Genomic DNA, 72,089 nt, shown 5'->3' with positions numbered 1-72,089 from the left:
TCATGACTCCACGAGAAGTGAGAAAATAAAACGTATGCAGAGGACCATTTGCTTTACCAGCAAGCAGAGAGCGCGTCTCTGTGGAAGGACAGGGCGCGGCTCGTGTTTTCCACGCAAATCCCCAGCACGCTCCACTCACTGGCATTACCTGGCCTGGCTCTTAAAAAAATGTTATTCTCATCCTCTCCCTGGAAAACTGGGAGGATGGATCTGCAGATAGCCTGCAGCTTCTCCCCAGCCCTTCCTCTTCCAGAGCTATCCGAGGTCAGGGCAGGATTGCCTTGGCGCCTAACCTTGGCAGGAGTTGGGCTGTCCTTAGCCCTTGCTTGCTTCATCGCCCGTAGCCGACTTCAGTCTCATCCAGCAGTCTTAAGGCAGGTGGGAATTTGGTAAACGAATTGAGCCTGTTTGCTGGAAGTACTGACAACGTGAATTTCTATTATGATCTTCTCTGTCTTTCATACAGATGAGGAAACGCGGGCTCAGGTCGTGAACTTGCTGAGAGCGGGGAATGCCAGCACCGTCTGGGCAACAGGGGTGCTGAGAAGGCACGTTTCCTTGCTCCTTTCCCCAGGGAGAACAAGGTGCCCTTCGCCACAACCCCCTTCCCTTCTCTCCACCGTGTGTGCGGTGTGCACCCACACTAGCCCTCAGGCTGTAAGCTGGCCAGCTCCTCCCCGCTTCTCCCCAGAGTCCCCCTCATCTAGCAGATGGGGCGGTGCAGGGACGGGAGCCAGCTGGTGTCTGCCCGCCGCGGGCCTGCTGCCTGTGGGGCGGCCACTGCCAAGCGAGCCCGACGAGGAGGAGCGGGCGCCTGGAGTCCTCAGCACAGCACCTGGCTCTGCTGGACAAGGACGGGCCAGAAGGTCTCCCGGTTTTCCGCCTAGGCCGACCCAGTGCTACCTGGTTCCCAGCAGGGAGAGCCTGGGGCAAGGGGTGAGCACTCCTCTGAGGTCCGAAATGGAAGTGAGACCACTCCACCAGGATGAGAGAAGCGAGGGCAGTAATATCACGAGGCACGGAAGGTGTATAAGCGTCCTAGGCAAAGAGCAGCCCACCGCGTGGGCGTCGATGGTGCGACAGTCCTGCCCTGGGGGTGGGCTCTGGGGGCCCATTCTCCAGGCGCACTTGGCCCGTCCCTATTTGATAAGCACCGACTACATGCTCGGTACCTAGACAGGCACACAGTTTCCCCAGCAGCCCTGGCTGAGGCCACACAATCCGCAGAGAAGCATATTTGCTGTGTAGGAGTCAGAGCGGCAGGAAGTCCTGAGAAAGTTCTGAGGCTTCTGTGTCTGAAGTTCCAAGTCAGTGTGGAAGCGGCCAATGCAGCGGCCACAGACTGAACGTAGACGCGCTGTGGTATTATTTGGAGGCACGGCCTTTGGGAGGGGGCTGGGGTTCGATTAGGCAGCGGGGGTGGGGTCCTCATGATGGGAGCAGTGCCCTTATACAAAGAGAAGAGCAAATTCTGGAAGAGGGCTTTCACCAGATACCTCATCAGCCAGAACGTTGACCCAGGATTTCCCAGCCTCCAGAACCGTGAGAAATCAGTGTTTGCTGAGTAAGCCACCCGATCTGTGGTATTTTGTGAGAGGGACCGAGCTGACTGAGTCATCACCCAAACTCAGCTCTTTGGCAGCAGATCCACCAGATGATAGCTTTGCAGAAGGACCAGTCAACTGCAGGTTCCTGTCAAAAGACGGCAAAAACTTCCGCCTGTCGTGTATGCCAACGGAGCCCGAACTGGGTTCTAGAAAAATGGCAACTTAGGTTTCTACTGTGTCCTAACACTGCAGTAGGTGCTTTTATATATGTTGTTCTTTCATTTAAATCTTGGACCCCCAGAGGTAGGTTTCTCCTGCTTATTTTATTCATGAGGAGTGTGAGGCTCAGAGAGGGGTAAGAAACGCATCCAAGGATCCAAGGTCACCCAGTTGGTAACTGATAAGAGCCAGGGTTCAACCCAGTTCTTTCTGGCTCAGAGCCCAAGCTCTGTTCTCTGCAGCTGTGCCTGGGACGGCCGTGCTGGAGAAACCTCTTTGGTCTCACTGTTGAATTCACCTTGAATCACTGGAAGCCTTTTAAATCAGCTGCATAGTTGCTCAAGAGTGTGCCCATAGTTGACTTCTGCCAGTACCTTCTTCCAGATGACCGAGACACGGTTGCCGGTGATAAGACCAGATTTACCTATTTCAACCTGATGGCTGGATTCTGACAGACTTAAAAAAAGGAAAAAAAGGTCCATAAAAGACAAAAACCACAGTTGCACGGAACACAATAACATCCTCTCTTAGGAAGTTCAGGTTTTACAACCAAATACTCGAGATCCAAAAGAAAATAAGAATCACCATTCTTCCTTTAGACTAAGACACGTAGTTTGGATACTCTGCAATCAAGGTGTGTCTTACAATCGATGCGTGATTTTAACATGGCTGTCTTTCCTCCTCTTCTCCCACACCCCACATCAGCTCTGACCTTCAAGTCAGGAGAATTCAAAAGCTGCAATTCAAACAATTGGGTGTCGTAAAATTAACGGCGTCTTAGAAAAGAGGAAATATGAAGTAGTGATAAGAAGTCTGGCCAGAAGAACCCTAATTTGTTCTGACTTTCCCGATATTCTGTGTGCGCAACGATGCTTTCAATGTACGTTGTTAAAAAGAGCAAATACCTCAATAAAAGAAGCACTGGGCTTTTGTCATAGGAAAAATTTCAAACATAGACCAAAGCATAGCATATTATCATGAACTCCCCTCACCCAGCTGCAGTATTTTCAAATTCTAGTCTGCCTTGTTTCCTGCTCTACTCCCTTCAGCCCCAGATCTTTCTGAAGCAAATCCCAGATGCCAGGGCATTTCATTGCTAAATGTTCCCACGTATGTCCGTAAAAGACAAAGACCGCCCTTTTTGAAAACAATGAAGACAGCATTATTACATCTCTCTAAAAATCATCAGACGCCCTTAAAATCAAAACTAATATGTCCCTAATATGATCAAATATCCATTGAATATTCACATTTCCCGGATTATCCTAGAAATAGTCTCTCTTGTACTTGCTCTCTCTCGTTCTCTCTCTTTTTTATTTCTTCCTATTTCTTTAGCTGAGGATCCAAATCAAGTGCGTACTCTTCTTCCCTACCTGCCCTGGTGGTATTGTTGAAGGCACCGGGTCTCTTTGTCTGGGTATTTCCCACAGTTTGGGTTCTGCTGACGACAGCCTGGCAACATAGCTTAATTTGTTTCCCTTTCTTCTGTATTTCCTGTAAAGAGGTACAAAGAGCTGGAAGTTTGTGCAAACTTAGTTTGGGGTTTTTTCTTTTTGTTTTTTGGGGTTTTTTTTTTGTCTTGTTTTGCTTTGTTTTGTTTCGTTTTGTACTTGCACTAGGAGGTACATATGCCTGGTTGGATAGTATCTTTGGATATAATTAACTACTGATGATGATTGCTTAGGTCAAAACCAGCACGTCTGAAATGACTGACCTATTTACTGAAACTACTTGGAAAATATTACATAAAAAATAATGAATCTGAGATGTTGGATATGCTGCTGTTCAGTGTGAGGTCCTCCTGATTGCATGGAAGAGCAATTCCCTCGGGTTGGCCCAAATAACAGGTGCACAGTCGTCTGCGGTCATGTAAGAATCGTGGACCCAGGCAAACTTCCCTTCATAAAACAGCGTTATGGAAACTTGTGTTTCAGTTTAAAAAAAAATGAGGAGGGGGGAGATGGGAACTCCAAGAATCACTGTGGCAAAAATCCTCATTTATAGTGTTAAGTGTAGAGCTAGACTAGTTAATGGACACATACAAATGCAGCATGGGAGTCCATCGAGCTCTTGGTCAACAATCATGCCGTGGGCCATCACCAGTGCGTGTTTACGCTTTTTCATCACGGTAGCACCTGCGACCCACAGGTCCTTCCCTGTGCCCACATGATCTGCTTCTCTATTGGTCATGTGACTCTGCACATGTCCCCTAGCTAATCAAATCCTGTTACATCCCATATATCATAGGAAACTCATCTGTGCGCACACATAGCAATACGAAACACAGGGATCTTGCAGGCATTTGGGGAAAGAGCCAAATGTATGAGCAGACCTTCCAGGGGCATCACCTGGGTCCGAGGCAGCTGCTGGGACAAGAGTAGCCACTCCTAGCGCACCTCTGTGTGTTCAGTTCTTTTTCGCTCTGTGCACTTCTCTTCCCAGATAGACTAGCTTCATTATGATTTACGCTGCATATCTCTGTGGGCGAGACAGGCATTAAAATGGCCAATACATACAGCAGACACTTTTTTTGCTTTTGACTTTTTGACTGCCGTTTAATAAATTTTCATCATAACCAAATACACACAAACATGCAGTTGTGTAGGTGAGTGTGTATGACGTGATACAGAAACAGAGATGCACACATGTCCACAGGCATATATCATCATTCAGACTCAAGTTTCACACGCTATCATCCTGGCTTTGTGTGAGATACTCTGGTTTTTAAAACTCTGTTCCTTTGTTTAAAAACTGTTGGGGGGCGCCTGGGTGGCACAGCGGTTAAGCGCCTGCCTTCGGCTCAGGGCGTGATCCCGGCGTTATGGGATCGAGCCCCACATCAGGCTCCTCTGCTATGAGCCTGCTTCTTCCTCTCCTGCTCCCCCTGCTTGTGTTCCCTCTCTCGTTGGCTATCTCTATCTCTGTCAAATAAATAAATAAAATCTTTAAAAAAAATAATAAAAAAAAACTGTTGGGTGTGGCCCACTAAATTGATTTCAAAACCCACTGATGGGTCATAAGTTTCATCTTGAAAAGCTATACCCTAGAGTGAAGGTAGAAATCAAAGGGCATCACGAATAAAGTTCTTGGGAACTAGACTGATTCCAAATGTAAGAATTAAGACTCTTAGGGGACTGGTGTCTCAAGACACTGAATTCGATCAGAAGCCAGAGCGCGTTTGTGTCTGTCCCGTAACGGGATGCTTCTATTTCAGTCTGAGGTGATCAGACAGTTCTTTGGTTGTCACCTGTGATCAGGTTGCTCCCGGGAGTGAGTCTATCAAGGACAGCAGTCCACCAGCCCTGCAAGCGTCTGGAGCTTGGCCTCTGTGCTGGATCTGCTCTTCTCAACAATAACCATGCATCACGTGATCCCAGTTCTATTGTTCTAGCTCGACAGGGCACACTGTGCCCTCTGGAGCCACCAAGGGGAGAAAATATTCCCGCCAATATTCCTGCATAATAAATTCTTCCACCTTTACATAAAACCCTGCTTATAGGGCTTGTCTTTTGGCTTTTTTAACGTCCCAGTGAGGACCGGAGAACCGACTTGAAGACCAATACACCGCTGTGCAGCCAGAGCACATTGCCCTACATTTTTCACCTCTTGTCTCATAAAGAACTCCCAGCCGGGGGTGGGGGGGGGGCGGATAAGAGGAAAGGAAAACCCACGCGGTATCAGTAAGTTTACCCTGGAGATTTAGTCACTTTCTTAGCTAGTGTTTTCACAACATAAATTTTTTAGGCATTCTGCTTAGATTTTAAGATGTTTGGGCAGAAATCAAACTTCCCCCCGGCTTTTATTCAACACCACCTTCCAACACACACACACACACACACACACACACACACACACACACACATGCAGGAAGTGATTTCTATGACGGGGTTAATTTCCCATTTACTAGGAGCAGGGAGCTCTTTTTTCTCCAGAATATGATCAACTTAGAGGTGTTAGTGTATGAGTTTAATAATATTTTTGGTAACTAGAAAGGAGGAAATAACCCATGAGTCATGAAAAACCTGAAAAGCTTATTCTGGTGTTTGTTTATCTTGAACTAAATTTGCAGGGAAATAAAATCACTCTGGCAGCTAAAACTGCACACTCACATTCTTTTGTATGAATTAATTATACTTAGCTGCTCTGTAATGTCCTGATTAATTATTTCCTGTTCCAGTCGGTTGATTGTGCATTTTTGATACAAAACCTGCATCATGATGAGAATCTTGGACCTATTTCTCATGTTGCTTGAGGCCCCCATAGAGCTGATTTGAAAAAGTAACTGCAAAGGAGGCCAGTGTCCTCATCAGCCCCCGAGGAGGGCCGAGTCAGCACAGGCGGGGACAGCACAGCTGTATTTTGGGCCCAGGGCACAAGACCACCACTTACACACCGGCAGCAGGGCGATGGAGGATTTAATGCTGCGCTATTTGTAAGAAGTATAACCATCACCCTGAACAAACACTGGGTACTTGTATTTCACTGACAGGCTGTCTGATGTGTCCGGAGTGATGGAGCCGTAGGGGAGGAAAACTTTTCTATTCTTCCCTTCTAGGTTCTTTGGCTGGGCTAATAATTAAATCGGCAGATTAACAGGAGGAAAAAAAAAGTTAATTTCATACGTACGGGAACCGCAAAGATATGAGGCTCTCAGAGAGGCAACTGAGGCTCATATGCAATCTGAGCTAAGGAGAAGGGGTTAGGGTTCTGGGACTGCAAAGGGGAGGAAGACAATTCACAGAAAGCTGGGAAGGGCAAATGCTTAGTACACACATGTTTGCATGCCATGCAGGGGAGTCTTTCTGATATAAAAAGTTATCTCTGGGAATCGGAAATAGCTCTTTTCTTGGTCCAGGCCCTCTATCTAAATTATTTTAAGCAGTCAAGGGAGAAGGAAAGGAAGGAAGGAAAAGAGAAAGGGAGGGAGGGAGTAAGGAAAGGAAAGAGGGAGGGAGGGAGGGAGGGAGGGAGGGCGGGAAGGACAGAGAGAGAAAAAAACAACTCTGAGTCTATTAGGACTTGATTGCCTTCAGCTCAAAATGGTGTATTTTGACATCCCATGCTCTGCTCCATCTCAGGGCTCTGGAAAGCAGGGTGGATTGCCGGGTAGGTCCTGGAAACAGAAAAAGCTGAGTATATCAGTTTCTTATTGCTGCTACAACAAGTGACCCCAACCTTAGTGGTGTCACACAATACAACTTTGTTATCTTACAGTTCTGTATGTCAGAAACCCTAATATCAAAATGTCAGCAGGGCTGTGTTTCTTTTAAAAGCCCATGAGATAGTCTGTTTCCTTGCCTTTTCCAGCTTCTGGCAGCTGCTGGCCTCCTTGGCTGGTGTCTCCTTCCTCCATCTTCAAAATCAGCATCTTCCACCTCCCTCTTCCTCTGACTTCTTGCTTCTGTCCATACATCTCTCTCTCCCTTCCCTGGCCTTCCATTTTCCCCATAAGGACTCTCGTGATTACACTGGGTTCTGATAACCCACAGCAGCCCCACCCCACCCCCTGTCTCAAAATCATCAATCGCATCAGTCCCTTGGCTGTGTAAGGTACATGGTCACATGGACATCTATGTGGGGGGTGCTATTATTCTGCCTTTCACACTGAGTATTCAGGCTCCAAAGGAGCCTGTGTAGGTCAGGCTGGAGCTTGTCGTGGTAGGACGGTGCTTAGCCAGATGGCACAGGCACCAACCAGCAAGAGGGTGGAGCAGAAGTCAGCAGGTCTGAGTTCTTATCTTGGAGGGGTGACTTAAACCATATGGGAAAGTCATCCTGCTATTTACCTGATCAAAGATTGAACCCTAGAGCTGTTACTACAACAAGCCAAGATACTAAATTAGCTCATAAATGTGAAGTGAGGACAGGAGAAATGTGACACCAAGAACCCGAACAATGAGAACGCCATAAAGGTAAATTACTGAAATCAGCCAAAAGGGTTGATTTTTTTTTGAAGCTGTGCAGTAAATGGGTTAATCCCAAGCTACAGTTAGCATTCACACATTTGAAGGAAGAGTATGAGGGTCAGGAAGGTTAATAAGCTTTGGAGCAGAGAGGCACAAAGAGGTCAGTGTAGGCCAAGCCCCCACCTTGCCCCTCTCCCCTGACAAACCCACTGAGCCTGTCCCCAACAAGAGATGGACACTTCAGACACAGGGCCCAAGGTCCCTTAAGTCCTCAAGTTGTGTAACTCACTGCTCTTTCCTCTGATCCCAGGCTCTCCATGAAACCCGGGGATAATTGGGCTTCCCAGGGAGCCCCCCACACAGGGGGAGTGTGAGCTGTCAATCTCTAGTCTGCTGCCAGATCAACTCTGTCTCTCACAGAAAATTAACAAACTGGCACGCTGGCTTGCATATATTAATGCCTTGGGAGTTTAGCTAGCATGAATCAGCACCTCAAAGCTGTCACTCTCCAGTCTGCATGACAGATAGACACTCTAATTTCTCATGGAAATGAGCAAACAGCTCTGCCTTTATATTTATTAATGCCTTGTGAGTTTAGTTAGCATGAGTCGGTATCCAAACTCTGATCAGCTCAGGGGTCCCTGCAAGAGTTGAGCTGCAATAAGTTCCCCGACATTTTCCTCTAGCCTAAAAAGTCCCACCCTACCACCTGCCCCCCACCCTCATCACATTTTCCAACCCTCATCCTGGGCCACTTCCTTGCCCATCTCCATGGGATCCACTTACACAGAGTACAATGTGAAAGGCGGTCCCTGGTGTTGTGCAGAATAATTCCCAAGGTCCTTTCCAGGTTTCGCTTCAATGCTGCTCCTTTAAAGCCTCTCAGAACCCCTCAGGGCTCTCCAGGCCTTCCTGGTTTACTTCAAAGAATCCTGCAGTTCCCTTCTTGTACTTCTCACCCTCACGTACCATCTGTCTTCCCCAGCGGGAAGCGGACCAGGTCCCCTTTCCTCCTCTTAGATGCTCCGGACTTAGCACAGCACCCAGCACAGAGTAGGTGCTCAATGAATCACTGTTGGCTGAAGAAATAGATGCTGCCCGACCTCCCTTCTTATGCCTCCTTTCAGCCACTGCAGAACGGACAATAGATGCTCACACGTGAAAGATTCAGGAGGAGATATTATAAATTAAGGGAAAGGTCACATTCAAGAGAAGACAGAGCACGGCTTTGCGGAGTTAACAGGAGGTTGTCTTCCCAGGAGCAATGGAGAGATAGCCCCTGAGGACAGGCTGTGACAGGACAACCCCGCGGCAGCGACAGGGCAGCAATGAGGCATCTCTAACAAACAGCCGGACGTTTCTATCTGAATGACCTGACATTACCACAGCTCAGCAGGTCCCAAAGCAAGCTCAGAGTCTTTCCCATCTGGACTCCCCAGTGGTCCTATTTCTGCGTGTTTCCCAGGATCTTCACTTTGGAATTATTTAAGATTCCTGTCTCGTTAAAGTTCACACCAGTTACTAAACCAACGACTCAGCTGGGTTTCTGATAGTACCATGGCCTTAATTCCAAGTCCACCGTGCCACGTACTGGCCAACTACAACAGGGTCTTGAGTTGGCTTCCCGTTTCTGGTCTCTCAGATTTTCTCCACCTGTCCTGTGTCTTGCATTCATAGAAGAAGAAAAAAAAAAACCCACCCACTTTTCTAACCTCTGAAGCGCCTGCAATGTCTCTCAGACTCCACACAGGCAGCAAACTGACCTTTGAGGTCCCGCACAGGCCCCGCAGCCCGCCGTCTCACATCTGAAGCCCTGATGTGTCATTCTCAGGCTACCTCTGCTCCCCCTCAGGGGCGGGCACAGCCCACACCTCTCCCTGTAGATGTCCATGCTTCTCCTGCCCCATCCTTCCACTCGGCCTGGGCTGTCCTCCCCTTCTAAACCCCACCTATTGTTGACAGCCCAGCTGGAGTCCCAAGACCTGTATGAAACTCCTCTCGATTATGTCAACCCACACGTGGAGACTCACAGAGCAGAAGCATGTGTGGCAAGGACTTAGATCTGAGGGTGCAGCTCTTTGTATGGCTCAGGAAATTGAGGCTGGCGGAGCCCCACCTCGCTCCCTCTACCATTCCTCAGGGCACCTCCTTCTTGGCTGCCTGCGTTCTTATTGCTTCCCATCTCCCTGATGGGGAAACTGGCTTCAGGAGGGCAAGGGAATCTACTAGGCTTTTTATGTAGCAACCTCAGCATCTCATTCTGTGGTTGGTTTAGAAGGTTCTCAACAGATACTTGCATGGAAAGAAATTCAGAGAAAGTGGGTTGTGGTGAGTACGAGTGCAGCAGCCCCCGTTATCTGCAGGGGACACGTTCCAAGATCCCTAGTGGATGTCTGAAACCACAGGTAGTACAAATCCTATGTACATTATGTTTTTTCTTGTACATACACACCTATGATTTTATAGATTAGGCACAGCAAGAGATTAACAACAATAACTAGTAAAATAGAACAGTGATAACAATATACTGTAATAAAAGTTATGTGAACACGTGGTCTCTCTCTCAAAATACCTTATTGTACTTACTCATCCTTCTCGAGATGACGTGAGATGACAAGGTACTTACGTGATGAGATGAAGTGAGGTAAATGACATTGTGGCATTGTGACTTAGTGTTAAGCTACTAGTGACCTTCTGATGATATGTCAGAAGGAGATCATTTGCCTCGGGACCATGGTGACCAGGGTAACTGAAACCACAAAAAGTGAAACTGCGGAGGGCAGGGGGGGCTACTCTATAAGGAAATTCAAGTAAAGAAGAGAGAATTTCATTATGGGTATTTCCAATCAGTGCCAGGTGACATGGAGGCCTAATTCTCAGTGACCCATCCCACTTTTGAATGATCAGGTAGTCTGGTCTGACGTACCTCTCCTACGGAGCTAATCCCTCAGTCCCTGAAAAAGCTGACAACTGGAAGCTATTTGCTGAACAGTCTTCTGACAAGTTGGACAGTGTGGTAGGTTAAATAATGGCTTCCCCAAAAGGTATGTCCACCTCCTAAACCCCATAATCTGTGGTTATGACCTTCTTCAGAAAAAGAGTCTTTGCATACGAAATTAAGTTAAGGACCTTGAGATGAGATCATCCTGGATCACCCAGGGAGGCCCTACATCCAATGACAAGTGTCCACTTAAGGGATAAAGGAGCAGAAGAGACAGAGGAGAGGAGAAGACCATGTGAAAACAGAAGCAGAGACCAGAGTGATGCAGCCACTGGCCAAGGAACATGTGGAGTCACCTTGAAACTGGAAGAGGCGAGGAAGGATTCTCCCCTAGAGCCTTTGGAAGGAGTCTGGCCCTGCTGCCACCTTGATTTCAGACTTCTGGCTTCCAGTAGTCTGAGAGAATAAATAAATGTCTTTTGCTTTAAGCTAACTGGTCCTTGGGAATTTGTTTCAGCAGCCTTAGGACACAAATATAAGGGAACCCGGAAAGTGCATCCATCTTTCCACCCTGTCCACAAAAACATTAGTGGAGCAGTCAAGCATAAAGAGGTCATTGTAACTTGAAATAATGAGTGTTGGGATAGTTTTCCCAGAGTGTGCAGTGCACTCAAAGGAGAAGCACTTGTCCAATCAGCACTAGAATGGGAGTGGGGCAAAAGGAAGGGGCAAAGAGACAAGGCATAGGAAGATATTCACGGAAGGCTTCTGGAAGGAGGAGACCCTTAACCAAATCATGAAGAATGAGGAGTTAGCTGGGTGAGGAAGCTGGAGGAGATGTCCCACGGAGGACGCAGTGCAGCGATCACTGTCAGAGAACCCAGTTTACAAAAGTGCAGAGGCCAGATGTCTAGGTCTTTGAGGGATCAGGTCTCTGAGGGCTTTCTAGACCACATGAAGGACAGGCTTTTCTCTTACAGGTGATTGTCAACTGGGGCAGTACCAGGGCTTGTCTGAGTAGGCGTGTACATTTTTTTGTTGTCACAATGACTAGGGGGTTTCTCCTGGCATGTAGTAGCCTGCACCCAGGGACATTTAACGTCCTACAATGTCGGTGGACTCTCCAGCCCAATGAAGAATTTCTTGTTCCTCCAAAACTTTCAAAAGAGTAGCATCATCTTGAGAAAAACTGTTGGTAATAATACGAAACCACTGAAGGGGTTTGAACAGGAAGGTGTCCTGACCGGGCAGAGTGCAATGGGAGGGTCCGATTCAAAAGGAAGGGAGTGACACCCTAAGAAAAATTAGGAGGCCACAGAGGACAGTGAAAGTGTGATGAAAAGATGAAGACCCAAGGCAGCAGCAGCAGGAGGAGGGATGGCAGCAGGGGAAAGAGGGAGGGCACTGGGAGGCAAATTCAGGAGATATTTAGGTAAAAAAATTGAATTTGTATTTGAATAAGAGACTGAATCTCAGATTTCTACTTCAAAGGTGTCATTAGCAGATATTTAGAATAAAAAGAGAGTTAAAGGATCACGATTCAATTTGGGACTTGTTGATATTGAGTTGCCTATGAGAGAGTGAAGCAGAAATGCGTAATAGGCAATTGCAACCTAACAAAGGATGGTATGAACATTGTAATCTCTGAGTATTTTCAAACAGATCAGCAGAAGGTGGTCTCCATAAGTGGACAATTTGAAGCCTAGAAAATTACTAGTCTGCCCTGAATGGATTGGGTGCTTACAATTCCATGCCATTTCACAAGAATTTGATTCCCTTTTTATTTAAACGACAAAAGAAACTCTTGACCTTCAAATGAAGGGCTTTGTTTGCGCTCAGATTAGTTTACAAAGGAAGATAAGCGCTCAGGTGCTCAGGGTTCAAGGTCTTATATAACAAGGAACTAGATTGGTTTTATGAAAAAAGTAGTCGGAAGAAACAAAGCATTAGAGTGGAAACAAAGCATTAGAGTGGTTTAGACAGTTAACTAAGACGGGAGTAAATGTTGACTCCTGGCCTTTGAAAGAGGATTCTAGACTAAAGAAAGTGGTATTTCATTTTCAAAACATCATTTTTTGTTGCGCTACTTGGAGCACTTGAGATGTTTCTATTAGTTTATGTTTGATTGTAAAAATAATTTCACTATTTTGCTTCACTTTAGTGGGGGTAAAGTTTCCAGTACTGTTCATTTTCTTTAGCTACTTGTAGTCGGTGAGAGCTCCCCAAAGTTCCAGGAGCTCCTTTCACCTCTCAGTCTGGTAGCTTTATATAAAACCCATGAAGGCAGGAACCAAATCTGTCTGGTTCATCACTGAATCTCCAACAGCCAGCATACTACTATGCCCATAGTAGGCACCCAGCAAATATTTGATTAAACAAACAAACACGCAAGCTTTCATTCCAGGAAGTGAGGGAGATGGGCATTAAACCACTAACTACAGCAGTAATTCCTGAATTGCTTTCTTTCTTTCTCTCTTTCTTTTAAAAATTTTACATATTTATTTATTTGAGAGAGAGTGGAGGAGGAGCAGAGGGAGAAGGACAAGCAGACTCCTCACTGAGTTCAGAGCCTGATGTAGGGCTTGATCTCATGACCCTGAGATCATGACCTGAGCTGAAATTAAGAGTCCAACGCTTAATGGACTGAGCCACCCAGGCACCCCCTGAATTGTTTTCTGATGAAGACCCCCAAGGGGAAGAACAGGCAATTCTGCAAAAGGACAGTCAGTGGAATTGATCTATTCTGAGGAGAAGAAGGTTGAGGAAGAGTCACTCAAACTGTACTCTAAAGGCTAAGCCAGGAAGCCCAAGGAGCAGAGGAGGTGGATGTTGTCATCCATCCTAGGACTATGGATGACAGAGATGAGGGAAGTAAATAGGAGATTAGGAAAGAGAGACATTGGGCTCTGCCAACCTCAATTTCCTGAGCTGTAGAGAGGCCGCACTCTGAGGTCTAAGTCCTTTCAACACTCAGTTCTGCTCTGTGAGTCTCTGTATGTGAGTTGAAATAGTCAAGAAAAGTTGCATAAAGGCCTTGGGACTTCAGCTGGTCTGTGAAGATAGATTTCTTGTTGGAAATACTCTGAACAAAATTACAGGATTAGAAAAGAGCATGAACCTTCTGGACAGAGATGCACACGATTTGCCTGTCCAAAAAGGGGAGGAGAAATTTAGAAATAAAATAAGAGAAAGATTTATGGTAGAAAATATTAGGCCAAATTATTTACTAGGAATAGATAACCTCATATAATTTCAGAACTCTCTGAGATTGGGACTGTGTTCTCTTATTGTCCTAATTTTTCCATTGAGAACATTGAGGCACAGAGAAGTAGAAGAACATGCCCAAAGACACATGACAATTAAGTGGTGGGACTGAGAATGTGATATGGGCAATCTGACCCTCCTGCTACCACTGGGAGGACAGGGGCATAGGGTCACAAGTAACCAGTGAGGTGCATTTCTTATCACAGTCCTGTAAGGTGTCTCACAGCATGATCTAGGTGTTTCGTTTTGTTTTTTAAGATTCATTTATTTATTTGAGAAAGAGAGAGAGAGAGAGAGAACACGAATGGGGGAGGGGCAGGCAGAGAGGGAGAAAATCTGAAGCAGACTCCCCACTGAGTGTGGAGCCTGACACAGGGCTTGATCCCATGACCCTAAGATCATGACCTGAGCCAAAATGAAGAGTCAGACACTTAGCCAACTGAGCCACCCAGGTGCCTTCATCTAGGTTTTTACTTTCTTTCCCTCCAATAAGTTTGTAAGCCCTGTGCAAGCAGGAAGAGAGGCTCTATCATGGTTCCTATAATTCTTTATAGTTCTAGATCCTGGACAAGGACTCAACACTACATTATTTTTTAAAGATTTTATTTCTTAATTTGACAGAGAGAGACAGCCAGCGAGAGAGGGAACACAAGCAGGGGGAGTGGGAGAGGAAGAAGCAGGCTCATAGCGGAGGAGCCTGATATGGGGCTCGATCCCAGAACTCTGGGATCACGCCCTGAGCCGAAGGCAGACGCTTAACGACTGTGCCACCCAGGCGCCCCTCAACACTACATTTTGATTGGAGAGGAATCTATTATACACTTGTGCCTGCCCTATGCAGTACTCCCTTCTGTCTATGTGTCACTGCCACCCTGGCCAGAAGTGGACACCTGAGTCGAGGTCAGTCTATGACCTTGAGATTAATTAGTGAGGATCTCTTTCCAACAAAAACAATCTCTATTAGATAGTATCTAGTAGATTTTCAGAGAAAATCATCAGTCAATAGCAGGACGGAGGCCAAATGACATACTGAAAGAAGACAGAAAGCAAGAACTATAGAGCAGAAAAAAACAGAGTAGGGTCAATAAAGAGTCAAAGAAGAAGTTGAAACAGGAAGTAGCTGAATTTCCATCATAGAAAAAACTAGGACAGAGAAGGTGTGAATCCTAAGATGACCAGCTTCACAGGTATGTGACCTGCACCGTCTCATAGCTCTGGGCTCAGAAAAGCCCCCAACTTGCTATTTTTGTCTTAAAATTATTAATAGCTTTTAAACAAGGGACCCTGCATTTTTATTTTGTACTAGGCCATGCAAGTTATGATAATGAAGGTGATCACAACGACGACAATAACTACTATTAAGAAAAGGAAAAGAAACGGAGAGGGGGACTTGGGCAGACTTGAGATTGAGAGGTGCTAATCTTGTCCTCTCCAGCCGTCTCCATCCTCAGTTCTCCAGGCCCACCAAGCACAGCCTGTGCAGGATTTTGTCCACTGCCTCTAGGGTAGTCTGCTTAGAACACAAGCCACTTCATTCTATTTAAAACCCTCCAATACTCCCAATGCCCTAAGGACAATGCCCCATGAGATCATGAACTTGACACTCCAATCCATCTATCCTCATCTCAGAAACAAGGACAGGCTTGGAGCAATTCCATTGGTGCACCCTCTATAAGAGATAACAAGATATAACCAGGCATCAAATTGTTACCAGAGAAATATCTTCTCTCAGAGATTACTGCATGTGTTTGGAAAGCTTGGGATACTTGAACAGATAGGAGCTGACCAGGGGGATTGTGACCCTCTGGGGTGGTGGGGAGAGGATCAGACTCCTGAGGGGTAAGCTGAAGAATAACAGATGATGGCTAGAATGAGATCTGAGGTCGGTTGAGAGGGACAATATGAAGTAGGAAGATCCTAGTTACCATAAAACCTCTGTTTAGCTGAGTTGGATTTGATGTTTGGGGTCAGAGCTAAATTGTGACAAGGAAGCAAATGAGCACAGCCTCTTCTCCTGCCCTTTTCCCAGGCAGAGCTCAGCTTCTCATATAAACAAATGTTGAGTAAATATTTAAAGAACGAAGTTTTAAAGGGTGCCAAGTATTGGACTGCAGGGCTAGACAACACATTTCAGTCCAGCCTTGCTCACCTCTTGCTCTTCCTTCTGTCTGTCTGCCTGGCTCTCTCTGTCTTTCTCTATTTACCACCCTTTTCTCAGCTCCTGGAAAATTCTATATCAGAGATTTCACAGAGGCTCTTTTCTCTGCCTAGAAAGCAGTTTCCTTCCTTTGCATTTGTGCTCTGATCAGCCATGGACACAACACCAGGATCAGGTGGACAGAGGCAGTTGTATGGATGGCAGGTACAACTTAAAATAGACTTCTCTATAACTCTAAAAGGAAGACTTTGGGACTACAAAGAAGTATTAAAAAAAACCAACGATGGAATCTGGGTTTTTGTCTTGATGGACTGCAAGCCTCTCAATGATTGAGATTGTGTCTCCTCATTATATCTCTGCCCTCTGGAGGGGAGCAAAATTCGCCACCCCAAAATGTATCTCCTTGGCATGCAGATTATTTTTAAGAAATAGAAGTCTCAGGAAGAATCTTTGACATTTTCCCTAACTGCCTAAAAGAATTTAGATAGAAGAGCTGCTCCAGGAAGGGAGCTATCACCATAGACACTGACATATGATAGGAGCTAGTAGTGGTAGATGGGGAGGAACCTGGCAAGTCCTCTCTATATTTCATTGTTTCTGAGTGGCCCAGCAAGCATTTGTCTCCCAAACATTTACTCTTTTTCATCTTCTTGTGAATGGTCTTCCTTCTCTTCGAGGTTCTAGATGCTTCCCCACTTCTCCTTAGCTCAGGATGGCATATAAGTTGCCTGAATGCCTGTGGTCTCCATATTCTTATGGAACCTGTACATATGCAATTAAATTTGATTTTCTCCTGTTAATTTGTCTCATGCCAACTGAATTCTTAGACCAGTCAAAAGAATCTTGAAGGGTAGAGGGAAAACTTCCCTCCCCAACACTTCTCATTCACACCCCACCCTGCTCCTTCCCATAGTGGTGAAGAACACAGACTGAGGAATTAATTGCCCCTGTTGGATTCCTGGACTCACCACTGAGTGTTTATATGTCCCTGGGCACATATATAGATATAGATATAGATATAGATGTAGATGTAGATATAGATATAGATATAGATTTTGCATCATTTGTTTTTGCTTTTAATCTCTATGCCTTTATTTTCATCTATAAAGTTGGGATAACAGTAGTACAATACCAACTATAGAGCCAATAGGATTAAATGAGATAATTCATTACCTGACACCATACCTGCATAAAACATTTTAATTATTAGTGCAGTGTCTGACACTTGGTATTATTTTGAACACTCAACCCAGTAAGTACTTAATAGATGTTCCTTGCATTGAATCGAATGCTAAATCCCCCTGCTAAGCTCTTATCGCTGCACCCATACCTCTCTCTAACATAACTCTCATAGTCAGAATCCTATCTGAAGTCAAGAGGAGAATGAAAGGAATAATCCAAATGTTGCATTCCTATACCCCATAAAATATTTTGAATTGCAAACAGAAGCAGAATGTTTTCTGATGGAATTCTCTTGTATTTTTTGAAAGACTCTTTTAAAATATTCATCTTCTATACCTAAAAAGGGGTTCAGTTTGCAAAGCAGGTGGAAGATATTATGAAGTTCTCTGCTGAGCAGTAGAGGAGTGTCAGTTCATGGGAATTTATCATGTGCAGTTCATGAGGCCCCAGGGTAGTGATGTTGGCATTTAAACATTAGCAAGAATAGCATTGAAAGCAAAGCTGACATATGTAAGAATGAGTGGACCCCAGTGCTGCCTTTTGTTCTCTCAGAAAGATCATAGCATATTAATGGGAGCTACTCCTAATTCTTCCTCGGTGGCTACCACATCAGTCTGAACACACCCTCCTTTAGTCCTCTAGATGACTTATTTGATTACAATGGAACGAATTTTAACAGGGCCCTTCCTTCCTGCCTTCCCTCCTTCCTTCATTCCTCCCCTCCTTTCTCCTCTCCTTCCTCCCCGTTTCCCCCTTCCTTCCTTCTTTCCTTCTTTCCTTTTCCCTTTCCTTTATTAATTCACTCAAAAATATTTAAAGCCATCTGCCATGGGCCAGGCAGTAAACCATACTGATCTGATACTTAGCCTCATGAATCTTCCAGTCAAGCAAGGAATGTGGACACTAAATGTTAGTAAATTAGAAGTTGCCATGAGAGTGAGAAGAGAATGAGTCTGGAAGATGAGAGAAAGCTTTCTGAAGAAATAACTTTCCTCTGGGATCTGAAAGATGACTAGTCCAGCTAAGAGACACTGGCTAGGAAAAGAAGGGTGTGGGAGTAAGCAAGGCAGTGGGAGAACACTATGGGAGCTCTTCTGAGGTCCCCGTGGCCTACACCTGCAGCTCTTCTGGAAAGCCCCTTAGCCCTTCACTTCTGCTGCACCGGTACTAGGGATGACTTTGCTGTTGTGATTTGTGGGGATGTTGTGCCCCACTCTGGACTTGATAATGGCCAGAGATCACTCCCAATTTGCACACATTGAAGTCCAGTCTCTGAGGAGCAGAGCAGTCTGCCCCAGACTCAACATTCAAAGAGGCATAGTTGGAATTGAAACACAGGACTTTCTGTCTCTAAAACATGGGCTCATACCACAATGCTAACGTAACTCCCAGAGGGGCTATCTTCCCACCTGAAAATACCATTCTCACACAGATGCCTGAAATTCCCCTACAGAGGAAAGATAATACCTTAGAACAGAATGTGATTCTTTCCCCCATGCTTCTCTTTTTAAAACAAACACTGAGCAAACTTTGAAATGTTGAAAATGCCCATGATAAAGAAAAGGGGACCTGAATCTTCTTATAGTTGTCCTTACTGATTAAATCATAAATAACTTCCCTATCTTGAGTTCTATACCTTCAACAAATACATCATAAAAAATTAAAATTAGTTTAAAGAGCAAATACTCCTTGGGAGGGGTATCCTATTAAGTTGGTAACTTTTAAGAGTGTATATGTTAATTGGGGAATTTTCATCCTAACAAGAGAAATGAGAGCAGTATACAGTTTATGGCTGCCTACCAAAGTTTGAGATGGAGAGACAGAGACTACAGTACTAAATATAAATATCATATTCTTTAGGACTTCACCTTGTACCAACTCTTCTAAGTTATTATAAAACATTCTGTATTCCTCAAGCCTAGCTCACATTTCCACCAGACATTCGTTCAAAGTGTTCTGGATGAGGTATCTTCTTAATTCTTATTTCACCTCCTTTAAGACGTCTTTGTAGATCTCCTTTGTCAGAAACCATTCGTGCCCGTCTCTCTGATCATACTCTGTGGTGATATTATTAGGCCCTTATTGCATTAATACCTGTCCTAAAGTTAGTTAGGCATTCATCTGTTTCCCCTTTGAAACTGTAAATTCTCAGGAATCCTGGCTCATCAGTTTGTGTATTTCCCACGGGGCCCAACTTAGTGCTGTGTACATAGTAGGGACTTAATAAATGTTTAAAGATTTGAAATGAAAATATGTTCTTCCTAGTTCGAGTAAATTTTTGGTAAGAATTTCTCCATAAATAGCATAATGAAGAGTTTTTCAGCTTGAGCCATTTGCAGGATTGCTTTGGCCTTCATGAATTTTCTTTGATAGAAAAAAAAAAGTAACCCAAATGCTCTTTCCTGTGATGAGAGTCATAATTTCAAGAGACAGAGCTGTTCATAGGCAAACATTTTAAATTCTGTGCTATGTTCGGAGCCAATTAGAAGCAATTGGATTTATGAATTTTTTATTTTCCTGATTGATTTTCTATTTAGTTTCTCCTGAATAACTACTTAAAAATCTTTCCATATCATTCACCCTTTTCGTTGATTTCTAGCCCTAGAGAACCAACCTTTCAGCAATTATACAAACCCTTCACACAGTTCTTTTTTGGCTTCCACTTCTTTTAAAGTAGTTTATTGAAATCCTCTCCAGATAAAAACCTTGAAATCATTAAGCAGATCACCGTTCAGAACCACGTTAATTCTTCTATTTTTCTCCTTAAAGGAGATGACTAGTGGACAGCTTGGAATAGCAATGAGGTATGGTATTTATCTATAATACCTCTTCCATGATGAATAACTAATTTATCCAAAATCCTATTACTCGGAACATTTCAATCATGGTAGAATAAGGTCTCTGATTTGGATCCTTGTTAATTTAGAAATGGCCTCCTTCCCTGGGGACCTTCAGAGCGTCTGAGGCCAGCTGGTGATGAGGTCTGCATTTGAACACTGCAAAGTTAGGAATGTGAGCAAGAGCTTTTTAATTCCTGGTTTAAAATAGCCTGTGAGGTCTGGGGCTTTGCCCACCTTCATTTTCTCCAGGGATTTCAGCACCTGTCCCAAGGATATTCCCCAGCCCTGAACACTACCGCAACTGTCCTGGATGGCTTTAGTATCCACAGGGAATTGGACTTTGTCAACACTTAGAGCTATTAAACTATGAAGGGCTCAGACTCTGGGAATCCCTTCTGACCACAACCTCCCCTGGCCTGGCCTTGGCTCCGAGAAGTCTCATCACAGCATCCAATATTCCTTTCTTACTCATCGAGGAAGAGCTGTAGGATCCTCGTGCTGGCCGGGCCCTTGGGGAGCATCGTGCTCAGGGATTTGAGCTTAGGAACTCTTTTCTCAAATGAAATCATACATGAATGCCTCATAGAAAAAGAACAGACAAGAACAGAGTTGCTCTGACCAAAGCATGCGTGTAGACCCCAACCACTCATTATGTCTTAGGTTCTGGTTTTATAGATCACACAGTGGAGGCTTAAACATGCTGGTTTTTGAATAAATTTGGTCAGTGGCCCTGGGCTTTTATTCCTATCAGTAAAGCAGAGCCTTGTCCCCCAGCCAAATCTCTATTCACCAGCACCTCTCCCTTAATATTCTTGGAAGGCTCCAGAGAGTTTTTCTCTCATACGATCAAGACTGAAATTGTCATCTCCCCCAGTGGGTCCATTGTGTCTCCACTCTGTTCCCTTCTCCTCCTGCCCTTGTGGCCCTCCTGGGCTCCAGGCAGTGTTCTCTAGCCCCCACAGGCATTGCTACCGCCTCTGCCGGGCACACCGGCCGCCCTCTGCAGGCACCCCTCGGCTTCGGGGAGTACCCCTGCTGGGGCCAAGGAGATAGGGACACCCTGTGGTTCACTTCCTTATGCATTCCATCCTGTGAAAAGGGTACCTAAGCAAATTAATCCCTTAGAGAATAATTCATGAAAACAGCTTTTTGTATTTGCTCACAGCCTTCTCTCTCCAATGACCCGAATACTGAGTCAGTAGAAGGCTGGGATGAGGACCCATCTGTATTACTGAGAGAACCAAGGTTTTGGTTCTGGGTCTGGCTTATCTGGGTTCTGCCCTCTAAGATGAGTTACCATCTTCAGGCTCTTCGGTTTCTCAAGCAAATCACTTCTCACAGCCGTTTGCTAGATGCACTGACTTGCAGTGGTGGGTAAGGCATAGACATAAGCTGGGCCATCTTCTCTGACCCCATCTCTGGACTCTTCCCTGCTCATCCTGCCCCTAAAACACACAGTAGAAAAGAAAATTGTAAGGAACTTCATTTAAATTTGATTGATTTTTACCAAAATGAGAGATCAGGGTATTTTAGGAGAAATTTCTAAAAGTGAAAATTTATCATGGGCATGAATCCATGAGAACCGAACTGAACAATTAATTTTAAATTAATTTTAAAATTTTGATCAAGAAAACCAATCATTGTGCAGGATCTAAAGAGAGCATAAAGATTTACCTAATGACCAGGAAATATGAGAGCCGTACACACACACACACACACACACACACACACACACACACACATTTCCCTAAACCAGAAAGGAAAAGGAGAGACCTTTTCCATTCCCATTCTCTTCCCTTAGGGTTGATTTAAGACTTTGCTCCTTGGGCGCCTGGGTGGCTCAGTCAGTTAAGTATCTGCCTTCAGCCCAGGTAATGATCCCAGGGTCCTGGGATCAAGTCCCGCATTGGGCTCTTTGCTCAGCAGGGAGCCTGCTTCTCCCTCTGCCCACCTCTCTCCTTGCTTGTGTGCTCTCTCTCTCTCTAACAAATAAATAAAATCTTTAAAAAAAGAAAGACTTTGCTCCTTGTGAAATAATAAGATATATATAATATATACTGCCCCCAGTTCCTGACAAGGGCTCCTGAAACCCTTCTAAATCCCTAAGTAATAAGAGCATGAGGAACATCTCTTGTTCTAGTGAGGTGACTTTAGGTGGGCTTCTGGATGGGGGCTGGTCACCAGAAAGATCAAGGTATGATCAGAAGCTTGGAATTTTCAGCCCCACCCCTCATTCTTTAGAAGGGGGAGAGGGCTGGAAATTGAGTTAATAACTGATCATGTCTACTTAATGAAGCCTCCATAAAATCCCAATAGTGTGGGGTTCAGAGAGCTTCCAAGTGGGTGAACGCATCTATGATACACCCCCACTCCCCAGGGACAGAAGGTCCTGCATTCCAGAAGCTCCTAGACCTCACCCTATGTATCACTTCATCTGGCTGTTCACCCATATCCTTTAACACATCCTTTAATAAACTGGTAAACATAAGTAAGTGTTTCCCTGAGCTCTGTGAGGCGTTCTAGCAAAATGTTGCATCCAAAGGGGAGAAGGTCATGGGAACCTCCAGTTAATAGCCAAGTTGGACAGAAGCTGTGATTAACCTAGGAACCCACTACTGTGATTGGCACATCAAGTGGGGGCAGGGGCAGTCTTGTGGGACTGAGCTCTTAACCTCAGGGATCTGACACTATCTTCAGGTAGACAGTGTCAGAATTGAGTGAAACTGGAGGACACCCAGCTGGTGTCACAGAATCGCTTGGCGGTGTGGGGGAGACCCAAAACAACTGGTGTCAGAGCGCTGCCAGTGTGGTAGTCATGTCCGAGTAAGGAAGAGACGCAGGAGGAGGATGGGAGGTTTTCTCCTACACGTGACTCCGGTGTGGTCCACAGACCAGGCACATCGGCATCATCAGGAGCTGCTTAGAATGCAGAGTCGCAGAGCCACACTCCAGGGCTGCTGAGCCCGAAGCTGCACGTTAACAATGTGGGGGATCCGTACACGCTTTCAAGTTGTGAAGCCCTTCTCTGGACAATATCATCCACTTGCACACGTAGAAACTGTGCCTCAGATCCTTTCAGAGTCCACGTGTGGATGAGGCGCTGGAGGGACAAAGTCCTGGGAACTTGGAAAGGAACAAGAGAAAAGGGGAGGAAGAGGGAGGCTGGGAGTGTTTGAGGGAGAAACAAACTTCGTACTTCTCTCTTTTGCCAAAGATTGGCTCTGGGCACCAGCCTTTAGAGTTGCAGCCAAGAAAAACATCATCCGACTATCCAATTTCAAATAGGAACTGCGGGTTTTCTCCAACTCCAGAGGGGGGCCGAGATCAGGGCCCCTGGCCCAGACGACCGGGACTCCAGCTTCCTGATTCCTGGCAGATCACAGCCCCGGAAGTACTGTTAAGAAACCGACACTGGCTTGTGAAAGAATAAGACATATTCACTGTTGTTTTCCCTTGAATGGAATCAGTGGATGCTCTGCCTCAAGATTTATTTCCAGCCTGACAACAACATCCAAGACATGTAGGTGGGGGAAGAAAATCCTAACTTTAGTAGGTAACGATGACACAGCCCAAGATTTTTTCTGTTTAAACCTCCTTATGCTAAAGCAGTTAGAAATCTACCGAAGAGAATCAGGTAAGTACCTGGCTTTGCAAAATAATGCTTGCTTATTTGCAGAAGATGGGTAAAGGTCAGTAAAAAAACGAGTCATATCTCTGGGCTCTTCCATTCCTAGCCATGCTGTCCTAATGATGACTTTCTGCCTGGGAAAGCAGAAGATAATAGCGTCGCAGGAATGGGGGCAAAACCTGCCCAGGCGTGGCTCTGCTTTGCCTTCCCTGGCTCACACTTTGTCCAGCAAGGAGAGCAGTCAGGTATGAAAGTCCGGCTGCACACACACCCTGCGTTCACACCCTTCTCTGGAAAAATATCACTACCCCGTATCTTTTTCTTTTCCACTCACGGAATCTGCCTTGGTGACCCAGGAAATCCAGGGCTTGCAGCCAGATGCTGTGCTGTGGACACAGGGCCTCACTTGGCCAAACAGACGCTTGTGACAATACAGAATTAGAAGTGGAGTCAGGGCAATGCGTCTCACTCGCCGCTCTCAGAGCTCTGGAGACAGGCTGCTATTAATCACTCCAGCCACATCTATCAGGCGTTTCTCATTTGGCCACGGCTCATCGTCGCAGATGCACAGCCAGGGTCTCCTGTTAAATCTAATCCAACAGCTCTATGATAAGGATGACACAGGTGAAGGGGGGACAAAAGTGTACAGTCTGGGTCATGTGTCCACACTATTGAAAAACTGGAGAAAGAAAATGTCTGCTGACTACCAACCAAGTGCCAGATTATTCATTCCTCTCTGTCTCGATATATATAGAGATATATATCTCTATATATATCACACAATACTAGAGAAGTTAGGATAGAAACTCAGGTCTAGGAGGATGGCAGAAATAATCAGAATAGAGAGGAAGAAGAATAGAAGGGAACTGAGTCAGAGGGCATAGAAAAGATGAAAAGAGAAAGAAGGAAAAAGAGAGGGAGACAAAAGAATAAGAGGGAAAGGCCAGGAGCAGAAAGCAAACTGCCTTCCTAACCAGAGTTCCTAGGCTGGGGTCCCACTTACAGGCCACTTTGCCATTTATAGGTTAGTGAGCTCGTACCAGTCACATAACCGCAGTGTCTTAATCTGTAAATCGAGGGCAGCCATTTCCAGCTAACTGCTTCACTGGCTTGCTGTCAGGATCAAATAAGATTCTCTGTGCAAAGTTTTGTAAAATTAGAAGTGCTGTACGAACAGAAGCTCTTCCAATGCTGTTCAAAGGCTGGACGAGAATCAGAAGAACAGGCCCCCAGTATAAAGTGAAGGATAACGTCTACCAAATGGTGAACAGAGCAAGTAACCCCTACTTCAGCTTGGGAGCCCACCTGTGAGAACCTGCAAGTCTTGTTTCACATGCAAGCAACTCCACCAGGGAGAGGTAAGCCAACTGACTCCGGTCCTTTGCTCCAGGTAGCGACAGCAGAGAGCTGTGCCTGCCGGCCATCTTTCCAGTGAGGTTTCAGAGAGTGAAGACCTTCCCCCCTCCCAAATCCTGTGTGGGAATTAAGAAGAATCACCTCTTTTCTTCCCGGGCCAGGAGTGTATCACTGAGTTGTCTGACCCCTGTGTTTTATGTTTTTATTAATGACAGCCTGGGAAGCCAGTGCCAAGTGAAAATGTAGTGAACGTTGGGGGGCGGGGCCTTAAGGCGCAGAGATCTGGGAGGAAGGAAATAGAAAGTTTGCATGTTAATCCCATGCAAGGGATTTATGTGACACAATTCAGAAATTGAGGCGTACTGAAGAAGTCTTTAGTGAAATAAAGTCCAGGAAATAGAAACCAGTGAGGAATAAATTAGTTGGAAAAAACTCTCTTGTGTTTTTTGTAGGGCAGAGTACCAGAAAGAGGGAAGCCTAATCTGAGAAATTTCTTTGAAGTCAGAACTATGGAGGAATTTTTGACAATGGAGCTGATGGGAGTGTTGTTTGGCCTGAACAGGAAATAAGGCCTGACTGACTCTATTACCTGCCCACCCAAAGAAGACCACAGAGCTGCAATTGTGAATATCCATCTATTCACGGTGTGCCTCAAGATTTCAGATTTTTTCGGTGCTGCTGGCTGAAAGGTCCTGGGAAAGATGCTACAGAATGAAGGAGAAAAGCCCAGGTATAAAGATGTGCTCCTGAGAGGAGGAAGCAAAAAACATCTCTTTGCTTTTCCTTCCTCCCTTGGGAAGGGTATAGTGGGCTGTGGGCTAAATGGTGTCCTCAAACATATGGTCACATCTCAATCCCTGGAACACGGGCATAGTACCTCATTTGGGGAAAGGGTCTTTGTGGACATGACTAAGTCAAGGATCTTGAGATGAGGAGATCATCATCCTGGATTGTGTGGGGGCCATAAATGCCATCACGAGAGTGAGACCAAGGGAGATTAAAGAGACACCCAAAAGAGAAGTCGATGTGAAGGTCGTGGTAGAGACTGGAGTCACATGGCTTTAAGCAAAGGAAGGCCTGGAGCCACTAAACCCGGAAAAGGCAAGGAATGATTCTCCCCTAGAGCCTCTGGAGGGAGTATGACCCTGCCCCCACCTTGATTTCAGACTCTGGGCCTCCAGAACAGTGAGAGAATCCACTTCCATTGTTTTAAGTCACCAAGTTTGAGGTAATCTATGACAACAGTCATTGGAAACTAGTACAGGCGGAATAGGAAAAAGTTATCCAGCAGCAGAAACAACTTGAAGTCTTTTGACATCCCTCTTTGGTCCAGGATTAGGTCCACTTGCCAGAATCAGGAAGCAGCAGTATGGCCAGCACGTGCTCCGCGCAGATCCTGGTGGGTAGCTTCAGCGGGGTGGAGACCACACCACGCTAGCTCTCCACAGAAGCGCTCCCTGACACAGGACCAACGGAGAGCGGAGAAGGCCACATGGCCAAGGGTAAGGAATAGACACTGAAACAGGAGATGGACATCCAGCATCTCATCAAATCCCCAGCAAGCCTGGGAGATGGAGATGGCATCTCCAAGAGTTCACCGTGAGAGGAGTCGCTGGGACCTGGGTTTGAATCCCAGCTCTCCCATTCGTTGGCTGTGTTACCTGCCCCCTCCCCCACTCCAGTGTCTTCATCTGTAAAACGGAAGTGAGGAAACCTGCCTCACGGGCTTATTGATGAAAAGCTTAAGGCAGTTCACAAAGCCCTTGGCTTCCCGAAAGGGCTTGGCAAACGGTTGTCCCTATCAGCGCCCAAGATCTAAGTAAGAGCGGTAAGACAGGTCTGCCTGACCTGGGGAGACTTGATCCTTCTGGAGCCTGAGGCTACCTCATCATGCAGGGCTCAGCCTGCTCATGTGAAGGCGCTCAGTTCACACAAGTCCACATCTGTGCCTGGTCTTGCCTGCTGTTCCCAGGACCTTCCTTTCTCTGCTCCCCAAACCACAAGGGCTAGACATAACTATTTCTCAGACTTCCCTGCCAGCACGGTTCCAGTTTAGATGCCACCCATGGGAGCCAAGGGCGTGAGAGCGGGGATTCTTTTTTTGACTCCAACTTTCGTGGCAGCAATCTAATAGCAACGGTAGAGGCGGCCCTGACAGCCGAGGGAGCCCTCAGGGCGGCGGAGGGATCCCGCAGGGCGGGGGCGCATGTGGGCTGTACGCTGCAAGGCCTGGGGGCGCTGTGGGGCTGGCGCGCTGACTGCAGCGCTGGGCCTTTGGGGTACATAACTCCTCCCACCCTCACTTTCGCTCCTTCCCTTCCAACAACTTGGCAGCTTTACTCCCTGTATGAAACCCCTTTTTGCTCAAAATACCTACAATGACTTCCATTTTCCTGACTGAATTTGTCACCAGAACATCAGTCTTCTGCAGGCGCACAGGTGCCAAAGCATGGAGCTGTTAGGGCCCCCAGAAGGCTTTCTCTACAGGAAATACCACCTAGCATGTTCAATTAGAGATAAGCCTTAAAATGAAAATACGCCAGGGAAAGCTATCCTATTGGCTCAAATACCTTCAGGGGATCATTGATTGTATTAGAATCTGTCATTAGAGAAAGTTTCGTAGCTGAGGATGACGGAAAAGAGTGCAAACAGCACGAAGGCAGAGAGAGGAAGCTGGATGAAAGATGGGCAAAAGAGAGAAAATCCCTCAGAATGAAGAAAAACTACCACTGGGGAAAGGTGTATGTTTGTCCATGTAGTCCTGACTATCACTTGACTTTTTTTCATTTTTTAAATTGTGGCAAAATATACATAACACACAACGTACCATTTTAGCCATTTTCAAGTGCACAGTTCAGTGGCCTTAAATGCATTCACATGGTTGTAACAGGCATCACTGCCATCCATCTCCAAAACCTGTGCCTTTTACCAAACGGAAACTCCATCCTGTATCATACAATGACTCTCCATTCCCCCCTCTCCCAGGCCCTGGCTGTCACTATTCTATTTCCTGTCTACTTGAATTTTATTACCCTAGGAACCACATACAAGTTGAATCGTATAATATTTGCTCTTTTGTGTCTGGCTTTTGCCACTGAGCACAATGTTCTCCAGGGTTCATCCATGTTGTAGCATGTGTCAGAATTGCATTCCTTGTTAAGGCTGAATAATATTCCATTATATGTGTGGACCACATGCTGTGTGTCTACACATTTGTCAATGGACACTTGATTTCTTCCATCTTTGGCTGTTTCAAAGAATGCTGCTGTGAACATTGATGTACCAATGTCTCTTCAATCTGCTTCCAATTCTTTCAGGTAGAAAAATTCTACCTAAAAGTAGACTTGTTGGATCATGTGGTTGTTCTAGGCTTAATTTTTTTTTTTTTTTGAAGAACCACCATACTGTTTTATGCAGCACCTGCAACGTTTTACATTCCCACCAGCAACGCACAAAGTTTCCAACTTCTCTACATCCTTGCTAACTTGTTATTTTCTATATTTTAAAAAAAATAATAGCTGTCCTATTGGATGTGAAATGGTATCTCATTGTGCTTTTGATTTGCATTTCCCTAATGATTAGTGATGTTGAACATCTGTTCATGTGCTTATTAGCCATTTGTATATCTTCTTTGAAGAATGTAACTCGACTTTTTACAGGAATTAAAAGGAGAATAAAGAGACTTATGTCTGCAAAAAGAAAAAAAAACGTGGACCCCTCTCCCCATATGAGCTTCAGAGACTATGAAAAACAATTTTTTAAAGAATGTGTGAGATCACATTCCTTACATATACTGAGTGCAAATGAATGCAGATGGGACTTTTCTGCCTAGTCAAATAAACTTAATCAGAAAGCAGATTCCAATATAAATTCAAACAAGTTGGGAAACAAAATGCATAAAAGCACGTCAATTTCTATTGAAGGAAGCATAAAACCCTATAAAAATAAAATTCCCCTTGTCATTCAAATTGCGATTTATATGTGTCTGGTCTTCAGACAATAGGAAGTTGCATTTTAGGCTCATGGACTAGGGAGGAGGGGCAGATGCAAAGGGAACAGCAAATCAGTGAAAAGAATAAAAAGAACTGCTTACTGGTCTCTCTCTTTCACATCACACTTGATGCCCACACAGGTGATACTCAGAACTGCGCAGGATAAAATGTTCTCTGGGTGCAGTGAGGAGGCGGATTACTCGCTCCTGTTCGCTAAGGGCATTTGTCTGAAATGGGCGCGTGGGAGAGCGTCTGTCTACAAACCTAGACACAAAAGAGATCTTATTTGCTTTCATAATTCTTCTTCCCCTCCCTCTTCATATTTTTACACTAAAGCGTGTGCAAATCATTCAAGCATCTGGGTCGTGATGCACCATTACTCTCTCCAGCTCTTGTTAAGCTTTGTGTCATTCACAAAAGAATAGCAATGAAATTAATTAATGACCAAGTTTATTGGAATCTATATTGATTGCATCAAGTTTCTATCTCAACGTTTTTGACAAAAAAAAAAAAGCATTAATGCTAACAGCTAATGGAGTGGCTGATACTTAACAGATGCTCGATATGTATGAATGAATGAACACTTGGAAATCTGAGCCCCCGTCACTTCTTCCCTGAATTATTATAAGTGCTTCCTAATTGCTCTCCTTGCATAGGACCTAGTTGCTGTCCACCAGATCATATAACTGGGAGTGATCTTCACCACTCCTAGCTCACGCCTCACTAGTCATCCACAGTCAGGGGCTGTTGTATTGCCTTCAACCTAAATCTACAATATTTCCGCCCCTCTCCAGACTCCCTGCCACAGCTGAGCTGTTGAGTTCCAGCTCTGATCAACTGTACCTGGATTTTTTAATGGCCCTCTTTCCAACAAACTCTCTTCATTTTAATACACCCACTAACATTCCAACACCGTGATCTTCCTTTCTAAATCTAACGACATCAGGAATAACATTTCTAGAAACATGGGTAACAGCAATTAGAAGCCTATGTAACAGAAACAATAGGCATGAATATATGGAAAGTATATGAACAATGATGTTGCACCATAATCTGTAATATTAAGAATTGCAAGCAGGGGCGCCTGGATGGTTCAGTCAGGTGAGCATCCGACTCTTGATTTCAGGTCAGGTCACGCACTGGGTGTGGAGCCTGCTTGGGATTCTCTCTCTCTCTCCCTCCCCCCTAAAAAAAAAAAAAAAAGGAATTTCAAACAAACCAAATATCAATCTATATAAGAATTAAAGAAATCGTCTCTAAAATGGAATATTATGATAAAGAAGTAGGCAGACCTACAGGAACTGGTATAGGAAGGTGTCCACAATAGTGTTATCTTCAAAAGAAAAGCTGCAGACAGAAAGACAGACAGTGGGATACAGATAGAGACAGAGCACTTTGTACGAAGTGTAAGTACGAGTTGTGTAGGAAAGAGCTGACAAAGCAGGCCTGACTGTCATCCTCTGCAAGTTCTGCTTATCAGGTTGGGCCTTGGCTGGCATCTGGGAACTTGGAATTCGGGAGAGTTCCTGCTCTTCCCAACTCATAAAAGCGGCTTCCTGTACCTAGGCTGCTTTGTACGACCAATGTGGTTTATACTGAACTCCCGCTCTCCTTCTGGGAGTCAGAAATTGTGCTACGTACCAGTTAGACGCTACCCGTGTGACCAGTCCCATAAAAACCCCGGACACTGAGTCTCTAAAGAACTTCCCCCGCAGACAACATTTCACATGTGCCATCATAACTCCTCGCTAGTGGAATTAAGCGCATCCCGCGAGAACACGCTGAGTTTGCCCTGTGTGCCTTCTCCCTGTGTTGATCTCGCTCTAAATCTTTTCACTGTAAATAAACCTTGTGAATATAATTATATGCTAAGTCCCGTGAGTCCTCCTGGCAAATCGTAGAACTTGGGGGAGGTCCTGGGGACCCCCAACACACGAATACATAGCTTTACTTACACATGCATAGGAAAAAGTCTGGAATCATTAAGGATTTTTAATTTTTAGTAGAGGGTTGAAATCATCATTTTACCTCTTACTGTATAGTATTTTTAATGCTGTGGGAATACCCCTGAGTTTCAATCAGGTATATGTGTGTTTTCAGTGATGGGCCATGTTGTAATGATCGCTTACATGTATGTCCCCGCATCATAATGAGTCCTTCTGGGGCCGGGGTCTGGCCTCCATTTTTGGAACATCTCCCATGACTAGCAGCGGGCAAACCACACGAAAAAGAAGTTTAATCATGTGTGTGTGTGACAAACACATGACAAAAATGAGATGATGCTAGCTACATTGAGAAGAAAAGCAAACAGAAGGACATAGAGATGATTTAGAAATAAACTAAAAAGAGTATTTACGTGTAGAATCTCCTGTCAAGTTTCAGATTTTCAGTACCTTTGATTTCCCAGGTGACTTCAAGGCTTCCCGATTTTTACCCCTATTTGGAAAAGATAGGGAAAAGTCCAAAATAAAGGGACAAAAAAGAGGTGAGAGATAGTTAGATGAGAATAGAAAAATAACTACAATTTAAATTCCTTCGCTCCAGAGGCAAGCAGCTAGCCCTTTGATTTAGCATAGTTTATCCAAAAGAGAACAGTATGACTTCTTTCTCGAAGAAATCTCTGTTGGCAGCATGACTGCTGTGTCAGAGAAGGACATCAGATGTGCAGTAGTTAGGATATGAAACCAATGCGGAAACCTTTTACATTTTCCTCCTCTTTAATGTGCAGTTTCGTAAGAACGATTAAACACCCCAGTGACCGTGGGGTACCACTGTGTGAGGTGAAGCTAACTCAAGTGTTTGTTCATTGCCTCCGGCTATCCTAAGACACAACTGTTTTGTTTTGTTTTGTTTTGATTTCACCTGGTACAGAAAAGTAAACCATTATAGATTCAAATTTGGGCGCCAGTTTCTGAAGACTTGGCAGAGTGTCGATGTTGAGGGGATATAAATAATTAAAGAAACATACAGGAATATTTGACTACTGAGTAAAAAGTGGGTCGGGTCCAGGATACTTTGAGTTTTAAACTCTGTCTTTCTTGGAGTCTATAATTCAAGCTGGCACTGATTTAGTATTTTTCAATTTTTTTTTCTTGCTTAATCATAGATATACCATGTATTATATAGACAGTCACAAATTGACATGACACAGAAATGCATACTTCACCTAGGTCTATGAATACTTTATCTCCATGTTATAGCCAACCTGTGAAATTGTCCCATTAGAAAATGAGTATATTCAAGTGGTCAGGCTGGTCCTGTCTGGGATCTGAGAATAATTTAGAGGGACCCAAAACCATAATTTAAAAACCATTAAATTCCTCTCTGAACTACTGCTACTGTGGGCTTCCAGCCATAGCCTTGAATAGATTTTTATCCTGGTGAAAGATCAGAGCCTGTTTTACATTCTGAAGCTTTGTGAAAAGGTGAATCCATCTACTCTGGTTACAAAAAGTCAGAGTTCCCTTGACATTTTCATTACTAATAACCATTTTTCAAACTAAATTCCCACTTCAGTTGATTCTCAGTGGTCATAAATGGTTGTCAGAACTTGCCCAGGGTTCATCTAGATATTCCTTTGAGATATTCTTATTAGCAAGTAGACAGATTTCTTCTATATGCTATATATAGTCCACACGTGCTCAGATACAAAATTGTCCGTGTGTGTGTGTGTGTGTGTGTATGAAATCGTGTCAGATCTCAATGACAGGTGGCTTCTTTTCTTAAAAAGGGGGCAAAGGAAAGTGGCCTGTGCAGAGTTTGGCCAATTTCCTCCTGTCTTTTACATATAGGTTTAACTGATTAATGAGAAACAAAGGCTTAAAGTCAAATACCCAGATTTAGAACTTAATGCAATGCAAAGTCATTGAATTAATGATTTGAGTAGAGCTCAACAGGCAGTGGGTAATATATAAATTTCGGGGAATAGCATTCCAGGCAAAGAAAGTAACAAGTGCAAAGACCCTGTGGCCAGAGTGGAAGAAACTAGACAAATTATACAGAAAGGTCCCAAGGGGCCAGATTTCATAAGACCATGAAGCCATTGTGAAGACTTAGGCTTTACTCCACATGAGGTGGAAAGCCATTGGAGGCAGGGTTTGAAGCAAAGGAGTGACGTGATCTGATTTGACTTTGCTGCATTGATTAGACCATGGAGTAGCACAGGTGGAAGACGGAGATGTCAGGAGCCCTACAAGAGATGTTGGTGTTTTATTGTAGTGTGGAAGCAGGAGAGGTAACAGGAATTGCTGGCCATTAGAGAGAGAGGTGGGAGAGAAAGAGAAGTTGAGGTCAAGAACAACTGGAAGAATGAAACAGGCATTACTAAGTCTTTTTCATCTAATTTATTTTCAGTGAACTCTCTAGCTTTTCATTTTCCTAGAATCATAAAGACACAGACTCAGTGACCAATGGGCTGGCAGTCCTAAAAAGGGCAATTCCAAGGGTGTGTCTAGGGAATGGCCCAGAATCGCCAAGCACCAATCAATCTGAGCCTGGTCCTGCGGTGCACCCAAAGCACCAAGGATTGGAGAGGAAGACAGGAGCCCCATTACTAGTAAGGAACTGAGGCATTTCCCAGAAGAGCGATTTCCCCAAGAGAAAAGAGAGCACGAGTCACCAGAACAATGACAACACTACAGTAGAAAGGGTGGGGAACTTTCAGAATCAGCATGTGCAGTGTCTGACCCCCAGGTTCTTCCCCAGCCTGGACCTCCACTGACTTCTGCTTGGGCCCCAGAGAGAAAGAAAGATGTGGATAAAGCTCAATGAGTTTCCACTAAATCTCCATAGGGCCCCTGGCTTGGGCTGTACCCAATTGGGGCCCTCCTGTCAAAGTGTGACACTGGCCTGTGCCTCCTCCTCCCCACTACCCTACAAGACTACCTGGGGTCCACCAAGAAGAAGAAAAACAAGCCAGCTGGACTATTTATGAGTGAATGCTGGGAACCCCCTGGGAACTCCCAGAAACCCATGATGTCAACCATACTAGGTCAGGGAGCCTACATTTGGTGCTAGAAATAACACCAATGAAGCACAGTTGTTAAGTCTTCAATTTTGTGGTGATTTCTTGGGCTTGGAAAGGCCTGCCCGCCCTCCTCCACTCAGAACTTGGGATAGGATTGGCAGCCCACCCCCAGCTGGAAGAGCCCCTGGCTTGGCCAGGGTATAGCTATTGCCAGACGCTAAATTTTAGAACCAAAGGGATAGTGGAGATCCACATCCAGCAGGGGAGTTTTCAAAAGATCAAACGCTGAGACTGGAGTGTTTTTACCTTTTTTAAAAGTGCAACTCTACAGGAATTAAATTAATTTTTTTTCCTCCTTGAGTAAGGATTAAGTTGCAAAGTGAGAGCAACAATGATGTTGGAATGACATGAGGAGAAAGTGGGCTCAGGGTACACTGAGTCTCTGCTCTGGTCCTAGCTGCCATGGGACATCCAAGCCTTAAGATTCATGACCTCAGTGATATGCATAAATATGGGGTGGAAGAGTTAGTAGGCAGAACTCCTATGTCCCAAAACCTCCAAAATGCTTCCAGCTGCCCCCAAGATCACAAAATGCTTCTCATGGAATATGCTATTTTCCCTTCCTCAGATAGATAAAGGGAGGTTTAAACTGCCCCTAGAAAACATCCCTCTGGAAGTGTAAATAACAAATGGCTCCCTACGGGATGCTGGAATGGTCCATGAAAGGAAGAGGTATAACCCTGGGGAGCAAATTGGGGTCAGCCAGTTCATGTTCCAACTTCGATCCCCAATTTTTTTTTTTAAGATTTATTTATTTTAGTGAGGCGAGGGGAGGTGCAGAGGGGAGGGAGCAGACTCCCCGCTGAGCACAGAGCCCGACACAGGGCTCTATCTCACGACCCTGAGATCATGACCTGAGCAGAAATCAAGAGTCAGATGCTTAACCGATTGAGCCACCCAGGCACCCCTTCAATCCCCAAATTCTGAAGATCTTGGGCAAAATATTCAACCCAGCACAGGGATCTCAGCCTTAACTGTACGTTAAATTCAACCCAGGGGAGACTTAAAATGCCAATACCTAGGCGTCATGCCAGACCACACGAATCAGAATCTGTGGAGGTGGGACCAAGGATGAGTATGTTTTTAGAGCTCTCCATGTGATTTCAATGCATAACTACTGTTAAGATCCAGTACTTCTCAGGCTCCTCCACCCAGGCAACTAAACCAATCTCCATAGGGCCATATCTACAAAAACCCCTTAGTGCTTACCACACGCAGTTCGGGCTGACAAACAGACTCTCATTTATAATGAGGTCACCACGCTTAACTCATGGGGCTGTTGTCAGAGTTATGTCAGATAACATACATAATCCTCTAGGCATAGTGCTTGATTCTTAATAAACATTTAATAAATGATAGGTATTATTATTTTAATTATCATTATTGTTGCTATTATTATTAGCTACCACACAGGGAGAAAAGAATGCAGAGAGGGAGACTGGAGGTCATAAATGCAAACTTAGAGACAGTCTAGGGTGGCCAAATCTTTTTTTTTTTTTTAAAGATTTTATTTATTTATTCGACAGAGGTAGAGACAGGCAGCGAGAGAGGGAACACAAGCAGGGGGAGTGGGAGAGGAAGAAGCAGGCTCATAGCGGAGGAGCCTGATGTGGGGCTCGATCCCACAATGCCGGGATCACACCCTGAGCCGAAGGCAGACGCTTAACCGCTGTGCCACCCAGGCGCCCCAGGGTGGCCAAATCTAACTCCACTGACTTTTGTGTTAGGCTTTGCCTGGCCCGGTAGACCAGAACCATGACCTGGAGGCTTGTCTAGAAACATCGCCAATTTGAGAGCCAAGCCCTGATTTGACTTATAGACGCCACCCATTCTGCCACCTTGTGTGACCTGGTTCTGGAAGAAGAGGTCAAGGAAGGGAGCACACCACCTGGGTCTGGTCTGGAACAGGAAAGAGACGCTTGAGAAGCCTAGCCAGACCGGCCACTCTTTGGCTCTGCAAACATACCTCCATGCAAGCCGCTGGGTCCAGCTGTGGAATTGAATTTGAGGAGACAGCTGATCTGTAAAAGGCTGAGATGCCCGTGATGCAGGCTCTGCCTAGTGCCATACCTGATCCCTAAGTGGGATTAGTAAGAGAACAAGAGAGCAGAGGCCACCTGGGAGATGCTGGGTCTACAGGGACCTCCTTCTTGCACCCAGGAAAGGCAGAGGTAAGGCTCTGATTTGGACTCCCTCTCCCTCTAACCAGCCTGCCGTCTTTCTAAAAGTCTCCTTAAAATCAGGCAGAGCGACCACCTTCCCACTATTGTTTGCCTGGATGACCTCTCTGAACCCCACATACCTCATCCAAATATTGGGCCAGTAAAACATTCTTCGAAATCAGCGACATGAATGAGGCACTCCTTGGACAACTGCAGCAAATTCAGTAGAAGGAGGCAATGCAGCGGCCAGGCCACCAAAGAAAACCCCAGAGCACCACATTCTCTGAGGCTGGACTGTGTTCAACAGACCAGTGTTTCCACCAGTGTTTCCATTCGGTAAGGGTCTTCAAGTGCCATTGGCTCAGTTAGAAGAAACTCTTTTTTATTTTTTAATCTTATTTATTTATTTGACAGAGAGAGAGCAAGCAGGCGGGAGTGGCAGAGGGAGAGGGAGAAGCAAATTCCCTGCTGAGCAGGGAGCCTGATGTGGGACTCGATCCCAGAACCCCAGGACCATGACCTGAGCCAAAGGCAGACACTTAACCGACTGAGCCACCCAGGTGCCCCAGAACAAACTCTTAGGGAAACGAATAGTCCTGGGCCGGCCTCCCATAAACAAAGCCTTTCTACAGTGAAGACACCCGCTTGTTCTCAAGGCCTCTGTTCATTAAGTGTGTCGTCTAAAATTGTGGCAAGGGGGCCAAAGTGGCTCTCAATCTGAAAGGCCCGTCGCAGGCCGCCAGCCCCAGCTGTGCACTCGCAGGAGGCGATCCGGTTAATGACTGTTCACTAGGCGATTACTAGGAATTAATTCAGTAGAGAAGATAATCAATAGACGGCCCACTGAGAGTGGTCTATTAAGGTAGAACGGCTCGTCTCTTCAGGTGTGATAAATAGTGCATTTAGCGTATTCAATACCATAATAAAGGTTGTAATTAAATGAGGCAACTTGGCATCTTAATAACTGCATGCTTGCAAAGATTTAACTTCGGATGGAGACACAGAGTAACATTCATAATCCCTGGAATGGGTTTCCTTTCTAGAGGAGAGAAAATAATGTCTGACTCTTCTGAGAAGCTGACAGGGCAGATCTGTCCCCAGATCTTTACGGAGTTAAAAGGAAGAGGTGACTTTGAGCGCCTGCCACTGCGTCTTCTGTTCTCGGTTTCTCCCGCGAGCTTAATTATTAGCATGGTCCTCGTGGGAAGAAGGCCGGCCAAAAGAGGCCTGGGGGACCGTGGCGCAGGGACCCGGTGGCCCCAGCAGTATGCAAATCAGCGCATATACAAATGACTTCGCAGAAGTACAGTACGGCTTCCCAGACCAAATCACCTCCATTTCCGTGGCTTATTATTAAAAGAGAAGCACTTGCCCCACGGTTTGTCCTTTTGCCCTCCCTCATCCTTTCTAGATTTTGCGTGCGAGTCAGTGAGCGTGGGTGCGTGCATGCACTCACACGTGCGTTTAAAATCCAATTTTTTCCTCTCCCTGTAGGTTCTGAATAAAAATTTCTCAATGCAAATTTCAGATACATATTACAATCACAAGTCATCTGTTCGGCAGCTTGCAAAACAGATGCGCTTTGTTCATTTCCATCCCATGCAGGAGATGTATGTATGTCAACTGCTGGCCTTGGGAAAATGGCTGCTGACCTCATCAGACATCCCTCAGGGTTGCGGATTATGAGTCTAAGAAGAGATTCAGTAAAAGGACGAAAGAAAATGCTTTCATGTTCACACTTCTTTGTGTAAGTGCACACGGCCTTTGATCCTAATCTATGGACAGTGTTTATGGACGATCACATGCTCATCAGTCCCATCCTGGGAAACATCCCGCCCTGTGGACACACAGTGCACCTGTCAAAATTCAGCCGAGCCCTGTCTCTGCCTTCCCGCCCGCACCCAATCCCAGTGTGCCCCCAGTCGCTGCTACTCTACATTCTGAGTGTTATATTTAGCAATCTCGAGTAGAGATCACAGATTTCCAGAGTGAAACAAAATGCTTGTGGAGACCATAAGGGAGGCTTTTAAGCTTCAACTGTTATTAAGTTTAACTTGATGGTAGATGAAAATATCTTTCTTTGTGGGCTGGTGAGAGGACACATATATTCATCCTCTGACCCTCTAGGTGCAGCTCTGTCCCAAGACACAGAGGGGAGAGGAGACTTCCCAGGCCTTCTCTCGGCGTCCCCTCGGCCCTGAGTTGAGCCTGGAAGAAGAGACTTTAACCATGCCAGATGCCTGTTGACCCAACGGCAGAGGTCAACAGAACAAGTCTTCTGCACTCTACATAAAGATCAAAACCCGCACTTTTATATAACATATAGCGACTGACCGGTGTCTGCGGGACATTTAGCTCTTTAGAGTTAAAGGAAAACAAAAAGATGTTTCTGGCGAGCTGCCTTTGTGCAGAGTATTGAAAATTTACTCCTCTGGGTCATGCTTTGGTCTCACCACACTCCTAAGGTGGACAAGACCCCATGCCAGGAAGGGCTCACTGGTGGTGTGGGGACCTCGGGCAGGGCTGCAGACCCCACTTGTCCCCTGGGCTGGATGCCCTCGTGGGGGCTTTGACTCCTGAGTTGCATTGGGATTGGACCGAGCACACACAGCGCTGGGAAGAGGAGGGTGAGCCCTGGGAGTCAGGGTTGGTCTGGCAGGCCTGAGCCAGAGTGGAGAGAATCTCTGCAGCCTAGAGCTGCATGACTGACGTACTGCTCTGTCCATCCCAGACTGTGATGTCATGGCGAGGCAGGTTTTGGGAGCTGAGGACTGCAGATTTTGCCTCGGCTGTCAGAAGACATCCCACACGGTGATCACAGTTGTCTGCAAGCTTCTCCTGCTTTCGCCGTCAGAGCAGCTCCGGAAGCTGGCCCAGCCCCACCCTCATCGGTTTGCCCGGTTCCTCACTGCCGTTGTGGAGGACATCGGAATCCAAGCCCCTGGTGCCCTCACTCATTTGTTCCACAAATATTTACTGGGTGCTTCGAATGTACCAGGCCCTGTGTTAGGTGCTGGGGAGATAGTGCTAAGTGAGAAAGATTAACTCCTGGACTTTAACGTCTGGCAAGGGATACCAGACCCTAGATAAATAATTATATAAGTAATAGATCGTTTTAATTGGGTAATCGGATCAAGTGCAATGTCATCACCCTCCAAGGGCTCAGCCAGGCACAGGGCTGCTGACAAGCTTTCCAAAGGAACTCTGACTTAATTTAGAGAATTGCAAATGTACATGGAGAGGCAGAAGGACTTGAAAGACCATCTGGTTCCCCTAGTCCTAGCACACAGATGAGTTCATTGATACAGAAAGTCAAGAGGAAACTTGCCCAGGGTCACATGGCTTACTGAGCCCTTGAATTAGTTTGAGAACCAAACCACGTGTGAGAGAATACAAATGCATAGACCAACATAACCCTTTATAGTTAATATTAGAAGATAGCAAGAAGCAGAGGGTTGGAAAGTCCTGAGTCACTTGCTTGTGTTTCTGATTCTGGAGTGCATTTCTGCAAAACCAGAAGACTCTTGAACTCGGCTGGAGTCCTGGGAATTCCCTTCAAACAAAATGACGAAACTGCTCTGTAATGGCCTGACTCACAGGTTGCTGAGAAGCTGTCTAATGTCTCCACCCGGCCCTTTGTTCCACTCTCCCATTAAGCCTGCATCTTCCTGGTAAAGTGGATTTCTTGGGGTCAGAATGATAAAAGAGTTCTTTCTTGCCCCACCTTTTTCTTGGAGACGCATAACTCACATTCAGGCGAAGTGTATGGGAGTGTTTTGTTTCAATCAAGCTAGACTTCTAACCTAGAGAAAATTCCCAGTGAGTATCCAGGGTATCTCCAAAACAAATACCTAGTGTCCTTTTAGAGGACTCTGAGCCGGACTGAGAGGTCTGGTATTAGCAGGCCAGAGGGAAATACCCCTGAGGGCTGCCCTGCTGGAGCTGACAGGAAATTTCCTAACACTCTCCCTTCGATGGTTTCCAGAGACCACTTATTAGGGCTGAGTACTTCTGTGAACCCATTATTTTCACAAGAGGATTTAAATTGAGCATTGGTAGGAGTGTTTGAAGATACTTTTAATGTACTGGTTAAAATTGGATGATGTTACAATCCCAGTGAAGCTCATGCTGATGGAGTGATTTAAATGTTTAAAGTATTTAAATTGTTTAGGCTGTAAAAATTGTGCACTGAAATGGTGTGAATCTGGTCAGTTTCCTCTTGCAGTCACCCTCTGTTTCGGTCTCATAGATCACCCTGATGTCACAGTTTCACTCCATCAAAAGACATCCCAGCCCTGGGGCTGTTGGAACAAGAGGATCAAAGGGAGACATTTCAGATTTCTGTCTCCTATGTTCTCTGAAGCCCAGGAGAACGCGCAGGTATTTTGCTGCCACTAAGAGAACTCACCCAAGAAGCCAACATCTTTTATTACTTCCCCCGAGTCACCCATGGAATAGTTGATTATCTGGGGGGAATGGCAATAACATTTTGCATAAGAGCAGCTTCCCCACTGGGCACCAATGTTGCCTAACAGCACCTAGCCAGAGTGAAACAAATCTTGCAGCCAGGGTAGGGGACACAGACTCCAACTAGAAATGTAAAAGGTTTTGAAATGGGCAAAATTACTGGGTGTCCTGTCTAAGGGTCATCTCCATCTGTCATTGTCCTGGAGCTATTTCACAGTTTCATAAGTTGTAGAAAATGAGTGACAATGCAAGTGATTCTTGTCCATAGAAATGCAAACAAGTTGTGTCTACTTGAATGCCGTTGATTAGTGCCCCGGTGGATAGCCACCAGTTTTTCATGTATTGATTTCAGTATCCCTGATCGCTTATACATATGTCTGGTCTGGATTCGCCAGTGAAACCAGTTGTAACATCTTTTTTACTTTCTTGTTAATTAATAAGTTCAATGAAATCTTTGACACATGCTCTGTCTTTATTTGTATGTGTCATGATTTAAACTATCTAGAAATATTAGCCTTTAAGATAAAGGTAAGCTCAGTCTCAAACAATATTCCTGAAGTATTTCTTCAGATGGACTGTGATGATTATAAAGTAAAAAATTATAAGAAGTTCACCTCTATAAACTGCCAAAGACAATAGCAGAAAAGAACTTCAAAGGGGGCGCCTGGGTGGCTCAGTCGTTGGGCGTCTGCCTTCGGCTCAGGGCATGATCTCAGGGTCCTGGGATCGAGCCCCGCATAGGGCTCCCTGCTCTGCTGGGAGTCTGCTTCTTCCTCTCCCATTTTCCTGCTTGTGTTCCCTCTCTCGCTGGCTGTCTCTCTCTGTGTCAAATAAATAAATAAAATCTTTAAAAAAAAAAAAAGAACTTTAAGGTGACTGAAATACTTACTAAAAAAAAAGCTCTGTCGGTTTTGGGTCCCAACAGACAGACAAGGCAAGCTGAAGTGGCCATTTCAGTGGGTCTAGAGGATGGGATCCACACTCTGGCTGGGGCTTCTGGTCATCCTTTCCCAAGTCATGACCATAGCCATTGGAGAGTTTCCAAGTTCAAAAAAGATACCCCAACATGAGGCAATTTTATGGACCACTTCCTATCACAGAACTACCATTTACCATTAACTGTTGCCTGCCCAAGCTACCGTAGGAGAGCAAAATTTGCCACTCCCAAATGTGTCTCCTTGGCATTTGGATTATTTTAGGCTGAATATTTTTAAGAAATAGAAGGCTCAGAAAGAGCCTTTGACCTTTCCCTAACTGCCTAAAAGAATTTACATAGAAGAGCTCCTGTAATATGGGAGCTAACACCATAGATAACTACTGTATAATATGAACAAGAGGTAGTAGACAGGGAGGGACCTAGCAAAGTCTGTTTGTTAAAATTACTCTCTGTGTCCCATTGTTTTGGGATGACCCAGCAAATATTTGTTTACCGAACATTTATTCTTTATCAACTTCTTGTGAATTGTTCTCCTTCCCTTTGAAGTTCCAGACCCCTCCCCTCTTTTCTTGTCTTTTTTTTTTTTAAGATTTATTTATTTATTTTAGAGAAGGAGAGAAAGGGATAGAGAGAGCGAGAGAGCACAAAAGCAAGCAGGAAGGGAAGGGAGAGGGAGAGAGAATCTCAAGCAGACTCTGTGCCTGGAGCCTGACCTAGGGCTTGATCTCACCACGCTGAGATCACAACCGGAGCTGAAACCAAGAATCAGATGCTTAACCGACTGTGCCACACAGCCCCCCCCTTTTCTTTGGCTCTGGATGGCATATTAGCCTCAACTGCCTGACTGCCTGTGGGCTTCGTGTTCTTATGGAGCTCCCTGCCAGACACACAATTACATTTTTCTCTTCTTAATCGACTTTTGGTCATCTTAATTATTCAACCAGTCAAAAGAACTAAGAGGGACAGGGAAAATTTTCCCTTCCCCAACACTACATAAGACCTGTCACTCTACCCAGAGGAAGAACCTTCTTTGATAAAAATAAGTAACCCAAGACATATGTTAGAGATAACACAATCACCTGATCAGACATAGGTTCCTCTTTTTTCTCTGTCATCTCATGTTCACTTTTGTTTACTGAAATGAGAAAAATAAGGAAAGGAAGAAGTGCAACAAACACACAACCTAGGCTGTAAGCTACTGCATTCAGTCTTGGTTTGTTCTCACCTGACTTCAGGAAAAATCTATTTACTATGGAAAAAATTTAAGGATTCTCCCCTTCAGGTTTGATGCTCAAATTCAAGGAAGACATTATTCATTCCACAAAAGAGGAAGGATTACCAACCAGTAGGATTCTATTTTTATTTGAATATATAAATATATATTATATACTTATTATGTATATTTATGTATATATTTAAATATATATTTGATATATTAATATATTTATTAATATTTAATATTTAAATGTCTGCAAGAATATATGAAAAAATCAAATATCTCTGGTGAATTACAGGTAATTTTTATTTATTATTATTAATTCATTATTATTTATAAATTAACTCCTTTGCTGACTCATTTTTTTAAATTTCCTACAATAAAATGGAATTACATTTATAACATGAGAAAAAAATAAAAATAGATATACCGAATTTAGTATACAGGTCTTTTGATTTAGCAAGAAAGAGACTTATGTGGGTTACTTTCAGTGAAGGACTTTTTTTTTCCAAAAAGAGGACACCCCATCAAGTTGTCTCATCAGCTGGACTGTCATCACTCTATACGCAGAGTTTTGAAGACCAGGATATAGAGCATGTCTCCCTGAGACTTACTTCAGTTAAACAGGAAAATCCTCAGGGAGCTGCAGCCCTGGGAATTGATTGATGTTATGACTCAGAATTTATAATAGATCTATAATTTTTGAACAATAGGGAAATTCTTTTCAGGTTGTATTCAGCCTTCAAAGTTGCTCTTTGCTGGCCAGTGAAGGAGGAGGTTTCAAAACCTTTCACATATTGCAAAGTTCAGAGAGAGTTGAAGCTCAGAGACAGAGAGATTAAGAATTTATTGCAATTAATATAAAAATTTCTGGGATTAAGGAAATGACCAATTTGCAACAGACTGAGTGAAAATACAAGAGGACTGGCAAAAGATAGAAAATCAGCATGGCAATCTCCAAGAAAGAACAGGGACAGAGATGTTTTACTGTTTCTTAGGAGGAAGGGATTGGATTTTAACATCATAATCACACCATATATTTTATGTTGAATGGTCCATAACTAGGTCCCCAGTAAGAGCTTATGTTCTAGACATATGGGAGATCAAGGAACCTCATGGCATGGAAAATTGATTAGACACTTTGAGGAGGACCACTAGACTCTGGATCTAAAAATCCCTAAGCCAGAGGAAAACAAAGGTTACCTCTTAACACCCTCCTCCCATCTGGCCCAGGCAGTGTACAGGATGGGGCAAAATTCTCTACAAGCAAAACAGAAGAGTTGGGGGCAGAGCTCACTCAGGCATGAAAGTTCAATGGCTGATGCCAGATTGGCTGCCAGGCCAGCCCCGGCTGGACCAGTTCCCTTAGGGAGGGAAGGCTATGAGACAAAGAGCCTTCCTAATAATAAGGAAACACACAAACAAAAAATCTAACAGCCCAAGATAGCACAGTTGTGAAAACTTAAGGAATACTTTGGAGGAGGGATGCTTGGCTGGCTCAGTCAGAAGAACATGTGACTCTTGGTCCCAGAGTGGTGAGTTTGAGCCCCACATTGGGGGTAAAGATTACTTAAGTAAATAAACAAATATTTCTCTTCCTTCTTTTTTTTTTTTTCTTTTTAAAAAGAATACTTTGGAGGGAATATCTTCCCTTCACTTCAGAAAGAGAAGTTTGCTATGGCAAAGAGAAAAGACAACGATGACACATTGCAGATCAGGAGAAAGTTTGTAACAAAACGGGCAGTAGAGGAAAATGGGGCCCCGTGGGCTCTCCAAGGGACTTCCATGGCAGGGAAGTGAGGGACATTTTCCTCTGGCCTATAGTATGGTGGGCAGTCACAGGGAACATGTTATGTCTTTCACTGTCCCTTGTGTGGCATGGGTAGGTCTGCCCTGGGATCAGAGAGGCAATTAGCGAGGGGTGAAGATCCTAGAGCTCTATGTGGGGGCAATCCAGGGAGTTACTCTTTTATTTCTCTTAGACTGAATAGTGGTGTGGTCTGGGCGAACATCTTTTCAGCTAGTGGCTTTGATTTCTCTCAAATGATATATTCTGTGGACACTCCAAAATCATATAATAAAATAATTTCTTCATGCAGTATTGGACATCTTAGCTAGATGTATCCAATGGAACATTTCTGTGAGCTTTCTAGTGCCACATTCAAATGGGAGTATCGGGAAGATAAAGTAGAATCACTGTTAGGAAAGCAATTGAACGATAATACAACTCATGAATTTTAAAGTAGTTTTACTCTTTGCCTAGTAATTCCATTTTTTGAAATATCCTAAAGAAATAATACTAAATGCAATGATAAATATACAAAGATATTTATTACCATGTTACATATAGAAGTCAAAATCTTCTATCAGTCTACATGTTTAAAAATTCAAGATCGGTGAAGTAAACTATGAAAATCCACATGATGGATGCAACAGAACTATTAAAATAATGGTGATAAGGAGGTTTTTCCATCATTAGGATATGTCTATGATACAATTTTAAGAGGCAAAAAGCAAGCTAGTGAGTTTTAACACACAATGTAAATTCTCAGCTATATAAATCGTCTGCATTATGTATAGGAATAAGAAATGGACGATTAAAAATTATCTCTGAGTGGTAGGATTACATTTGATTTTTATTACTTTCCCTTTCTTTTTTTATACTTTACTTTCCAAGTTTGTACCTAAGCAAATACTTACTTTATAATCATGTGTATGTGCGTGTGCGGATACACTCCTATGTACACATGCACACACACGTATATTTGTTGTCTTGACAGGAAAGCAGCCACCGTTGCAAAATGACTGTCACAAGTTTTCCAGGCTTCACATTCTTATTGTTTTCCCTTTTCTAGCTTGAATAATAGTTGTGGATCTATTTTTTCTATTCCTTTTATTCCCCCTCCCCATGAAGAACCACACACACACAGCATACACAGTGTACACAAACACAAACACACTGTTGGAGCAGAAACATTTTTATCGACGCTTCAAGGTTCTGTTGGCTGGTTTAAGAATTAAGTTGACATGAGACAGATTAACAGGAGAAAATCGAATTTAATTACATATGTACAGGGTCCATAAGAATTTGAGGCCCAGAGGCAGTCAGGCAATTGAGACTTATATGCCATCCAGAGCTAAGGAGAAGGGGGCAGGGAGTTAGGGCATCAAAGGGAAAGAAGGCAACTCACAGGAAGATGAAAAAGAGTAAATGTTTGGTTAAAAGAAGAAGAAGAAGAAGTTTGCTGGGCTGTACAGAATCAATGGGACATGGGGAGGAATTCTAACAGACTTGTTAGGTTCCTCCCTGCCCCCACTGCCAGTTCATATTACACTATAGTCATCTGTGGAGCTAGCTCTCTTCCTGGAGGAGATCCTCCATGTAAATTCTTTTAGGCATTTAGGGGCAGGTCATGGGGTCTTCCTGGGCCTTCTGTTCCTTAAAAATATTCAGCCTGAAATAATTCACATGTCAAAGAGACACGTTTTGGGGTGGCAGTTTTGCTCCCCTACAACACCCACAAACATGACCAAAATCTTTGTGTTCAGGGACCGGAGATTAAATAGCATCAAGCATATAAAAGGCCTTCTCTAAATGCTTTCTCACTCTCTCTCTTTCCCTTACTTTCTTCCTTCCTCCCCTTTTTAAAAAAACTTTCCTCCTGAGTATCATTTCTCCACTCAGCGGTGCCCAGAGAGAAGGAGTAAGACAGGCATGGGGGAGGGGACAGCGAGGCAAGCAGATTTCCTTGGCAGGATTAGAGTGGTTTGTGTCAGCAAGCAATGAGCCAAAAAACTGCTGAGATGGGGTCCAGGGTGTGTTGGAGAAGAGCCTGGGAGGCAGATAGCTTGGATTCGATGAGACAGGCCATTTGGATCTCCAGTAGTTTCCCCAGCAGGAAACACCAACATTCCAGAGAAGACTGACTATAAGGGAGGCCCAGGGCCAAGGTGCAGGGCCAGCCTGGGAGCCTGTCCTCACCTTCAGAGTGCCAGGAAACACGGGATTGGCACAGAGTTCTTCTTTTTCTGTGGGGTCGAATGGGCTATTTTCTCTCCCCTTTCCCAATACACTGGCTTCATGTAAAACTGTTCAGATTCAAATGCCTCCGGCTTCGGCAGTTATGTAAGTCAGGCAGGCCAAGTGTGATGAAACACAGAGTGACAGGAACTGTGGCCCACGGGGAAATATTTGCTCCCTGAAGTGGTCAAGCACACTCTCATGCCAGCACTTTTGCTCAGCAGGTATGAGGCTAAGGGTTGCAGGTCCTTTCATATTTCCAGGGAAGCTGAAAGTCCAGAGAAGCCTGGAATTCTTGATGTGTGTGTGTGTGTGTGTGTGTGAGAGAGAGAGAGAGAAAGAGAGAGAGAGATCTTAATTTTTTTAATGTTGGCTCAATTAAAAAAAACAACCTCAAAACGTGACACGGTGTAGACCAAATATAACATGTTTGCTGACTGGATTTAATCTATGGGCCATTGGTTTGGGAATCTCTGAAATAAAACCATGCAAGTCTGCCTCCTTCCTTCCCTTATGACCGGTAAGAAATATTGCGTCTCTTGTAAAAAGACAAATATTTAGTTCCTATTGTGTGCACAGCATACCATGAGATACCATGAGAAATATTAAGCTGTTCTCTGCCTTCTAGGAGCCTAAAATATTGTTGAGGCAACAAGATATTCACTCAGGAAAGTCGGGTAATAGTGCTATGCAGAGTTCTGATAGCAAAGCCTATATTGGTAAGATAAGATATACCAAAGTCACCTGCAAAAGAAAGAATGGCTTTTAGATCTGTATCAAAACTTGCCTATAGTAAAACCAGTGGTGTGAAGGTATCTAGCGTATTGTTCACTTTCATATTCCCAGCACCTGTCACTTAGTAAACGACATTCAACAAATATTTCTTGAATAAAAGGATAAAATTAATGAATCATAGAAGGGAAAAAAATCAATCTTGTGAACTAAAAGAAATGGGGGAAAAGAGAAGCAAGTATTTTTACCATTGATGACAATATCCAGTGGAGAGACACTGACTTTGGGGACCAGAATATTTGGTCACTAAGGTCCCCGTTCCTGTTGGGGAGAAGGGGTGTATATAGTTCTTACTATAAGCCATGTTAAACAATTCACATGGCTATCTTTCTTCTTTGCTGAAGTGTCTAGTCAACCCCCTAATGACCAATTAAGCTTCCCTGACATCTCGATGCAGGGAGCAAGGAGATCCTGGATCAAGGATCCACAGGGTCTGCTCTTGTGAACGGCTCTGTTTCTCTGTCATAGGCATTCTGATTTACAGATGACTGAGGAGTTTGGTTAGCAGGACTGTCTTCCTGGGCCAGATGCCACTCTTTGGGATCCTGTCTTAACAATTACAACTGACCTTCCTTGCTGGTGCCTCTAATTCATCATTTCCTTTACTCCTAGAGCTGGTGTCAAGGAATAAGGGCCTCAATGAACAAAGCAGACAAAACACACAGTTGTAGATGAAAGAAGGGAGCAAGCATTTTGTTTTGAGTCATGAAGGGAAGGCTCAGAATGGAAGGGGCTTCCATTCAGGAATGGGTCTTAAAAAGGAATCAGCTTTGAAAAGGTGAAGGGGACGGGGAAAAGATAACATGGTGGGTGGTGATAAAACCTACGTGCTCAATCAGAACGTTTGTTTCAGAGGAGTATGAGAAGGAAAGTTGTTTGGGTCCACCCAAAAGCCAGGCCAAAGGGCTTCAACTTTATCCAACAGATTTACGGGGGAGAAACTAAAGTTCTGAGGAAGTGAACTATGGATGAAATCGGTGTTTCGTTGAGACCTACCCCAACCCTTCCCAAGAATGTGTGCTGATTGCAAATGCCTGATGCTTGGTCTCCAGGAGGCAGGCGGACAGTGCAAGTACCCAACGGGCCTTGACGTCCTGAAATGAGCTCGGACGTGACGAAGGCAATGTGAGGAACACCGCAGTGAACTCAGACCCCATTGTTATTTTTTTTTAAATATTTTATTTTTAAGCAATCTCTATACCCAACATGGGGCTCAAACTCACAACCCTGAGATTGAGAGCAGCACATTCCACCAACTAAGCCAGCCAGGCACCCCAGACCCCAATGTTATTCACAGCTCATCTCTGCTAGTCCTGATGGAGCAGAAGTTCAAGGTTCTGTGGTCACCATGAGCAACATTTCCACTACAGCCTCTAACAAGCCTTTGGAAGCACCCCTAGCCTTTGGCCATGCCAGGACATCAGAGCAGCTGCCATATGACTCCTGACAAAGGAAAAGGAAAAGAAAAACTTTGGAGGGCCTTGTGACCACAGTTTCATGGAAGACTCTGGGTAAGCAACAGGGGCGAGTGCTCCTGGGGCCCCTGACATTAGCTGGGGACTTATACGGGTCACAAGTATCTGGAGCTGTAGTTTTCCATCGGTTTTGGGCCGAGAACCTATTCTTTAATGAAAACTCATCTAGAATTCCAACACATGAAATGATGAAAGTGCCAAGGCTCTGCCTAAAGAATATGGGAAATCCTTTCTGACAAGCCTTTGGCCACTGTGCTTTCCACAGCTAACCCACTTCCCCCTCTAGGGAAACGGAGGACCTCTGCTCAAGCCCAGTGCTCCCTAGAACACGGTGTGAAAGCAACCGGGCTAGACTGTAGGCCTGCAAATGGAAACTTGGTGCAGCTGTGGCCCAAGGAAATAATAGCGATTGTAACCATACTTTCCAGTAAATTTATTTTGCACTTGTTATGTGCCCACGATGGGTCTAAGCACTTTACATAAGTTAATTCATTGAATCCCTACCCCCAACAACCCCACGAGGTTAGGAGCTATTATTCCCGCCATTTTACAGTTGAGGAAACTGATGTCCAAGAAAAGTTAGCATCTCGTTCCAGCTGGGAAGTGATACACCCAGGCTTGGGGGGCAGGAAGTCTGATTTCAGAACCAGCCCTCCGAGTATTTCAGTCTTACTCGTTCCTTCTCAGTACTTCGGGAAAGTTATTAATCTTGTAGGATTTGTGCACAAGTGTCTAGTTTTAGTTTTCTTTCCCTTCCCTAAGAAGACACGAATGGGTAGAGGAGCCAATCAAGGCTCGAGGGGGCCTGGACTGGAAGCCAGCTCTATCCCGCCTCTCCTTGCAACACTGGAAAACAAACAACCCCCCTAACAGCGTCAGGGAAATAGGACATCCCTGCTCGATGTTGCACGGGAGGAGGGATGTAGCAATGAAGCCATGGCCATAAATATCTGAGTTAACGAGGGAGGACTCCTAGAGACCTAAATGAATCCATTTTATGGGTTTGTCATACATCAGGTTAATATGACTCTGACAAATAATTATATTCAAAACTGGACAGGGCCGGAGAACATTGTTGTTCCTTTTGATTGTTACAGCAGAGCCTTCCGGCCAAGAACAGGGTGACGACGCCAAGACCGAAGTGCAGAGCGGAACTTGAACGCTTTGTGGCATTTAGACAAAGCAGCTCACGGCTCTGCACCCACCCTGGCTCTGGCGAAGGGACTGTCATTGTCTGATTGCTTAATGAGCAGAGCAGCTCGTCGATGACTGTACAGTTAGACCTGGTACGGGTACAGGAGGACGGGGGTGGGGGCAGAATGGAATACTGATGTGGCTGTTCTTGTCTTTTCTGCATCAGCTGTAAGGGTTTTCATGGGGAAGGACATATACACCGGGTGAGCCCTGAAAACAGGGTTCCGGCTTGTGTATCAAACCATGATGTCAGCTTCTTGTTTGACTAGAAGGTTGGCTATTCTCTTTGGGGTTAATTACAGTGGCCTCTGAGGGGAAAGGGCTTCTTACTGAAGAAGGAGAAAAAGAGACACCGGGTGGCTGTGATATTTGTCATCTAGTTGTGTCACCCGGAAGTCCTGGCACTGTGTTCTGGGCTGGAGGGCTGGGACTCCCAGGAAGACTGACCCCAAGGGAGACATTCACATTCATGGGCCTTTCCTCAGCCACAAGGGGCTTCTTTCCATCACTATGGGCTGTTCACTGCCTGGGGGCGTCATCCCGGCGTGGGGTGGGGGCAGAGAGGCTGACGTTCAGCCCTGGCTCTGTCCACCCAGCCTTGCCACCGGGAGGAAGGGGGCATTTTCTAATTTGAACAAAGGTGCTGTGTGGGTTCGCGGTGGCCCTCCGCTCATCCAGCATGGTCGAGGACCCACTGCCGGGGTGGTCAGGGCCACTAAGGGGACAGCTTTACTTTGCCTTTCTTTTGCTCCGAAACAACTACCACTTGCCCTCCAGATTCTCGTTCCTTGTCACGCTCTGCCTCCTCTCCTGCGACATCAAGAAAGAGGAAAAACAAACTCATGGTTACAGACAACAGATTGGTGTTTGCCAGAGGTGGGGGGTCGAGAGGCGGGGCAAATGGGTGAGTGGTCAAAGGGTAGAAACTTCCAATTATAAGATAAACAAGTCCTGGGGATAGAATGTACAGCATGGTGACTGTAGTTAACGATACTCTATTGTTTGTTTGTTTCTTTCTTTCTTTCTTTGTAAAAAGAGTTTATTTATTTAAAGAGAAAGAGAGAAACAGACTGTGCGTGAGTGGGGGAGGGGCAGAAGGAGAGGGAGAGACAGCATTTCAAGCAGATTCCTCACTCAGTGTGGAGCCCGACACATGGCTCCATCCCATGACCCTGAGATCATGACCTGACCCAAAGTCAGGAGTTGGACGCTTAACCAACGAAGCCACCCAGCCGCAGAATATTGTATATTTAAAAGTTGCTGTAGGAGTAGATCTTAAAAGTTCTCATCACAAGAAAGAAAAAGTTAGTGAATGTGTAGGGTGATGGCCATTAACCAAACTTCCTGTGGTGATCATTTTGCAATGTACACATACATCAAATAACCCACCACGCCGTGCACTTAAAATTAATACCACATTATATATAAATTATATGTCGATAAAAGTTTTACAAATTGTGAGAAGAGAGCGAGAAACAAGACATACAGTCACGACTCTCCCCAGAACAGAATTTCATTTGGCCCCGAGCTGATTCTGTTGGCACTGTTTGCTTTCGCCAGTAAGAACGTTTCCTCACTAACGCCCCTTCCCTCTGCTTCCCTCTCCTCCTCAGTAGCTCGTCAGCCAGGAACTGGCAGTGAGACGTTGCTTCAAAGGTCCACACCAGAGTCTCCGTCCCACAACGAGGTCAACCTGGACTTTGTACAGACCGAAACTTAGAGAAGCTGCTTTAGCAAGAAAACAGCTCGGAAGCTGTCTCTCACCCGTCCGTCAAAACGGACAGTGGAGTCTTCAGCCTGGTGCTGGTCTTCATAGCATTCTCTGACGCCGTTCTGGGCTAAACGGTTTCGCTGACTTCTCATTAAGATAACTGTGGTGGCTTCCACAAGAATGCATGCCAGAGTATTGTCATGAGGAAAAAGTCTGTTTTTGAGGACAGCTGCTCCTTCCTCTCTTCCAAGAAAGTTGCCAACAGCGTGGGATTCTCTCCAGGCCACTGAGCACTGGCCCAGGGACCCTCTGTCAGGTCCCCCAGCCCCCATGTGCTCCATCCTTCCTTCTGCCACTGCCCAGCTGGGCAGGAGGCCTTTGGCTTGGGTGGAACATCCCAGAAAACAAGGAAAGGCCCTCTGAAGGTCAGCCCTCAAACCTGGTATTTGGAAAACATGTCTTCTTCCTTTTTGTCTTTCCCAGGATCAAGAAAGGGTAAGGCCATATATTTTTCTAAACAGCAGACACACAGCGTAAGAGAAAATCATTTTTTTCTAGCTAAGCCTCCCGCTGGGCTCCCCAGCCAACTTTCTGCAGCTCATAAAATAAACACAATTCCCATTTATCCCCCCAGCTCCAAATCCATCATTACTTGGCTCCGGACAAATGGGCAGGTGGTGCTGCACGACAGGAATTGGATGAGCTCTTTTCTCCTTCCTGGACGGAAGGAGGAGGATTAACACAAAATCTTTTCTATTAGTGAATGGCAGGGCGGATAACTGGGAGGTTCGTGTGAATTTCATCGTGGAGAAAAGTATGGAGGTGATAATTAGAATAGTCTTGCTGTCTCTGAAAAGGCAAGGCTACAATCTGCCACGTCGACCATCTCACGCACGGTCCAGATTGGCTTCATTAGAGGGAGATGTGCAGACATGTGCTGGGGAGGTGGGGGAGTGGGGGTGGGGGGGTGGGGAGGGAGCAGCACGGGGGGTAACAATGTGGGTGGGTAGAAGGCAGGCCTCTCATCAGAGATACGAAGCTCTATTAGAAAGTATTACCCGGGTGCCTGGGTGGCTCAGTTGGTTAAGCATCTGCCTTCAGCTCAGGTCATGTTCCAGGGTCCTGGGATTGAGTCCCACATCGGGCTCCTTGCTCAGCGGGGAGTCGGCTTCTCCCTCTCTCTCTGCAGCTCCCCCTGCTAATGCTGTTGTGCTCACGCTCTCTCTCTCTTTCTGTCAAATAAAGAAATAAAATCTTAAAAAAAAAAAAGTATTACCTGCTTTGTTTCTTTTTAAATATTGAAAATCTCAGGGAACTTCAATGAAGAAGCCTCAGGACAGGGAGAACATAAACGAATGTACATTTCCTGTAAAGTTAATAGAAATTTAGTGCCCTCGCTTGGGCGTCAGTGAGCACCGAGAGTTTCTGGGAGTTGTCGAATGTTCTAGGTGAGGAGGTGAGGCCAGGTTATAATTAGAAAGTATTTCTGGATAAGCACATGCTTCAAAGCGGCTGAGGCTGCCAGGTCTCTATGGAGTTGGGAGGTGCCAATTAGGTGGCAGTGCCCGAGGAATGGTCACTTCTTGAACATCTGCTGGCTCCGAGGCCTGGCCTGAGGCTGGAAGAGGAACAAGGGGCTGCTGAGGGCCGCTCTGTAATCAATGTCAAGTGTGAAGCTTCCTGGGGGAGCGTGAGTGTTGCGGGGTTAGGAAACCACGTCTCCTCCTCCATAAGCTTCAGAACCTTCCGTCTGATGTTAATGGTCGTTCCAGGGCCTTATCTAGCTGTGCACACGTAGTGTATCTGATCCAGCGGTACCTACCGGGTGACCTTAAATACTGAGAAGACAGTCCATGCCTGTAGGGGCACCACGAACAGCCCTGGCCTTGGGAAGCCAAAATCCAACCCGACCTTTCCCAAAAGTCCCTAGGCCCACTGTTTGCTGGAGGAAAGATGCAAGGGCCCAGGCCAGGATGATCCTTCTCTATGAGGAATGGATTTCCTTCGTGGAATCTGCATATGAAACTGTTAAGTCAGAATTTGTGAAGGGTCTGAAGTATTTTTCTTACTTGCAGGCTAACAAGTTAGACTGCCCCCGTCGTACTGATATATACCACAATATAAACTTTTATTTATATATGTATCTATATGCACATATCTACACAAATATATATAAATTTAACAGACACACACAGACAGAGGGAGGTAATGAGATCTCTGGGTCAAAGACAGAGTCCATTTATTACTCTCAGCGAATGCAGCATGTTGGAAAAGTACCCCCCAAGGGCTCTGTAGTGAGGTCCAACTGGCACCCACGCTTGCAGTGGGGTGCGTTATCGGAGAAGACCCCCACACCTGGAAAGCTATGCTCTTGTATAGGGCTGCCGGTGACCTGCATATGCTCCTCTCTGGAGGCAGAAAAACCTTAACTATAATCTGGAATTTAAGTAATCTTTGGGTAGTGAAGGGGAGCTATTTATCTTTCCTACCTCGAAGCATCTCCAGGTAGGGACATGTCGCTAAGATTTGTATCCTGGAATGTCTCCTAGTACAAACGTTCTTTTTTTTTTTTTTAAAGATTTTATTTATTTATTTGACAGAGACAGCCAGCGAGAGAGGGAACACAGCAGGGGAGTGGGAGAGGAAGCAGCAGACTCCCAGTGGAGGACCCCGATGAGGGGCTCGATCCCAGGACTCTGGGATCACGCCCTGAGCCGAAGGCAGACGCTTAACGACTGAGCCACCCAGGGGCCCCCTTAATATAAACATTCTTAATTTGGCCACAAATGTCTTTGCTCAGAGGACCCAGATAGTTCAGAAATGTGAGCTATTTGTGGAGAATTGTCTCTCAACAAAAACAGGTAGGTAAAATAAAACTGCCCTCTCTCAATAAAAATCTTTAGTTATACATAGACTTTCAGGAACATTTTATATAATTATACCGCCTCATATAGTGGTATTTGGGGGAATAGAAATAAGGGCAGTAAAGGGGAGTGTAGCCACTTTCCACATTTATCCCTCTATTATCAACCACAGGTGGGAAACAACGTTGTATTAAGGGACATTGGAGCCCAGGTGTTCCGGGCTATGAGCATCAGTACGACGAACGGTGGTCAGGCAAATGACAGTGAAGATGACATAAAGTGAGTGGGCATCAGCCCAGCGGACAGCTCAGTGGAAGATAAGAGACAAACTCCCTCTTTCTCATAGGATGCTCAAAGAATGGGACTCTTGAAGCATGGGGGTCTTACACTTAGAGTACCAGGGTACATATGTTTGCTGCAAGGTGTAGCTGGCTGAGTTCTCCTTGGCCTCGAGAGAGAGGCTGGCCCATCCCAATCAGAGGAAGCCCAGCCCTGAAAGTCTTGGCTCTTCACTCCCCTTCTTTGGACCAAAATGCTTTGACTTGTCTGCACATGGCTCTTTGGCGGATAACTCTCTCCCTGGGCTTCCCAAAAAGGAGGACAGAGGGTTTGTTTTTCTTGAAGGGGTGTAGGAACTGTGCCCCCAGAAGAAAGCCCTCATTGGCCGTGCAGTTGAGCAGCTCATCAGCACCCCACAGCCTCAGTGTGGGCTGGCTCTATCCCACCTGACCCTGGCAAGGGCCCCAGATTCTCAAGCTGTAGTTTGGCTTTCCAGCTGGCAGCCCCTGGCACACCTACTTCTTCCCTGCCTCCCTCCACCCAAGCAAAAGATTGTCTGAATCCCTATTGCAGGTCAGGGCGAAAGGCATGTCATGAGTTACTCTTAGTTTGAATCATATGAAATTCTTTTCCTGAAGGTCAAAAAACTGTTAAAGATTGGCAATGTCATGTTTCACCTACTGGCTCTTCCCACCCAAGGCAGTGTAGCTATGCCTCACATCCATTCTCCAAGTCATCTAGACTCATCTGATGCCCATATTCCAAACCCCGCACAGACCCGGATGGCTCTCAAGTGTGCATGTCCAACTCCAGCTCCTCTCCTGGCCTGCTGGACGTCCCCATTTGGATGTGACAAATATACCTTCAATCTAACATCTCCAGGGGCGCCGGGGTGGCTCAGTCGGTTAAGCATCTGACTCCTGGTTTCGGCTCAGGTCCTGATCTCAGGGTTGTGAGATGGAGCCCCAAGCTGGGAAATCTGCTTCTCACCTTCTCTCTTTCTCCCTTTGTCCCTCCCCCCACTCGCACATGTGCTGTCTATCTCCAAAATAAATAAGTAATTAAAAAAAAAATCTAACTTGTCCAAAATGAAATCACCCTCCTCTTCTCAGACCTGCTCATTCTATATTCCTTATGGCAAATGGCTCCACTGCCTGCCCCAAATCACCAAGATCTCCCCAGAGAACACACTTGCCTGCTCTCTCCAGCCGGTAGACACATGCATACTCTCTCCTTGATGGCAGTTAATCAACTTCCCCACTGCCCTCTTCTAAGCTCTCAGAATTTCTTACTTGCCTTCTGGCAACAACAACCTCTTCATTGTTTTCCCTGCCTCCAATTTTCTCCTACCTCCGATAATATGGAACCCTTCCATGAGATTAATCTCTTATGGCCCACAGCACTCTGCGTCTCATGGTTCTCAGAGGAGGATGGGATCTAGCGGTATCGTCCCTTTCCAGTTATTTGGGGTTTCTCACTGACCAGGATATTCCTGACACTTAGTGGGCAGGGGCCAGGACTGCTAAAACATCCTGAATGGGAGAAACAGTTTTACCCAGCGAGGTTTTGTCCCATCCAGAGATCAACAGTTCTTGAGTTGAAATACACTGACGGTCTGCTGGACACTCCCTCGGTCTGATTTCTACCTGCTCAGACTTCTTACCTTCGTGCTGGAACCGTCATGAGCTATGCAGTTCTTGGAGGTGCCTGTTATCTTATGCCTCTGTCTTCACCTCCTCCACCCCCAGCCCTCGCCCCACTCACCAGCTTCTTAATTTGCTAACTCTGTCCTTCCTACTTACTCTTCAAGAACTCCTGAGGTGTTAGAGGTCTGGGATTCCCTCCTTGCCCTGGCCTCCAAAGCCTCTTGCACTTCCCTCTCTACCAGTGGGTTCCTAGGTGTCTCCCAGTCCACAGCGAGGCCTGAAGGGCAAGGCAAGCTGGTTTATTCCTAGCATGGAACGAACAGATAGCAGCTTCTCAAAGAATTTTTGGAACTATGGAATAGCTTCCATTTTTGGTCAAGATCTTTTAAATCTGAATATTAATACATCTGCTTGGTAAAAATTCAAATAGTACAAGAAAGAGAGACCAGGAGGAGTAGTCGATAAGGGTACCTGAGTTTGAATCCAAGCTTTACTGCTTGACATATCAGAAGGTAACAATAGAGCATGACTGCACAATGATGAATTTCAGGGGCTCTGGAAGCTCAAGCACCAGCTCTGTCCCCTGTTAGCTGTGTGACTTTGGGTCCATTGCTTGACATCTCTCTGCTTCAGTTTATATAAAGGTAAACTAAAAAAACTGAAATGTGCTATACAGGTTTTTGGCTGTTTAAATGAGATGATATATGATACATACCAAACACTTAAAACATTGCCTGGCACAGAGCAAATACTCAATGAATGGTAGCAGTATTATTATAAATGATAGCAAGACTATTATAAAAGGGTATAGATTAAAGACACCAGCTTCCCTTACCAGTGACTATCATTATTCATATTGTCCTATGTATTACTCCAGAAATGTTATATAGATATCCAGTGTTTATGAGTTTTCAAAAACAATAGGAGCAAATTATGCATTTCTGATTTTTCCTCATTTACAAATATGCTAGAGACCTAGGCCTAATAGCCTGTGTAGATGTAACTCAATGGCTTCATTATATAACAGTTCCATAATTTATTTACCAGTTTCATAATTTTTTTGACCAGCTTCCCAAACTGTTGGTAATTATTTCCAGTTGTTTGCTATTGCCTTAAAAGTTTTTTGTTGAGCAAGCGCATTTAGCAGACATACTTACCTTCCCCTTAATAGAAGGCAGTCTCAACTTACTCTCCAAAACTGCAAGGCTTTGGGTCACCTGGCTTCCTCAGGGTCTCCTACATTGCCCTATGTTGATGGACTAGAGATGCAAATGGCCTGGGGTTATCTTGTCTCTCCCTTGACTCTCTCAAGCCCCAGAGGCTTTATAGTCTTTGGGATCCGTACAGCCTGAATTTTCATCAGTAAATATGTCAGGTAACTAATCACCACGGTTCAAAATGATTGAGGAAGACAACTCAGGTGATACAAACAAACTTTGTTTACTACTTCAGGAAATGGACACTGTCCATTTGGAGAACTGCAAAATGGGGTGGGAGGCGGGAAGCTCCCATAGAATCAAGAAAAAGGAACAAGGCAGTAAGCACGGAGCCCAGAGTCGGCTTGGTGTTTGGGGATTGGCTGACTGAATTTCACAGACACGTAAAAGTTGCCTACGATTTGGGTAGCTGACGTGGCGCCGAGGCAGAAGCTGCTCCTTCTTGGGCCAAGAGATTTCTTTCAACACTGTTATTGAAAAACAATGTGTAACCATAGACTCAGGGATGCTGCAGCTGGGCAGACGCGGGGGGCACGTACTCCTTTATCTTTCCAGATGGGGAAAATGATTCACAACTGTCAGAAATCTGGTAAAGATTTTAGAAGTACATGCAATCAGTTATATAAATGATAAATCATGGTTCTATTTGCTCTGTGACAACTAAAAAAAATGGCTATGTTGTCATCAATATGGAAAATAAATATGCATACCTGTAATATTGTAGCAACTGTCCCCACTCCCTCCCTCTGCTACAAAGATGATACTCACCTTGTGCCTGTGGATGGAACTGGAAGGTGGAGGAGGCTGCGAGGAGGAAGGAAGGACCAGATGGAAGAGGTGGGAAAACCTCGCTAAGAAATTCCCCCTGTGTCCCAGTTTTGCCCGGAGCTGCTTCTGCCGGGAGCTCTACCGCAGAAACTGTTCAGAAAGGAGGCCAAAGAGGAAAAACTCCTTTGTGAAGCATTCCGGGGGCAGACGTTTCTGAAAAGCTAAATGTGTTTCTTCCCCATCGTGCAGGCCCACCATGACCCACGCCCAATCCACACACATGGGGGCAATAAACCCACCTCACAAAAGTTTCTGGAAACCAGACTTCTTTTCGGAGACAAACCACTTGAAATATGAAGCTCCCCTCTGGAAGATTCGTTCATCGTGACCCCATGGTTTACTGTCAGTTGGAGAAGCAGAGGCAGGAGCCAAAGCCATGTTCTTGGCATCTATCTTCTGAGGATACTGTGCCACGTGAGGGACCCAAGTGAGTGAGACGGAAACATTCTGCATTTGCCCCAAAGGAACAGCTCATCATTCGACTGTATTTTGTATAGAATGAGCTATTTTTCAATCAGATTCTTCCTGCTTTCATTTCTGGACCATCAGTCAGGTTGGCTGAACAGAAAGACGAGCCTTCATCTGGAAATGCCAGATGTACTTTTTCTTAAATCCTGGAAGGCCTGTCACCGAACAAGGCCAAGCTTCCCTCTAGAAGGTTCTGCCCGGCGGCATGCCAGGTGCTGCTCCTGGGCTGCCGGCTCCTTGGGCTGCGAGGGGGTCTCGTGTTGGACTGAGAAGGCCCGAGCCTTGCCCCTTGCCTCTCTCGTCCGCAGCGAGCCTGCGTGGAGTGGTGGGAAGCGCGTGGGGCTTAGAGACCGTTTCTAGCAATTTCCCTTACTAGCTCTGTGACTTCCCCTCTCTCGTTGGCATTCAGTCCGTGTTCGCTGTTATCATTAACATTTATTAGTGACCGAACGTCCCCAGCAGGAAGGCACTGCCCCGCCCTGTGCACTCACAGACGAGCTTCATCTTCATCACCCGGAAGGTTATTAGAAATGCAGGCTCTCAGGCCTCATCGCCGCCCCACTGCATCGGAGTCTGGACTCCAGCGAGGTCCCCAGGAGGTTCCCCCACTCGGTCAGCTTTTAGAGGCCCTGCCGTCTGGGGCGTCAGTGCTTGCTGCGTCCCTGAGAGCGCCAGCCACCCACGGCGCTTTGCTCCGGAGAACCATCTCTCCTACGGTTATCCTCGCGATCAGCATGTTTCCTACAGCCCAGACTAGACCCGGGTCACATCGGTATGGATTTTCTTAATGGGAGCAAGGGGACAGACTATTTGACATTGAATTGTATCACCATCGTGTTTAACTCCCCTTTCATAACTGTTCCGCTTTCCTCTTTCTGAAAAGGGTGGAGCATTATTTTTAAAAAGCCCACCTCTCCAGCCTAGTCATGGATAAGGCTGTGTGGTGGTTTTTTATAAGCTTTTCTGCAGAAACATTTCTTTAAAGGAAAAAAAAAGGTTTCTTACAGATACTCCAACGGGAACCTGCCCCCCTCCCACCTTGCACTGACGGAGCTCGTCCACGTGCCAGCCTGCCCCCCACTTCGGGGACCACTGCGGGGGTGGGGGGTGCCTGTTACGGGCTCGTTTCCTCCCACTGCACGTGGAGGACGCCAGGCCTTTCGCGGCGGCGGTTTCCGAGCACGACCCGCCCCGCACACTTGCAGAGAGCAGCGACTCTTCACCGGGCCGACTGCAGCTGCGGCTGCCAAAGCCCGGGTTCCCAGGTCGGCGGCCTCTGGTCACCATCCGTGGCACCCTGGGGATCCTGCTCAGAAACCACAGTGCTGCGTGCGGTGTGAACTAGAGCACTAAGTGTTAATGCAAAGAGGCCTCACGTTTATTTTGGTAATCATTTTCTATTTCCCAATATTCTATCCCCCAAAATGTCCACTGGGTAAAAGTTCCAGCGGGAGCGGTCTTCAGCACCCTTGGCATGCTTGCCCAAGAGTTGTTGACGTACGTGGGCTGCGCGGGATTGCCCTGAGACCATGTGATCAAGGGCGCCCTGGGTTCTGGAGTTAGGAGGATGCTTAGCTGGGATTGGGACATTGGCAACTCATAGAAACCCAGCACAAGCCAGCTCAGGTGAGCTCAGCAACTGGGCAGAGCACTGGGGGGCTCACAGGTAGAAGGCAGGGCTGCAGAACCAGGGTGTTAATGACTCTAAGGGAAGTCTCACTGCTTCCAGAGTTCCTCCTTGGTTCCGCAGGTGCGCGCACGCTGGCGTCCTCCACGCCGCCAGAGACAAGGGCTGCAAGTAGCTCTTTGCCTCATTTTTTCTGTACTATGTCCCTCAGGAGCCAACAAGCTACTAGCCTGTTTTGGTACACCTTGAAATCCACATGTGGCAAGCTAAAAATGGCTTTAAATTTTTAAAGCATTGTAAAACAGCAAGCAAACAAAGAATGCTGTGGGACAGGACCCGATGTGGACTGCAAAGCCGAAAATATTGACTACGTGAGCCTTTACAGAAAAAATTTCCTGACTCCTGACTGGAAAGAGACCAGCTCTCACGCCCTCCACTGATCCCAGCAGAAATGTCCCCAGGAGACGTGCACATCCTTGAGGCAAGCAAGGTGGCAAGGGATGTCAGGGGACTCTGAATGACCAGGCTTGAGTCATGTGACCGCTCGGTATTTAAGGGCAGGACAGGAGTTCCCCAAAGAGAAAGCAGGCTGCAGTTCCCAAAAGAAAAGCAAAAAATTGGCCAAGCAAAACACCAGATACCCCGTAGGAAACAGTAGGAAACATATGGCACTCTTGAAAGAGGGCTATTTCCGAAGGGGACAGTGGTGAGGGGTGGAGAAGCCTAGGACTCGCAACAGGGGAAACAGAGCCCTGAAGGGCTAGGGAGGGAAACAGTGACTCACTCTAAATCTGTGTGAGTGGCAACTGTGACATTGGGCACAGGGCTGAGGGAGCAGGGAGAACACAGCAAGGGCCAAACTAGAGCTCGACCTGACCTGACAGGGAGGAAGCTCAGGCTGTCCTGCCCTCCAGCCTCCTGCCGGTGCTTCCCATTGGCCAAACCCAGCCAGAACCAGAGGCCATGTTCCAGAGCTCAGCCCCCCGGGCATGGAGCGTGGTGCAGAGGAGTGGGATGGAAGGAGCAAATGGAGAAAATGCAGACACAAATTGCACACAGAGAGTAAGTTTGTCCTCTAACTCCTCTTGGGGCTGGCCTCATGGGCTCGCTACCTGTGTGGTCACAGAGGCCTGGGAGTGGAAGGACTCGCGCTTGGTCCCATGCTTTCTGTCGCTGTCTTGAAATTCTTAATGATGTTCAAACAAGGGGCACCTGGGTGGCTCAGTCAGTTGGGCGTCTGCCTTCGGCTCAGGTCATGATCCAGGGTCCTGGGATAGAGTCCACATCGGGGAATCTGCTTCTCTTTCTCCCCGCTTGTGCTTTCTCTCTCTCTCTCTCTCTCTGTCTCTCTCAAATAAATAAATAATTTTTAAAAATAATGTTCGAACAAGGGGCCCTGCACTTTCTTTTTGCCCTTGGCTCCACCAAGCTCATAGCCTTGCTTTTATTCTTAGGACTGTGTGATCCCAACGAGTCACTTGATCTCTTCTGACTTTGTCTCCTGATCTATAAAATGATCTTAACAACATTTTCCTCTCCGGGTTGAAGAGCAAATGAGATTTGTATGTAAAGGGCCTGCTTGAGAGAGGGAGCTATCAACAAAGACAATTTCTTTCTTTCCCCCAAAGTGCTCTTTCTCCTGTTTTCCTCAGGGATAGACTTTGGCGGCTTTGGGCAAGCAAGTCAGGAAAGAGCGTGCTCTGAAACGCAAGAAACAAGTCTGGGTAACCCAGCTAGAAAGAATACCGGCCTTATTTCAGGCAGCGAGCTGATCCGAAGGGAAGGAGTGACAGAGGAAGGGAGGGCTCATTGGTTGTTTTGGCTACTAGTCATTCAGAGATAGTTAGAAAAAGAAAAAAAAAACAACAACTTAAACATCCCCTAGTTCCCTTGTTTGATTTACGAGGAAACCGAACGCCATAAATATCAAAAAACTTGCTCCAGGTCACAGACATAGTGCCTCGCAGAGCTGGACCCTAACCCAGGACATCTAGGGCCTGGTTCGGTGAGCTCTAGTCTGACTCCTGTTACATTAATTAAACAAGGACACCATGAGACTGTGAGGGTCATGCCATGGTGGCCTACATAAGCGAACCAAAAATCCAAGCCTGGAAATGCCTCAAGGTTACAAAATCAAAATGCTAAGGCGAACCAATCACAAACAGGCAACTGTAGCTTTAAGCTACAGCCAATCAATAATTTTCTTTTTTTTGCTTCCGCAGGCTTTCTATGTCTTTCCCCTGGCTCCCGATGGCAGAGAGCTCCTGACCACTTCCGGTTTGGCATTGCCCATTCAAATAGAAAAGTGTTCAAATAAAATCATAAAACGTTTAATAGGCCTCAGTTTTTCTTTTATTTTTTTATACAAGTGTTTTCTTTTTTTTTTTTAAGATTTTTACTTATTTATTTGAGAAAGCGAGAGAGAGAAAGAGAGCGTGAGAGAGACCACGAGCAGGGGGGAGGGGTAGAAAGAGAAGCAGGCTCCCCACTGAACGTGGAACCCGGTGCGGACTAGATCCCAGGACCCTGGGATCATGGCCTGAGGCAAAGGCAGACGCTTAACCAACTGAGTGACCCAGGTGCCCTCAGTTTATCTTTTAACACAACATACTCACACTCGCAGCAGACACTGGACATGGTTTGACTTAAATAGAAGGCTTGGGACTTATTACCAATTTGTTGTGGTCCAAATAGTCCTTTTACAATTTGCCTTTTCTTCTTCTCCCCACCCCCGAAATCCCCTCCCCTCTTTCTTCCTCTGCACTTCCAATTCAAAGAAACTCGGGTTGTTGTTGTTGTTGTTTTCCTTAGGGGCATATAATAGCATCATGGGTGCCATAGGTCTCCAAGTGATGGGCCTCAGGACTGATGAAGCCCAGGCAGGACACCCTGAACACACCACAGCGCTTAATGGAATCTGGGTGAAAATTTCATTTTCTGCACATAATGACCTGGTTCTAATATATTCGATATTTTGTGAGTCTCATTAAGGTGAAATAATTCTGTGCTAACTTGAGTCATAGATTTTCTACCTGCTTCTATTCCTAAAGGCTTTTTGCAATTCTCGTCAGAGTATTCTTTTTTTTTTTTTTTTTTTAAGGCAGAATTGTCTTATATCCCACAGAAAGCTTTAATCTGGTGAGGACAGTCTGTTTCTCCTGGCAACATCGAGGACACTAGATGAACAGGGGTCAGCTGGGAAGTTTGAGGAGTAGCCTTGGTAACCTGTTCAACAAAGCTGGGAATTCTCTGAAGAGTGTTGAGCAAAGATACTACAGTTTGAAGTGAATAGGAAGGGTTTTGTTCGCAGGCTCTGCCTTACTGTTGGATTCAGAGTGTTCAGCCCCAGAAAAGAACATCAATGTCTTACTTGGAAATTAAACGCACACACAAAAGGCTTCTTTACTGCCCATGTTGGGTTTTGCTTAACTGTAGAAAAGTTCATCACGCCTGGAAATATGTATCTTTGACTTTGATCCAAAGCGAGTGCTAGAGAAGAACAAAGATATACCTTCTGCCTTTGGGAGAATGGATCGTCAAGGATTTTGCTTCAGAAAGATCGACAGAAGACCCATGTGATTCTGCAGAGTGAGATCTCCAAGTTTGGGCTGTGGATTGCAAGTCGGGTCCTGTGTCTCCTTGGTGCTCGCCTTTATCCCTGGTCCATGTTTGTGACCTCAGGCGAGGCACTTAAGCTCTTTGTACCTTTATTCTCCATTTGAAAATCAGGGATAATACTTGCCGCCTACTTAACCTCAAAGGGATATGCGAGGATTAGCCGGTTAAAGTTTGCCAAATGCTTGGAAATCAATGGAGGGAAAAATCTATATGCGTATAAAGTATTATTATCATTCCCCTCTGTCTACCTTTTCTCTCTCTCCCTGTGCTATCCTAGGAGACTTAGTGAGCATTACTTTAGGTCTTATTTTTGGTTGCTATTGTATAAAATGACCATCTCCTATTATTCAATGATTTGCTTGAAACTGGTCCTTTCTCTACCATCAAGGGGAGGTTTCCAAACCAAAGCATCCTAGACTGACCGTCAATAGGTCACGTCTGGCAAGGTTTCCTTTGGGTTTATCTTTAGAATCCCGTAGAGAGGAAAATTTTTAAGACAAAACAGTATAATTTGGAAAAAATTGCCAATTAGTGATTCAAAGCTAGTGAAGAATAATAATAAAGTCAATCCAGAGCCCTTGTCACAATACTTAGAGAAATTTACCCTTTAACCAAAACAATAACAATACTTTATATGTCACAAATATTGCCCCTCTGATTCTTACAACCACCTGTAAAATGAGTATGACACAACTTGGTCATACTATAGACATTTTACGTTCAAAAATTTGAGATGCAGAGAGCTTAAGCGATTCTTCCCAAAGTATTTAGCAGCGAGTGGCAAAGCTAGGACAGACTCCAAATTTCTGTATCTTCTGGTTCCAAGGGCAGTAGATTGTCCCAGTACACCTTGCTGCTATCCTTTGGTGGCGGCTCAAATGACGTTAAAAGTCCAAACATTGTTGCTTTGATACTCCAATATGTGTTTTTTTTCCACACCAGCAAACAACTCCATTCTGACACTGTCTCCCCGGAGATAGCATCAGATCTCACGATGTAAGTGTTCAGTCCTATAAGTCTGCCCCTCACTTCAGACGCCAATGGCAAGTCTGTTTCTGACAACCTGCTATAGCTTGGAGCTTCCAAAGACCTCCTCCTTTGGTTTGATTAACATGCTAGAGCAGCTCCCAGAACTCAGAGAAACACTTTACTGACCACATCGCCAGTTCATAATAAAAGGACACACCTGTCAGGAGCGGCCACATGGGAGCCCTGTATAGGGAAAGGTAGTGGGGAGGGGCACAGAGCTTCCGTGCCCCCCCTTCCAAGCATGCCACTCTCCCGGGATCTCCCTGTGTTTGCCAACCAGGAAGCTTTCTGATCCTGTGCTTTTGGGTTTTTAATGGAGGCTTCAGTACATCAATACGATTGATTAAATCTTTGGCCGTTGGTGACTGAACTCAATCCCAGCCCCTCTCCCCTCCCTGTAGCTGTAATCACCTCTAATCACCTGGTTGGTTCCCCTGGCAACCAGCCCTCACCTTTTGGTTACTTAGGGGCTTTCCAAAAGTCACCTCATTAACAAAAGACACCTTTACTGATTTCATCACTTCGGAAATTCCAAGCGTTCTAGGAGTGCTCTGCCAGGAACAGTGGACAATAACCAAACATATATATCTTATTATAAATTACAGTATCACAGGTATCCTTTACTTCCGCAGACCATTTGAACTTGCGCAACATATCTAATCTGATAAAGAACCTGAGGACAGGCTGGAATAGAATGCCCTTTCCCAGACCACTTCCCGTGTGCTGTGGGATCACACGACACTAAACGCTTACTCTCTAATTCTACCCACGCTGTTGCTCTGCCGTGTCTGGTGTGGGGGAAGCAGCCAGCCCATCAGGAATATTTGGTAGGCCCTAATGCAGAGATGGAAAATTGTTATCTCTGTTAAAAGATAAAATTCAACTAAGTAAATCTTAAAGATCTTACTAGCTTTATTCAACAATTCATGAATCAGGCAGCATCCAATATACCAGACTGAAAGGAGCCATGGAGATGTATAAAATGAAAGACTTTTATAGGCAGAAGGGAGCAAGATCAAAGAAGTTATACTAGGCAAAAAAAAAAAAAAAAAAGGTTGGTTATTGTAAAGTTACTTTCTTTAGAAGATCGCAGGGGTCTATCAAGCATTTTACTTAACTAGTGCTCATCAGGCAATTGCTGATTGACTGGTTTAAGATTCCATTTCTGGGAGAGCTGAAACTGTAATTAAGCTAAGTCTTGGTTTGGACACATGGAGCTTAGCATAAGCAACTCCATTTTGGGCCTGTTGTCTTGTTTTTAACATTATCTTGTGGAATAATGAATGTCATCATATGCCAACCAGATCCCTCTTTCAGAACGAAGGTCATCATTTCCCCAGATTCTGGGGACCTCTTGGCTAAGTTCTCCTCCAAAAATTTGCAGCAGTCCAAGAGAATTGCCCCCACCAAGGTCACCCTCTCTTCCTTGTGGCTAAATGTTTAAGTTGACCAGGCAGCGGTGGGGGTGGGTCATGGTTTGTGAAAGTACACCACCCCTGACTCAGGGCAGGACAACGTCAAAGGACCATCTGATGTTCTTTAACTTGGTTGGGGCCTTTGTCTTAATTTCATGACAGTTCAATTTCTTCCTAGACCCAGCCCTTTTCCTCCCTCACCTCCTAGGGTTGTTGTTCCTGGGAACACTCTCCCAATAAACCTCCTGCACACAAGTCTAAGAATTTCAGAACCTGTTTCCTAAGGAACCTCACCTGCCACAGATGGTACCAGAAGGGGTTCAAGAAAGCAGATTTCAGCCAGCTGGCAATGATGACTCCATAACTGGTGAGGGGGGAAGCATTAATAGCCCATATCATGTTCTTGTAGTATCATTAAAACTTTCACCAGTGGTGAATTGGGATGGGACACTGATGGAAGCCCACTGTACCAGCAAGTACAATATTTCTGGCTTTTGAGAGTGTTGTGGTAAGTAGTCATTATACGGACTTTGGAACTGGGCCCTATTGCTAGGGGCCATCCATGCATTAGAGGATATCAATGAAAGGCTGAAGGCAACTAACCACCAATATAAGCAAAGTGAGAACTCCAGAGACCCTCCTTGGCAACATTTAAAGAGACTTCCATCTTCAGCAAGACATCAGAAAAATCTGAGTATCAGGGCCAAGATTTAAGTATAAAAGTAGTGGAGTTCTATGGAGTTTGAAATTTCACCTCGGCAAGTCTCCTACGCTAAGCTCATGGCCCTGTTTGGGAGGGACGTGTACCTTGAGATTCAGGATGAAGAATCGAAACCTTCAGATTCCACTGGACTATCTGGGTCTAGAAAAAAAGGGGAGGTATTCCTTTTTACCAAAGGCTAATTCTCCCTTCCTACTGGAGATGATGCAGAAGACTCTACCTTGCTAGGTAACATGAACCCCTCATAATCTACCTCACCATCTCTTATCATCACCAGAAGAATAGCTTAAGGTCAAGTCACAATGTAACCCAAATGGGGGAGTGCTGGGATTACAAATCGAGGAAAGGGATTATATACCTAAGGAGCTGAAGGATCTAGCCAACATTTACTGGGAAGGGACAGCAGAATGAGTGGACTGGATTCTTGGGCGAGTTGGATTAAAGGTGATGGAATGTAAAGTTGGATAAAGAATAGTTTATAGTTACTGGAGCACTTGCCACTGATGGATCCTAGTAAGAACTTTCAGAGATATGCCAACATTGCTGTGGCCAATGATGGAGGAAGGGATAGAAACCCTGAGGGAAAATGGGCATATTGGCATGGCTATATCATGCGATGTCAGAAAACCTGTTAACTTATTGTGTTCTGTGAGAGACTTCAGAAGACATTCCATTTATCAAAGACAATGGGATTCTCTGGGGACACCAGCATTGTTATTACCTTTGTGGTAGCTGACCTCTATAGACCAGGAGTGATTTTGGAGGAAGCTGCTGCAGAACTGGCTCTCAGATAGCAAAATGCTGATTGACTCCTGAAAAGATAGAGTCCAGTTGGTGCCACTTAACTATCAAAAGTAAAGTGAACTCAATTCTTGTAAAGAGCAGCAAGATTGGGGCAAGGAGGCATGACTCATATCGTGTTATGGAGATAGTTAATGGAATACAGCATTTCCAGGGTCAAGACAGAATGATCAGGCAACAGTTATTTCTCAATCTATACAACAAAAAGAAACAAAGGCTAAGGGCTACTGCCCCAACAAAATGTCAAAATCCCATCTAAGTTTCTGGATCTGATCTAGTTGTCAACTCAGAGCTCATCAACTGAAAGAAAGGCTGGGTCTCATGAAAATAAAAAGGACCCTGCAAGATCATGGCAAGTACTATTGTAATGATTCTCCCAGTCCTTCTCTGGAGAGATCTACCTTCACCTGTCTACGGAACCCTGTACTGGGGAAAGGCAAATGAATACTGAAACATTTTAAGAATTGTGTGTTGAGGGGTGCCTGGGTGGCACAGCGGTTAAGCGTCTGCCTTCGGCTCAGGGCGTGATCCCAGCGTTCTGGGATCGAGCCCCACATCAGGCTCCTCCGCTATGAGCCTGCTTCTTCCTCTCCCACTCCCCCTGCTTGTGTTCCCTCTCTCGCTGGCTGTCTCTATCTCTGTCGAATAAATAAATAAAATCTTTAAAAAAAAAAAAAAGAATTGTGTGTTGACATTGATACCCGGTTCACAGGCCAGCTGAGCATCAGGTCCACAAACTGTTGGTCATTTCTCCAGTCCCTGAATAAGGAGCTGACAGAACATCTATATTGGTTCCTTAGTCGTTGGTATTTTCCACACTCTCCCCGTTGAATTCACTAGTCTTGTACCTACAAAAAGCTGATAGATCTTGCCGTAGTATGATAGTGGACAGCCACAAATCAATCAGCTGGTAGCCTCAACTGTAGCTGCTGTACCAAGATGGTATCTTTGCTGGAGCAGATCAGTATGGGTTCTGGTACATGGCATGCAGCCACTGAGCCGCACGTAAGATAAACAACAGTTCCTACTTATGGTCTTGCCCCAGGGCTAAATTAGCTCTCTCCCTCTCTCATAATATAGTGACCAGCCTGTTTGGGCATTTCAGAGAACCAGACATATGTCCTTGTTGTTGATGACATCATGTTAATTAGGTCAAATAAGCATGAAGTGGCAAGTATTTTGGAGGCCTCGGTAAGACGCATGAGCTGCAGAAGGTGGGAGAAGTATCTAAGGAAGATCCGGTGAGCTACCATCTCAATGACATTTCCATCCATCTAGGAACTTGGGGCATGTCAAGACATCTTCTTCCAGGTAAAGAACAAAACATTGTATATTGGCCTTTCTACAACTAAGGAGGGAGCACAAAACCTGGTAGACTCCCTTTAGGTTCTGGTCGTAGTGCACATTTGGTAATAATGCCCTCACCAAATATTTATTGCTCTGTTCAAAACTCAGCTAAAAACAGTCATTATTTTATTCATAGTTTCTGTGAGGCAGGAATCCAAGAAGGTCTCAGCTGGGTGGATCTGGCTTGGGTCTCCCATGTATTTGCAGTGAACAGTTGTTGGACTTAGAATCGTGGTGGGGAGTGGCAGAATGGGGGTAGTGGAGAGGATAGTGAGAGGGAAGGGAGGGCTGGAATAGCTGGGAGCTGGCAAACCTCTCTCTTTCTCTCTCTCTTCTTATAATCTTAGCATATTTCCAGTTTCTTCATAAGGACTAAGTTGGCCTTCCTCACAGCATAGTGCTTGGTTCCAAAACCATTCTCAGAAGGCCAAGTAGAGGGGCACCTGGGTGGTTTAGTCAGTTAAGTGTCCTGACTCTTGATTTCGGCTCAGGTCATGATCTCAGAGTCACGAGATCAAGCCTTTCATTGAGCCCTAAGTTGGGCTCCGCGCTCAGCAGGGAGTCTGCTTGAGATTCTCTCTCTCTCCCTCTCCCTCTGCCCCTCCCCCTGTTCGTGCTTTTGCTCTCATAAATAAATAAATAAATAAATAAATAAATAAATAAATAAAATCTTTTTAAAAAGGCAAAGAAGGCCAGGTAGAGTTGCAAAATCTTTTCTAAGCTAGTTTCAAAAATCATGCATTACTTCTGCTGCTCCCCATGGGTTGGAGCTGTCACAAACTCCCACCCAGATTCAAGGGCAGGTGACATAGACACCGCCTCTTGATGGGAGGAGTGTCAAAGGATTTGGGGGCCATATTTTTAAGATGCCATACTGTGATAAGTTGAAATTAGCATCAGTTGTAGAAAAGCCTGGGCAAGTGCGCTGGCTGCGCTGCTATCTATATGTGTAATAATACAACCCATCCTTTCAGGAAAGGATTTTTTTTTTTAATTGACGTAGAGCTGACACACAATGTCGCATTGGTTTCAGGTGTACAGTATAGTGATGCAGTAACTCTAGATGTCCTGCTACGCTCGCAAGTGTAGCTACCATCTGTCACCATACAATGCGATCACGGTACTATTGCCTATAGTCCCCATGCTGGACCAGGAAAGGATTTGTGCTTTCTCTTTTTGCTTTAGTTTCCTCAACAGCAACATGGAGGAAAGCAATTCTTTTTTAGTCAAACTCCACTGGATGCAAGGAATAGAGACTCATTCGTGTTACCAAGGGTTGCCAGGAAAAACCAAACCAAGGGTAGGAATGGCAGCCGCCCCAGAACTGGACGTAGGGGTCACCAAGTCCCACTCTAGTCCTCTGGTATTTATCTGACTTGGCTACTCTTGTCCTTTCATTTTTTCCCTCCTCCTCCCTGCTCACCTTCTGCTGTCTCTGTCCTCTCCTTACCACTTCTCGCGATTCCTAGTTTTTGCTCTCTTAGAACTTGAGCTAGCATCATGGGCTTCTCTCTACACCAAGACATTTCAGCATTAGCTCTCGCCACTGTTTTACTCTTTAGAAATTTACCGGTTCAAATTCCTAGGAGTGTGATGATTTTCTGGTCTCATAGTGCATTATCTGTTTGGGTCACTTTTCTTGTTCGCTTAGCAACCACTCTTGTATAAAGAGACGCCCTTAACAATTTTAGCCTGGAGGAAAAGGCAGTCAGTCGTCAATGGCTACATCTCCATCAGCACAGCCCGGTGCAAATGCTGACCTCCAAGGATTGTGGGGTGGGTCAATCAGCAGGAGAAAAGTAAAAGGTCCTGTCAAATATGAAGTTATTTAAGAAGATGTGATATTATGTTAATTGTATTCTTTAAAGATTTTATTTTTTAAGTACTCCCTACCCCCAACATGGGGCTCGAACTCACCACCCTGAAATCGAGTCAGCACGCTCCAGCAACTGAGCCAGCCAGGCGCCCCTATTATGTTTTAAACATACATTCAAATGTATCCCCAGATTCATTAAGAATCAATACATCAAGTTAACGTCCTCGCTAATGAATCTAGCAGACTGTACTTACAGGTTAATGTTTTGTTTCCATCAATGACGCTTGCAAGTGTTCTTCCCTAACACCAGCTCCACGCTAGTTATGGCAGGATCTCTGAGTTGAAACGGCATCTTTCAAGTTTCAAGAAATTAAGTATG

General features: G+C 45.2%; 1 long non-coding RNA gene across 1 annotated transcript; it reads left to right on the top strand.

Moving 5' to 3' along the window:
* The first annotated feature begins 24,899 nt into the window (after nucleotides 1-24,899).
* LOC121100484 lies at nucleotides 24,900-26,441 on the top strand. Its single transcript, XR_005832258.1, has 3 exons — nucleotides 24,900-25,043; nucleotides 25,494-25,771; nucleotides 26,375-26,441. It is a non-coding gene; the product is annotated as an uncharacterized LOC121100484 (long non-coding RNA).
* The last annotated feature ends 45,648 nt before the right edge of the window (nucleotides 26,442-72,089 follow it).

Source organism: Ursus maritimus, unplaced genomic scaffold (assembly GCF_017311325.1).
Source record: "Ursus maritimus isolate PB19 unplaced genomic scaffold, ASM1731132v1 scaffold_4, whole genome shotgun sequence".
In the NCBI taxonomy this organism is placed as follows: domain Eukaryota; kingdom Metazoa; phylum Chordata; class Mammalia; order Carnivora; family Ursidae; genus Ursus; species Ursus maritimus.
This window is presented reverse-complemented; position numbering and strand designations above follow the sequence as displayed.